The 71,156-nt window shown below is 37.5% G+C and overlaps 9 protein-coding genes and 1 pseudogene across 9 annotated transcripts; 5 read left to right on the top strand and 5 right to left on the bottom strand.

Annotated features, from left to right (window-relative positions):
- Positions 1 to 7,520: 7,520 nt before the first annotated feature.
- Positions 7,521 to 8,879, bottom strand: LOC131316284 (F-box/kelch-repeat protein At3g23880-like). The gene has a single exon (XM_058345604.1). It carries the CDS (start codon positions 8,877 to 8,879, stop codon positions 7,521 to 7,523), a length of 1,359 nt encoding a protein of 452 aa, XP_058201587.1.
- A 4,098-nt stretch (positions 8,880 to 12,977) lies between these two features.
- Positions 12,978 to 13,757, bottom strand: LOC131316283 (F-box/kelch-repeat protein At3g23880-like). Its single transcript, XM_058345603.1, has one exon. It carries the CDS (start codon positions 13,755 to 13,757, stop codon positions 12,978 to 12,980), a length of 780 nt encoding a protein of 259 aa, XP_058201586.1.
- Positions 13,758 to 23,224: 9,467 nt separating this feature from the next.
- On the top strand, positions 23,225 to 24,615 carry LOC131315866 (ferritin-like catalase Nec2). The gene is made up of 3 exons (XM_058345082.1): positions 23,225 to 23,632; positions 23,714 to 23,939; positions 24,101 to 24,615. Exons 1-3 carry the CDS (start codon positions 23,226 to 23,228, stop codon positions 24,479 to 24,481), a joined length of 1,014 nt encoding a protein of 337 aa, XP_058201065.1. The 5' UTR covers position 23,225; the 3' UTR covers positions 24,482 to 24,615.
- A 9,407-nt stretch (positions 24,616 to 34,022) lies between these two features.
- Positions 34,023 to 34,745, bottom strand: LOC131316282 (F-box protein CPR1-like). Its single transcript, XM_058345602.1, has one exon. The coding sequence runs from the start codon at positions 34,743 to 34,745 to the stop codon at positions 34,023 to 34,025; it is 723 nt and encodes a 240-aa protein (XP_058201585.1).
- A 782-nt stretch (positions 34,746 to 35,527) lies between these two features.
- On the bottom strand, positions 35,528 to 36,963 carry LOC131316281 (F-box/kelch-repeat protein At3g23880-like). The gene is made up of 2 exons (XM_058345601.1): positions 36,958 to 36,963; positions 35,528 to 36,850 (listed from the first exon to the last, which is right to left on the bottom strand). Exons 1-2 carry the CDS (start codon positions 36,961 to 36,963, stop codon positions 35,528 to 35,530), a joined length of 1,329 nt encoding a protein of 442 aa, XP_058201584.1.
- A 1,058-nt stretch (positions 36,964 to 38,021) lies between these two features.
- Positions 38,022 to 43,155, top strand: LOC131316478 (protein ABCI12, chloroplastic). Its single transcript, XM_058345862.1, has 7 exons — positions 38,022 to 38,433; positions 39,599 to 39,715; positions 40,030 to 40,266; positions 41,253 to 41,417; positions 41,543 to 41,618; positions 42,180 to 42,244; positions 42,921 to 43,155. Exons 1-7 carry the CDS (start codon positions 38,083 to 38,085, stop codon positions 43,062 to 43,064), a joined length of 1,155 nt encoding a protein of 384 aa, XP_058201845.1. The 5' UTR covers positions 38,022 to 38,082; the 3' UTR covers positions 43,065 to 43,155.
- A 5,784-nt stretch (positions 43,156 to 48,939) lies between these two features.
- On the top strand, positions 48,940 to 50,094 carry LOC131316259 (F-box/kelch-repeat protein At3g06240-like). The gene has a single exon (XM_058345567.1). It carries the CDS (start codon positions 48,940 to 48,942, stop codon positions 50,092 to 50,094), a length of 1,155 nt encoding a protein of 384 aa, XP_058201550.1.
- Positions 50,095 to 50,140: 46 nt separating this feature from the next.
- LOC131316258 (F-box protein CPR1-like) lies at positions 50,141 to 57,276 on the top strand. Its single transcript, XM_058345566.1, has 3 exons — positions 50,141 to 50,318; positions 52,693 to 53,956; positions 56,983 to 57,276. Exons 1-2 carry the CDS (start codon positions 50,141 to 50,143, stop codon positions 53,937 to 53,939), a joined length of 1,425 nt encoding a protein of 474 aa, XP_058201549.1. The 3' UTR covers positions 53,940 to 53,956; positions 56,983 to 57,276.
- Positions 57,277 to 64,771: 7,495 nt separating this feature from the next.
- On the top strand, positions 64,772 to 66,572 carry LOC131316256 (F-box/kelch-repeat protein At3g06240-like). Its single transcript, XM_058345564.1, has 3 exons — positions 64,772 to 64,833; positions 66,001 to 66,345; positions 66,404 to 66,572. The coding sequence occupies exons 1-3, from the start codon at positions 64,772 to 64,774 to the stop codon at positions 66,570 to 66,572; spliced, it is 576 nt and encodes a 191-aa protein (XP_058201547.1).
- A 481-nt stretch (positions 66,573 to 67,053) lies between these two features.
- LOC131316255 (protein ACCUMULATION AND REPLICATION OF CHLOROPLASTS 6, chloroplastic-like) lies at positions 67,054 to 70,337 on the bottom strand (annotated as a pseudogene).
- Positions 70,338 to 71,156: the final 819 nt, after the last annotated feature.

Genomic DNA, 71,156 nt, shown 5'->3' with positions numbered 1-71,156 from the left:
TGAGAACTATCTTGCACATATGTTGCTACCCCTTTCAGATCTTCCTCTTCCCAATTATAGTCCGTAGCATAGTTTTAAATCGTGGTATCGATCGCCGTCGCGGTATCGGTCGCGGTATATCGGTATCGGGACATATCGGTGATACATCGCGGGAATCGAGTGTCACGGTCGTGAATTTTTAAAAATCATCAGCAACATGTATAAAACTTGAAAAATATACTTTTGCCCTCAACATTGGCTTAAATTATCATATTTTAATTAATTTAAGACATGTAATAGCCCATTCTGTTCATGTGAAATATCTAATAATTTATCAAAACCCGCAAATCAATAAGATTTTACAAATATGAGAAAAATGCAACATTATGAGTTTCGATATAATTGACATAAATAGCAGAAATAAGATGAAGACATTAAAATAAACACACCATAGAGGTTTTACATTACATAATCGCTAGCCACATTAGGCAACATTATGTTTTTTTTTTTTTTTTGTTTTGCCGAACTGATACGAACCGGCCGAATCGGCCGAACCGGTCCACAAATCGGTTACATACTGATACGTATCGGGAATCGGCCGATTCACCTGTGAATTTCAGTCTCCCCGTTATACCGGCCTATATCCGAACCGGAAGTCTCAAATACCGGTACGAACCGGCCGATACGGTTCACCACCGGCCGATACGAACTGTATCGACCGATATTTAAAACTATGGTCCGTAGGTGTAATCAAACTTTCCTCGTGCACAATAACATGTAAATAGTCATGCTCTGGTATTGAAATTCTCCGATGGGATTTGTCCGTCAGATCGAATGCCCTTATATGCCAACCCCGGCATTTAACTTTAATTAGAACTCTACCATTCTTTGTATAACCTAATGGCACCAACGGATGATGAAGTTTAAAGGCAAAACTGTCATCTGAAACTACGAACAAAATAGTCCAAGAACTTTTAACACCGTATTCTTTCATTATTAATACCTCAACATTGCTTTTCCATTCACCTGGACAGTCCGAGCGAGACATACAAAGGTATCCATCTAAAACTCCCAATCCACAAAGGATATCTCCGTCCTCTTCTCTAGGCTCTGGCATTGGTACCTCGTCGAATTTATTCATTTGTGCATTAAAGAAAATAATTTGGTGGGGTGAAAGGAATCGACTACATGAATGCTTCTTAGAAGCAAACCAGTGAAGATTTCCATTGACGATGGGCCCCGTATTCTCTGAAGGTAGCATGTAGGGGAAGTCAATTACTGTCCAACTTTTCCTTCTGAAATTACCAACCACAACGAATTCACCACCGTAATCCGGAGTTTCATGGGCAAGCGCAAGAACAGCCTTGTACTCGTTACTTGTGGAGTCATAGCAAAGCCCGGAACAAACTCCGTAGTCCACATCACTCAATTCTTCATACGCTAGCATTTTCTTGAAGAATGTCGTCAGTGGATTCCACAAGAACACGTCCTCGTTTATATGCATAAGCAGCAGCCCGTTACATGATCCCAATATTCTAAATTTCGCACTGTATAATTCAATCTTTTTCCAAGGAACATAAACCTTTTTCGCATGAACTTCTTTTCGGTGGTTCCTGTCAACGGAGTGTGGTGAAAAGGAATATACTCTCGACTTGGATATAAGGAGAACTGTCGGCGATCCGGTTTTCGTGGCGCATATATTAGAGATCAAAGAACGCCATTGCTTGGAAACGCAGGTGAATCGGGTAAGAGAACCGAGGGATAATCTCGAGAGGATTTCGACGACCATGTCTTCCGGAAGAATAATGTTTGGAAAACATGATTCTGCTTCTGATGTGTAGTTCTTTTCCTTCCTCCTCCTCCTTTTTCTTTCTGCTGACCTACTTCTCGGATCCCTATTTCTCTTCCTTCCCATTGTTCTCTTTTTTAAGAAGAAGGAGGAGGCTACTACTATATATATGTATCGTAAGATATAAAGATAGTCGGCATGTTAGGGTTAGCTTTAATTACCGTGTCTACCTTTTCAAGGGAAAAAAAAAAAACTCCCCTATAAATTAAAGTATAAAACCCCAAATAATTAATACATTATTGTGGAATTTTTAAGATTTCTTTACAAGTTCAAGTATATGAAATCAGATTGAAATTGCTCACCCATATTCCAAAGGCGTTTATCAACTCTTTTAGAGCCAATCTATATGAAGCAATTGTTTAGGATTTAATTAGGTTTCTCGCAAGTGGACAGTGAGATTAGGCCCACATGATCAATTAAGGTGCGCGTAATCTGACCCGGACACTTGAGTCATCAAAAAAAAAAAATTGTTCCCCTATATATTAGAATTGCTTCAAAGTATAAACAGAGTGGCAGGGGATCATGATTAGATACATTATTTGCGTAGAAAAAATATTTTTTAACTTGAAATTACCTTCTTAAAAAGTAAATACTTATTTTCCCTTTCTAGAACGATTTAGTATTTTTTTACTAGGTAAAAAAATTGGTGTGCTCTTTTTTACTGTTTCTTCGAGCTTTCTAACTGAAGAACAAAATATGGACCAAGAAGCTTTTGTTGTTGTTTTATGGGGTCGAACTTTGGGTCAAAATATTTCTTTATCTTTTTGTTTCTGTTTCTCAGAACCAAAACTTTAGAATGGGTTGGCCTTAATTTGTTGGATGAAGTTGATAATCTTACTTTTGTGTACCATAGAATTCTGGGGCCCTTAAATTTAAGAAAATTTTGGGGTCGAAAACTCAATGCTTGTAAACTCAGTTTTTTTTTGTGATCTTCTTGATTAAAATATCCCATTTCACTATTAAAAAAAGGTTAAAATTTTTTTTAATCGGCAAATTTTTTTTATTACGAACACTTGATAAATAGTACATCAAGTGAGAGAGGGGGAAGGGAATCAGACCAAGAGTTGGATGAAGAAGGAAAAGAAATGGGACTAAGCCCAAAAACACCCAAAAGGGCCAGGCCCCAAATGAACACGTTCCTAGAAACTACTTGGACCTTACCAAAAAGAACCCAAACAAACCCAATATACGTGTTCTAAAATTAATCAAGCACTTAGGATCCAATGAGGGATTCCACACGGCCTTACCATGCGGGATTTCCCTTTCCCAAGTGAATTGTGATGATCCGAGCTTGTCAAAGTGATCAGAACGTGATTTTATGGGTACCCGTGAGAAATCAACAACAAAAAAATGATCGGAAAAGGCTTGATCCGAACAATTTTTTACTGAACCGTTCAATAAAAAACTATTCGGATCAAGCCCTTCCCGATCATTTTTTTTTGCCAATTTCTCACGGGTATTTTTAAAATCACAATCTGATCACTTTGAATGGCTCGAATCGTCGCAATTCGCTCGGGAAAGGGGAGTCCCGCACGGTAAAGCCGTACGGGATCTCTTATGGGATCCGGACTCATTAATCAAGCACAATAACTCAAATATACGTGTTTTCAAAGGGTAATCAGTCACGAACAATAGCCAAAACCTAGCCGTTAAAATTGGTGGGGGTTTACGAAATGAAGCAACGGTTCTTTAGTTTTGGGAGGTTAAGACCTGAGGGTGGTGTGTGTGATGCAGATGCCATAGCGGAGGAGTATCTTAGGCATTTTAAGCTTAGAATGGCAAAACCGTAAATACGCAACTGAGGAATTAAGCGACGGGCCCATATATATGGGTTCGATCCGAAATGGTCCAATGGTCAAAGGCTATGTGCCGTGTGTTTTTTAGCCGTTTAGGGTTTAAAAAGCCCAAATTTGCCGTTTAAGTAAAGATTTGATCTGCTTAAAACTTGGGTAAGGAAAATTCGAATTAAGCCATTTTTTTGGGAGATGTCTTAGAATTTCCTCTATTTTTCGGTTTGTTATTATTCAGAATTTTTCCGTTTTTGATAATTTTCGTCATTAATTGATTCGGATTCCGGTTTGGGGCAAATCAATTAGGGTTAGGGTTTTCTCTACTATTTAATAAGTTGTTCTGGGCAAGACAGTTGTTGATTATTATTAAAATTAAAAGAGTCTAGATAGCATTTTCTCTAACTGCTATCGTTTGTGATTTCCTTGCTGCACGATTATTCTGTAATTCATACACGCCCTACATCACTGTGCCACCGGCTCTCCCTAATTTGAAGTAGCCATAATGGAGGCAGGGCCTAGCGGCAGAATAAATATTTCATCAAGAATATTGAAACTCATATTATTGTCTCTTCGAAACATTGCAATAAAGGAAATATGACATCACATTCATAATATTCATGTATTTTTCAAATGTCAGAATCATGCGAATAAGGCATCGCATTCTCATTTATCCTTGAGATTTTCACCATCCAAACTAAACCGTAAAGCCTCTGCCACTGGTCCCAGCCTACATTATGGCTACTGCGATTTCTTGATTAGAAAAATGTTACCAACATAGCTAGTAGTCAGTAGACCGAATGAATACATACCGAAGGATTTATGGTTTCTAATTAAAAAAAAAAAAAGTATTTATCGTTTTTATTTTTATACATGCTTGTTATTTAGGAGTTTTTAAATATTCATCCTCAAATCTCATCCCTCGTAAGTTTTCATCCGGTGCTTTTTGAACAATTATGTTTTCATCCCCACTTTTAAATAATTCCAGGATTGCCCTTTCTATATATAATATATGTATATATAGGCATGGACTTTGGGGACCAAAAAATAATTTTGAAGGTCCTCTAACCTAATTTTAGGATAATCATCCCTAATTTGAATCCCAAAAATTTGGGCAATGAATTAAAACCGCCCCACCCCTAATTAGGGATTCCCCACCCCCCCCCCCCCCCCCCCTAAAATTCCATTTCAATTTGCTGCAGCGGGACGCAAGCGGGATCCCTTCGCCATCCCCCAGCGACCTCGGTCGACGGCCTCACCTTCCATCACCACTTCGCCGATCAATCAGTCACCGTCGCCGATCAACTAATCGCCATTGCCGCCGTTGTTGTACACCCTTAATCTATTTTTCATTGCGGATTCGGGTTGCCGTCAATTTGATCTGCTTGTCGCCTTCCTCCATGGAGTATATCAAGTGCTTCCAAATGCATAGAACAGAAAGAAGAGAAACTATTCAGTGCTTCCAATTAAAGTAATCTTGTCTATATGTAACTTATGTGTCATGTTTTGTTACAAATTCTTTATGTGTACAATAATATTGTTGTGGTAAAAAATAATATTGGGATTCAAATTAGGGACTGTGAATCATGAATAAACATGATTTTCATATTTTTTATCTTTGTTTTTCATGAATAAAACATGGTGTACTTATGTTTTTCATGGTGTATTCATGAAAAACATGGCTGATTAATTTATTCATTTTTTCATGATCGATTAAAATCATGGAGTATTCATGTTTTTCAATTAATTTATTCATTTTTTTCTAATTAATTTATTCATTGTGTTTTCATGAATAAAGTGTATTCATATTTTTTAAATAAATCATGAATTTCCGTGAAATTGGTCGAACCATATTCACGAAAATTAAGAATTTACCAAATGTCACAAAAATTAAGAATTTAAAAATTTACGAAATTAAGGAGAGAATGGTTTAGTATATATCCATTAAATTAAATTTTGAAAATTCCCCCCATTTCTATCCATAAATCAACCCACGATTTTAGGTGACTATAATTATTAGAATTCCACTAATGTAGGAAGGAAATATACACCTACATATGAATATCTTATAAAAAGGGTAATATAGGTAATTCACCATTTAAAAGGATGAAAACATAATAGTTCAAAAAGTGCCGGATGAAAACTTACAAAGAGTAGAACCCGAGGACTATTCTTTAAGTCTCCCTTCTTATTATCTACGAAAATGGAAAAATTGATTGTAAATGTACGAATTCCACATCAATATTGTGTGGTAAAGTAGAAGTTTGGGTCACGTGGCAATGCCTAAGGCCACTAAATAACTAAATAAGCCATCCCAACAATAAGGGAACAACATGTTTAATTCTTTTTTATTACAAGATCATATATTTATATAGGACGAAATTATATACCGTTTTTGTGTATATATATATATATATATATATATATATATATATATATACACAAAAACATAGAGTGTTTGGATCGAGCACCTACACACATCGGATGCCGTTGATTCTCGCGATGGCCCACTAGGTTTTTTTTTTTAGAATTTTTGGACTGCTCGGATCGACCGTCTAGTGACTGAAATGTGCCCAACGGAGCGTCGAGATCCCGATCGGGAACCCTTTTGGTCGGAAACTGTAGCACCACTCAAATATTTGGATCGAAAACTCGTTTCTTGTAAACCCAGAATATTTTTTTATTATTAAAACATCCCATTGGATTATTGAAACAAGGTTAAGCTTAATCGATCTATGGCCTAATCTAGCTATAACCTAATCTATATCTTGAATATGCAAATACCTCGAAATCTGTACTTTTTTGTTTTACAACTCCGTGCTAGTTTACCCGCACCTCGATTAGTTTTGGGGAACTAATCCCATCACCAACTTGTGAGAAATCCAAATAAAATCAGAGCAAAGCTTTTTATGGAATAACTCCAAAAAAAAGTTGAAAGCCCATCAGAAGTTTCAAGTGAACTTGAAACTTTAAAAGAAAGCAAACCCCTAAGTTTTCGAGCATGACTACTTGGCCAAACCCTTCGGGTTACCTCAAAGTCTATAATTGTCTACAACGTCCAGGCTTCCATTATGGCTACTTTGATTTCTCGATAAAGAGAAATGTGACCAATCCGAATACATAGAGAAGGATATCATGGAATCTATTTTTTTTAATACTTCGTAATATTCTAGAGTTGCAATTAACGATGGGAAAATTATTTAAATATATTAATTCAACATCCATGTGTGCTGGAGTAGAGGCTTAGGGCACATGGAATGCCTAAGGGCACTATATCTAAGCCCTCCCACAATAAGGGAATGGCATTCCTTTTTTGCAGAAACAAATTACAACGATTAAGCGGGAGACAGGCAAAAACGGTGTCACTGTGGATCAAATGCATCCCAACTATATTGACACGTACTCACGCACCCGAAAAATCACATGCTACCTGAGAGGCTGAGACCCAAAGGGAGATAACATAACAACACCCAGTTGTGTATTAAAGCAATCGTAAACAGTCAGCCACAAAATTCGTAACTTAGAGCCGTCCTTTTTTGTGTTCGGTTTTTCGTTTATTTTTTGGTGTTTCCGGTCAGGGAGCTAGATAACAACCCTTCGGTTTGTTCTTTGAGCTTCGATTTGTTTCTTTCGGCTTTAGGTTGTTTTGGTTGTAGTTTATTTGGGTTGTTTCAGCAGGTGTTCGATTTGGTTCTTGGGTTGGTATGCCGTTGTGCCCATTGATCCGTTGAATCGTAATTTGTAATCCTTTTCAAAGATTTGTAAGAACAAAAAAATGCCAATGAAAAAACTACTTGTTGTCTAACGAATCCAAGTTATGGTGAAGATTAAAGAAGAAAGAGATAAAAGAGAACGAGCTATTAACATCACCAGCTTCGCCCCTAACCACAAATCACTCACTCTCTTTATTCCGAATCTGATTCGCATTCTGAGCTCATGATCTCGTAATTCAAGCTCATCCTGTAATCCAAGCTCCTCCAGTAACCACCTCTGCCGCCTTTTTTCATGATCATTTTCCGTGAGTGAGAACTATCTTGCACGTATGTTGCTACCCCTTTCAGATCTTCCTCTTCCCAATTATAGTCCGTAGGTGTAATCAAACTTTCCTCGTGCACAATAACATGTAAATAGTGATGCTCTGGTATTGAAATTCTCCTGTGGGATTTGTCAGTCAGATCGAATGCCCTTATATAACCACCCCGGTAGTTAACTTTAATAAGAACTCTACCATTCTTTGTATAACCTAATGGCACCAATGGACGATGAAGTGTAAAGGCAAAACGGTCATCTGAAACTGCGAACAAAATAGTCCAAGAACTTTTAACACCGTATTCTTTCATTATTAATACTTCAACATTGCTTTTCCAATCACCTGGACAGTCCGAGCGAGACATACAAAGGCATCCATCTAAAACTCCCAATCCACAAAGGATATCTCCGTCCTCTCCTATAGGCTTTGGCATTGGTACCTCCTCGAATTTATCCAATTGTGCATTAAAGAAAATAATTTGATGGGGTGAAAAGAATCGACTAACTAAATCGTTCTTATGAGAAGCAAACCAATGAAGATTTCCATTGACTATGGGCCCCATATTCTCTGAAGGTAGCATGTAGGGGAAGTCAATCACTGTCCAACTTTTGCTTCTAAAACTACCAACCACAACGAATTCACCGCCGTAATCTGGAGTTTCATGGGCAAGCGCAAGAACGGCCTTGTACTCGTCACTGGTGGAGTCATAGCAAAGCCCGGAACAAACACCGTAGCCCTGATCACGCAATTCTTCATATGCTAGCATTTTCTTGAAGAATGTAGTCGATGGATTCCACAAGAACACGTCCTCGTCTATATGCATAAGCAGCAAACCGTTACATGATCCCAATATTCTAAACTTGTTAATGTATTTTTCAATCTTGTTCCAAGGAACATAAACACTTTTCGCATGAACTTCTTTTCGGTGGTTCCTGTCAAGGGAGTGAGGTGAAAAGGAATATGCTCTCGACTTGGATATAAGGAGAACTGTCGGTGATCTCGTGGTGCATCTATTAGAGATCAAAGAACACCATTGCTTGGAAACGCAGGTGAATCGGGCAAGAGAACCGAGGGATAATCTCGAGAGGATTTCGACGACGATGTCTTCCGGAAGAATAATGTTTGGAAAACATGATTCTGCTTCTGATGTGTAGTTCTTTTCCTTCCTCCCCCTCCTTTTTCTTTCCGCTGACCTACTTCTCGGATCCGGAACCCTATTTCTCTTCCTTTCCATTGTTCTCTTTTTTAAGAAGATGAAGGAGGAGGCTACTGCTATATGTATCGTTAGATATAAAGATAGTCGGCATGTTAGGGTTAGCTTTAAGTGTAATTACCGTGTCTACCTTTTTCAGGGAAAAAAAAAATAATATTCCCCTATAAATTAAAATATAAAACCCCACATAATTAATACATTATTGTGGAATTTTTAAGATTTCCTTACAAGTTCAGGTATATGAAATCAGATTGAAATTGCTCCCCCATATTCCCAAAGGGTTTATCAACTCTTTTGGGGTCAATTTATATGAAGCAATTGTTTAGTATTTAATTGGGCTTCTCGCAAGTGGGCAGTGAAATTAGGCCCACAGGATCAATTAAGGCACGCATAAGCTGATCCGAACACCTGAGTCATAAAAAAAAATTGTTCCTCTATATATTAGAATTGCTTCAAAGTGTAAACAGAATGGCAGGGGATCATGAGTAGACACATTATTTGCGTAGACACAAATAAATTTTTTTTTACTTTTTAGAGTCCTCTCGTTGAGATGGATAATTAATCCAAAAAATATGACATAAATCTAAAAAATTTCATTAAATTTTAACAATGGCATAGTACACGCGTTAGTTATGTGAAAGTTTACAACAACTAAATCAAACTCAACAACCAGTGATTGTAGAAATATTAATAACGAACAAAGTTCTTGTAAACTTTTTTTGTCTAAAACTTTTCCGGTATTTTTTTTATTTTTTGCAACTTTTTGTCGAACTTTTTGTCTTATTTTTTTGAATTAATCATTCATCTCAGCGAGAGGAATCAAAAAATTATAAAAATGTGAACGATGTTAAAAAAAGTTCATATAAGACAACTTTTAGAAAGAAAAAAAAAACAACTGTTTGATTTTTTTCATCTTTCGTACTCCCTCCGTCCCTTTTTTAGAGTCCAGTATTTCATTTTGGGCTGTCTCTTAATAAGTGTCCATTTTGTAAAGTTAGTAGGTAAAAGTTGGTGTATTGTCTATTTTATCCCTAAAAGTATATTTCTTTTTAAAAAGTAAGTGAGTAAAAGTGTAATGATGATGGGTAAGTAGGGAAAGTGGAGGAAAAAGTTGATGTGAAAGGTATAATGATGATGTTCTTTTAATAAGTTGGAATTACGAAGCAGGACACTTAAAAAGGGACGGAGGGAGTAATTTTTTTTTTTTTTTTTTGGCTTTTGGTAAAGTAGAAGTTTGGTTCATGTGGAAATGCCTAAGGGCACTAAATAAGCCATCCCAACAATAAAGGAACAACATGTTTCTTTTTCTTTTATGAGATCATATTTATATAGAATAAAAATTAGCGGAATACATAATTGCAGATCAAAATTTCAAGCCCAGACGAAATACATCCTGGCTAACAAACAAAATTTCTACTAAAACATTTAGGGGAAAGACTACAATACACACCCCCAAAATGTTATGAATCCTAGAAAAAATGTTACAAATCGTATTGCTAAAAAGTTACGATTTTAGTATAAAAGTTACGAATTCTAAAAATGTTATGAATCCTAATGAAAATATTACGAATTGTATTGCTAAAAAGTTATGAGTTTTAGAACAAAAGTAACGATACACATACTAAAATGGTATGAATAAACCATAAAATATGTGCATATAGTACACACTTTTAAGGAGTGTGTATTATATAGACTTTCTCAACATTTAGACGCTAACCAATGATCAACTTTGCTCTCTCTGCAACACCACATGAAAGCCCAGTTCCAAGATTTTGCCCAGTACTTCTTAATATCATCCACCACAGCACCGATTACCCAAGGGCCAGGGGATTTTGGATCTTTAAAACAGTTAATTAGCTTCAGGCAGTCGGATTCAAAAATTGCTTCCGAGCAGTTCATTTCCAGAGCAGTGAGGCAAGCAATCCGAAGAGCCCATGCTTCAACCGAGATGGCTGAAGATGCCAAAATTCTACCAACGCGCCATAAACTAGCTAATCCACCACGTACTGTCTCTCACGATAATGCCAATTAGGCAGTCAAGCTGCAGGAGGAATTTGTATGCTCCATGAGAATTAACAACATTGTTTTTAATAATCAAAAAAACTATACTAACATTGGAAACAAATTACAAAGAGTAATCAGGACCAAGAGGCAAAAACGGCATCACAACGGGCCATATGCATCCCAATTAGAAAGTTGTCACTCACACACCCAGACAATTACATGCTACCTCAAACCCATTTGGCCCCGTTCAATTATATGGAAAGGATGAGAAAGGATAGGAAAATCAACTTTCCAAAAGCTTTCTGTGTGTTCAATTACCGGAAAGTTGTATGACTCACAACTTCAACTTTTTCACTGAAAAATATTTTCTTACAAAATAGGTCTTGCCAAAATGAAGGAATACTTGTTTTCTTATTAAAAAAACACAAAAAAAAAATTATCTTTATTTTACTTCACCTCACTTCACTTTTCTTGAGAACCAATCCCATAGTCCACACAACATTCGCCAAAGGGAGATAACATAGCACAGACTAACACAATCAATAAAACTTACCCCTCATTACAAACAACAAAATCAGTACAAAATGAAATTACCAGACCGATATCGACTTGAAGAAGAACGTGCATGCCAGAATGAGACCAAAACCGGTACTGCATCCATGATCAAGTCCTTCTGGAGAATCATCAGAATAATAAGGGAATTAACCACAAAAATGACACACGATTCCATTTTCGCATAAGCATTCTAAACAGGTCCGCATCAAAGAAAGCTGAAAATAACAAAAACACAAAGCTATTTTGTGCCCTTATCGCGTGGGAGTACGTACACTACCGGAGACCAAATCAAAGATCTCACCCGAGACAAGATAAGACGTAGGAAGGAGGGGAGGCATGCATCCGCGGAAGAGGCACTAAAGAGATTGGCTGAGAAGAAACTCTAATTCCAAAATTACGAGGACGAGATACGTACTATGAGAATCACAAACTATCTCTTCTCAAATACTTGTGGTGATCCTAGATGGGAGCTTTTCTTGAAGAAATAACGTGTCGAACAAGATCGCTTGGTAGCTACAACAGGTTATCTGAATTGATTCGTTCTGTTAATAAATTCCAAGTGCATATATCATATGAAGAACAAAAAAGAACCTCATTTTAGCTTACATTCTCAAAGAATTATGTAAATAATATCATTTTTTTTATCTGCAAAAAAGAAATTTAATTCATCTTTGACAATGATGAATAACATCAGATCGATATATACAAGAAAAAGGAAATGAAACGAAAACCCATTTAGCTGTATAAAACAATCAAAAATTCCATGAAAATTAGAGAAAAAAAGATAGATAATGAGAAAAAAATAAAAATTTGTCCTCTGAATTCCGAATTTGATTCGCATTCTTTCAGGTAATTGGCCCTCCATCCATGTTGTTCCTCTTCAAGAATTTATGCATGTCTCCAGTAACGTCCATCACTGCCCTTTTTCATTTTCCACGAGTGACCAGTATAAATATTTACAACGTATGTCGCTTCCCCATTCAGATCTTCCTCTTCCCAACCATAGTCAGCTGGTGTAATCAAACTTTCCTCTTGCACAATTATGTAAAATCTGCGATCATCTGGAATTGTAATTTTCCGATGGGAATTGTCAATCGGGTTGAATGCTCTTATATGCCTATCATACCTGACGTACTTCCATGTCGAAACCCTAGTTAGATATTCACCATTCTTTGTATAACCTAAGGGCGCCAACTCATGGAGATCAAAGTTTAAACCATCTGAAACTACAAACAGTATAGTCCAGGACTTCGCCACCGCATATTCTTTCATTACCAGTACCTCAACATTGTTTTCACTATTTCCTGGACGGTCCAAGCGAGACATACAAAGGTTTCCATCCAAAACTCCTAATCCACAAATGATATCTCCATCCTCTCCTCTAGGCTCTGGCATTGGTACCTCCTCGAATTTATCCATATGGGCATCGAAGTAAATACAAAAATGCTACACTTACAACATTTTTCTACAACATATTTACAACATGGTAAGAGTTTTGTTTCGTTTTCTTCGGTCCTGTTTTTTTTTGGTTGGGTAAAGTGAGTGGGTCTCCTGGCCACGTCACCATGTTGTAAACATGTTGTAAAAAAATGTTGTAAGTGTAGCATTTCTCAAGTAAATAATTTGACGGGGTGAAAGAAAATAACCACCGGTACCTGAATCGTTCTTAGAGGCAAACCAATGAAGATTTCCGTTGACTATTATATTCCACGAATCCCACAAGGGAACATAGTAGGGGAAGGCAATCGTCGTCCAACTTTTACTTCTGAAACTACCAACTGCAACAGATTCATCACCATAACCTGGGGTCAGAGAAGAATTCACTAGAACGGCCTTGTACTCGTCACTGGTGGAGTCATAGCAAAGCCCAGAACAAACACGGTACGTGGTTCTCCCACGGTCACACACTCGGTCAGATGCTAGAACTTTCTTGAAGAATCTAGTCAGTGGATTCCACAAGAACAAGTCATCATCGATGTGCATAAGCACCAGCCCATTACACGATCCCAGTATTTTAAACTCGTGATCGCCGGATTCACTCAATTTCCAAGGAACATGAATGCTGTTCACATCGACTTCGTGTTGCTGGTTTTGGTGAATGGAGTGAGGGGAAAAGGAATATGCTCTCGAGTCGGATATAAGGAGAACCCTCGGTGATCCGGTTTTTGCGACGATTATGTTAGAGATCAAAGAATGCCATTGCTTGGAAATGCAGGTGAATTGGGGAAGAGAACCGAGGGGTAACCTCGATAGTATTTGGACAATGATTTCTTCTGGAATATTAACATGTGATTCTGCTTTTGATGCTATCGATATACTGCTCTTGATAATATTTCCCATTCTCGCTTCAAAATTGTTTATGGAGCTAGGGTTTTTTTTCCCCCCTGTTTTTAAGGAGGAGGAACGTTGGGCTTGGGTACGTAATACGTTGCTAACTCTAGGTTAGCAATATATATGGGACTCTGCTGCAACCCACCCATGCGCTGCACAGCAAAACGACGTCATTTTGATATTGTGTTGGTTCAAGTTTTTCAGCCAACAACGGCTTTGTTTGGCTGCCCAATTCTGCAATTTCACATTATACCCACAAAACAGAACAATGGCGTCTTAATCAGTAGAGAAAAACCCTAACATCTCTCTCTAATCCCTCATCGACTCCCGCCAAAACTATCGACTCCTACTCCTACCAAAATCGTTCCTCTTCCTCCCTCATGGACTCCTGTTGTTGCTTCTCCATCTTTGATTCCTTCGACCTCTGATTGATCCTCCACTGCCGATGGTCTCCAAAACCGTTTGAAAAGGTATGCCAGTACTTTTGATTTATGAAATTATACTCATGATTTGAGAAAGAGAAAAGACGTATGAATGTTGTATCTAACTGTTAATAGTCATTTAGCAAACAGGGGTTTGGAATACAAAAATGCTACTTGCACAACCGTTGTGTTGCTTGTGTGCGTAATTTTGACCGTCCATATGTATTTGGATGGTCTAGATTTTAAACAAATTCTTCCAAGAAAAAGTCTAACTTTTACGGGAAAGAGTTTGGATGAATCCTGACCATGTATTACAGTAATAGATAGCTAGAGATTAGTTGTGTATTGTGTTTTACACAACTGTTGTGTAGTGTGTGAAAGTTAGTCGTCATAAACATTAGTTTATTTGCGTTTGTTGCTCTTAAAAAATTAGAAAAGAGAAAGGCACTTGGTTTTGCTTTGGTTCTAAAAAATTAATTGAATATACTGATATTGACAGAAGCTTTGGTTGCCCAATTCATATATTGTTTTGTTGCTCAATTGATTAAAACTTTGGTATGTTTTACTCTGTTTTGATTTGTGCTCGGTGGGCTTGATTTGTTCCCAACGTAATACTGTGGTGAAATACATATTTGTTCATCTTTGGTTGTTCATCAGACATCGAAAACTGTTGTGAAATACTCTGTTTTGATTTGGATATAATGTGAAATTTCGGAATTTTGGACAGCCAAACGGAGCCCTTGTTGGCTGAAAAACTGTGACCAACACAGCGTCAAAACGACGTCGTTTCGCCGTTTACCATTTCTGAAACTTTCCAAAAAATCAAGGGCAGGCAAACATTCCTAATCTATAAAGATGAACGTAGCACAAATTTTTATTTTTCTAATGTTTGCCCTTGATTGTGGGCAAATATCAGAATTGTTCCATTCCTAATCTTCTTTTTCCAATCTTCTTTTTTCACAAAGATTTAAAGGGAAAACAGTGGAAGATGAAGCAACGATTCCTGCCCGATCAACGCCTAATCTATTGTGCCAAGAATGTTTTCTTTTTTCTTTTCGTTTCATTTCTTTTGGTTTTTTCTTGCTCATGTGATCACTTTGTTCTGCATCTGTAAAAAGAACTTATTTTCTCTTGTAGAATTTTCCAAAAAATTTGTGTGTGTGTGTGTGTGCAGATTCTATGATTACCTACATTGAAAGGGAGCTTATTAAAGATATCAACTCAGATTTGATAATAGATGATTTGCACTCTCTAAAACACCGTGGGGTACAACTTCAATAATGTACTTTTTTTTGGTCGTTTATATATTTATGTACGGGTTTGCCTCTTTTTTGGTTTGTATATAAAAAATTTTCCTTAGCCCGGGGCGGAATAAATTTCTGGTTCTGCCCTTGGACCCAATGTGCATGGATTTTGATGGACTCCGATTGGATTTGACAAATAAAACAAGATAATCGATTTAACTTGAGATCTAATTACGTTCAGCCATGCCTTTAGACACAGACAATGCACTAGCAATACAATAAGTCAGTTATCACATAAAAACAGGATTCGGAATGCGCTCAACCTTCCATAGAAGCAAAGCGCAAAATTTTCAGTAGCTACTTTGAATCAATGTTATTAATACCGTTCCATACAGGCCGGTACGTACCGTTTTTGACCAAATCCGGTACCCTATACCTCTAATTTCGTTCCGGCTCAAATACCGGTCGGTACTGGCCGGTACCGGACATACCGGTTGGTACCGGGCGGTACCGGACAGTACCGGACTACTTTTAAATTTATATTTTTTTTCAAGTACCGGGCAATATCGGACGGTACCGGGCAAATACCGGACGGTACGGGACAAATACCGGATTTTTTATTTTTTTTATTTTAAAAAAGTGTATATTATACTATAATTTTTTTTTTAAGTAGGAAAATAACACTAATAGCGATCAATCCGAAACGGTACCCGGTATTTGACCGGTACCGGTACGTACCGTACCAGTAGAAAAATCGGTACCCTGACTGGTATGGTATTCAGAACATTGCTCTGAATGCACTCAGTGGAATGAGGAATCTGCTTATTGAGAAATTTTTGGGTGCTGGGTGGGTACCACATCACCCGGCTGACGTGGTGCCCAAGCAACACATCCGGGCTATCCAAAAGGTTATTGAACGGTCTAGATTGAACCACTCTCTCTCCTTTCACCTCAACATTCTCTCTCAAAATCTGAACCATCCAAAATTGAAATGGACGGTCCAAATTCGCCGAGTGGGCACCACGTGATCATTGTTCCTTCTTTTTTAATCACGAATCCTTGACAGCTTTATGTTTGTATTTCTTTTTTATTGTATTTTTTTTATTAAAAAAATGATTTTCACACCCGATACTCTGTAAATCCTTGGATTTATTTCCACTTAATTTGCTCGATGATTACTATGCTCAGCCAAGATCTGCTTCTACCATGGAGCTTCTACTTCTAGGGATCTAGAGTATTCAATGGAACACTCAAGAGGATTGTCCGGACTCCGAACTGTGCTTAATTTGTTTCTCTTTGAGCGGTTAACTCCATGTTAACTGTTTTTTCTCCGTTTTCGATAGGCCTTGTTTGGCACATGATTGTCAAGGGTTTGGGTATCAACATAGTCGAGATGCATTCCTCTTGTTGTGATGCCTCTTATTCAGGGTTCTTTTAATCTTTGTAAGAACTTCAAAGGTTAATAAAATTTCCTTTTGCCTTTCAAAATAAAAAGTCTATAACAAATTAATGTAAGACGAATGGCAATTACCTCGCAAGTAATTAGTAGTAAAACATGAATCCTACGACATTATAGGTACGTATACATAAGGGTGTTTGTGTAATTATGATGTAGTTCGGTTATAGTTAATTACTTGGGACCTGTTGGAAGTGTCCCCTCTGTTTTTTTTTTTCGTTTCCCTTTTGCCATTTGGTCTTCTGCTCCTTTTTTGGGTGGGACCTAAGTGGCCTCCTCTCTCGATGTACTCTTGTCGAGCTCAATAAATTTTTTTCTTTTGTCGAGAAAAAAAAAAAAATTACTTGGGACAAGTACTTCATAAAGAATGCTCAAAAGGGTGTAATCAAAATGATGTAACCAAAAGAAATTGAAATAACCTAGTAAGATACGCATAATTTATTACAATTTGATGATAGTTTCATTAATAGAAACTAGATATATATAAAATAATCACCTAAAGATAGTATCTGTCCCTAATTAAAGGACTAGAAAGCAAAGGAGGGTAACTCTTCCCAAGTACAAATACGTACCCAGACCATTACTACGTCTCGAACCCTAAGCACGAGGCATCACTACAGGACAAGAGCATACCCAAAAAAAAAGGCACTACTATTGCAAAATATATACTGTTTTCTTTTCTTTCTTTTTTTTAATAGACAACAAAATTTTTATTAAGAAATCAACATGCAAAATATATATTGTTACATGTGAATTTAATTTAAAAACACAAGACCGCATTGAATTACTTTTGGCCGCATTGAATTGCACTTGACCGTTACGAATTACACTTGGCCACATCGAATTGCACTTGGCTGCTCCGAGTTACTCTTGGCCGCATTGAATTGCACTTGGCCGCGTTAAATTGCACTTGGCCACATGGAATTGCACGTGGCCAAATGCAATTCGATGCGGCCAAAAGTAATTTGGAGCGGCCAAGTGCCATTCGATGCGGCCAAGTGCAATTCGATACGGCCAAGAGTAATTTGGAGCGGCTAAGTGCAATTCGATGCGGCCAAAAGTAATTCGATGCGGCCAAGAGAGATTCGTAGCGCCAAATGCAATTCAATGCGGCCAAAAGTAATTCAATGCGGCCTTGTATTTTTAAATTAAATTCACATGTAACAGTATATATTTTGCATGTCGATTTCTTAATAAAATTTTGTTGCTTATCAAAAAAATTAGTATATATTTTGCAAGATGATTACCTGGTAGGCGAGTTAGCTGCAGAGTCAAGTCCCGAATTTGGAATAATACATAACCTCAAACCAAAAAACATTAATCACCAATCAGCTAAATGCACTTTGCACATCTACATAATAAGGGAGAAGGGTTTTTGAATCTTATCTTTTTATAAATCATAACCATTGGTTTGCTCCATAAATCCTACTGCTCGCTCTCTCAAACAATAATAATTAATTAGATCACATGTTCAAAATTCATATCTCACTCTCTCAAACAATAGTAATTAATTAGATCTCACGTTCAAAATTCATATCTCACTCTCTCAAACAATAATAATTCCTCTCTATCTCTCATGCACACACAGACACCCCTTCTTCTAGCTCTCCGCTCCTAAAGGCGACGCTCACTCGGCCCTGTAATTTTCTTTGAGACCGAACACCATTTGAGAACGAACACCCCTCTAAATTAGTTTTGGTCACGAATACAATCAATGACTCCTCCTCCTATCTCTCTATCATTTCAATAGTTTTATAATTTATTTTAGTTGTATTCAAAATGCATTGTGCAGGCATGGGCAAACCCTAGTAAGCACATATGGAACAACAGAACAGACATGGAAAATATAAAAGCATATGGGGCCCACTCTGAGATCCACAAAAATAAAGAAAATATCTATAAATTTTAAAATAATTATTTATGGGGCCTTAAAAGAAATCAGCTCCAACGGATATCGATAAGTATATTTTTTGAATTCGTCGGGGCGAGCAGTTTTGCCCCTACAAATTCAAAAAATATATCTACTGATATCCATTGGAACTGATTTTTTACAGGGCCCTTAAATAATTATTTTAGAAATTATACATTTTTTTTATTATTGTGAGACCCGGGTTGCGTTCCACACGGCGTGCGGTGGTCCTGCCACGGTTGGCTTGTGTGATCAAGTAAATGTTCAGACATTAAATCGCGTGGTCCAAATTAACTCTAGTGTATGGGGTAAAAGTCAGAAACTATGCCTCTAAATCTGATTTGTGCTTGTATCCCTAAACATGCAAAAGGAGTAGTGGGTGTTTTTTCCGAAATAGAGTAATTCTATTCGTTGATACAGTAATAAATATTACAAAATTTTGGTCACAGTGGAGCTGGGTCCACTTCGGACTCTGTACAGATGATCCGAGTCGTACAATAATTTTTTTTTAAAAATTGAATGAGTCCTGCGTGTCCGTCGATTCCCTGGTCGGTTTCCACAGCAGCTCTACAATCACTATACATAGTTAGATTAGAAAGGAAGGAGTACCATAATAAGTACTCCTATTGTTTTAGCTATATTCAATTAAGGTCATAGGACATTACAGTATTAATTAATGGTGCGAATCCCTGTGTAAAGGTAACTGATAAATACTCCGTACTTCGTTCTCTTTGTTTATCGAGTGAGAAAGATTGCGTAACTAAATTTAAAAGGAAGCTGTATTGATAGATCCATGTGCCTTATGGTCCTTAATTAGGATTACTTTAATTAATTAAGAATTATTGTAGCTGACAACAGACTAGGCGCCGTCTTTGACTCCTGATTCATAGGGCTATCCACGGTTCAGATCGGATCGGATTCGTATGAATCCAATCCAATTCTAATCCGTATTTTACGGTTTTTAGAAAATGCAATCTAATTCTATTCCAAAATTCTCACGGTTTGGTTCCGGTTTTATCCACGGATTTCCTTCCAAAAAAATAAAATGATGGTACTACCATGATTATATTCCAAAAAAAAATGCAAACACTAATTTCCATAAAACATTGTCCAAATTGTAAAGGCAGTAACGGTATTAAGGCAATAAACATGGTAAAGGCAGCAAGATAGCAACCAAATAAAACTACGCATTGTCCAAACAAAAGTGCTACATACACAACGGTTGTGTAAAACACAATACACAACCAATCTCTAGCCGTCCGTTGCTGTAATAAATGGCCAAGATTCATTCAAACTCTTTCCCATAAAAGTTAGACTTGTTCTTAGAAAAGTTTGCTTAAAATCTAGACCATCCAAATACATTTGGACAGTCAGAATTACCCACACAACCAACACAACGGTTGTGCAAGTAGCATTTTTGTTGTCCAAAATACACAAATTCTAGTCAAGCATGATCTACTTATTACATCCTATAAAAACCAAACAAAAAATAGCAAATTAGTTTCTCAAAACAAACAAGCAAATTAGTAAAATTATAATTATTTATATATATTACACACACATATCTATATTTTTATTTTTTAAATATTTCACGATCTGGTTCGGTTAATCTATGGTTTTGAAATGAAAATTCAATCCTGATCCATATCTCACGATTTTTTACTTTTCAAATTCGTGTCCGGATCATTAATCAACGGACAAAATCCAAAAAGCACGGATCGGATCGGTCCGGACCAATTTCACGGTTCTCGATTTTTCTTGGACAGCCCTACTGATTCATTCTGTTGAGCGCGGATGAAAAAGTATTATCAAATAGAATATACTTCGGCCGCGTTTGTTTGTTCATTTTACTATTTCACACACTTTAAAAAATTGTACTTGCCTTTCAATAAGAATTTTTAAAAATATGCAATATAGATTTTACGTGGTGGTTTTGGGGACACCTAAAAAAACACCTCAAAATTTTTGATCGAATTTCGATGGTCTGAACTGCTTAATGTAAACAGACGGTACCCTTAAAATCATGTTATAGACACATTGAGCTACTCGGATCATCAAAATTTGATCAAGAACTATGAGATTGAGATTTTGGTATTTTTTTAGATCTTTTTTAGATGCCCTCGGAACCGCCCTGTAGATCTTATATGATAAATTTCACTTAATTCGACTATACAGAATTTCCAAAATCAGGAAATCCATTACAAATTAAAAGATATAAATCATTCAATACATGACAAAAATGTCGAAAATGAACTAGCAAGTACTGACATACGAAGTGAGAGTATTAGCAGTATTCTTTTCCTCGTTTCTGAGTGTTATGGGCGCCCAATCCAAAATGCATACCATAATGCATTCTCGAAAGAAACGAAAAAAAAAACGCCAAAATCCAAAAATCATCTTGGATAAGCTTTTGGATTCTCATTTTTGCGTTTTCTATTTAGTGTCTGTTTGGCAGCCTCATTTTCACATTTTCTGTTTCTCTTTTTTTCATTTTGGCTGAAAACTAGAGAACTCATTCTCCGAGAATGATTTTTTCAAATTTGAAGAAAAAAGAAGAGAAGTGAGAATGAGGTCCATAGGAGCTTTTCCTATTTTCGTTTTCCAGACACGCCAAAAGTCATCCCTACCCTCTCTGTTTTGGGATAATTCCAAAAAACCCTTTGAACGTTATCTCCTCCTCTATTCCAGATCTGTTCTTCCACTGTTGAAGAGAGAGAGAGAGAGAGAGAGAGAGAGAGAGAGAGAATCTGAGAGAAGCAGACGAAAGCTGATTGGGGTGTTGAGGAATATTATGTTGAATCCTCTGTGTTCTAATTGGAGGGATAGAGCTTGGAAAGGGATTATGTGGCCTTGGCCCATGATCCGCCATTTCTATTTCTGCTTTCTCACTACAGTGCGAGAAAACAAAGGAAAAGAGGAAGGGAAAAGGAATCACGAAAGAGATTGGTAACGTCGGAGGTCCTTTTCTTTTCCATTAAATCAAATAATAAAGGGTTTTGGTAAAAAATTAATTTATAATTTATTTTTATCACATATCTTTCTAACCCTACTCCTGTTGCAAAATGTATTATGGTCATATCATCTAAACACTCTACCAGATTCAAAATTCATTCTGACCATAATTCAAAAAACCAAAAAATTGAAATTGAAAAGCCAAAAAGTTGACTCCTAAACGAAAATATCCGTCACTTGTTTCCCTTAATTCCTTTTTTACCCCACCTCATGTAAGATTCTTTATAAACTGGAAAACTCTTTAGTACTAGGTTCCACATAAAATGTAGTGTAACTATGTAGTATAAAAATGTAGTGTACCTATCTTTAGTGGTACTAGGAATGTAATCAACTAAGGTTGATTTGGTACGTTCATGGCTTCCAAACTTATCTTTTAATTTTGATAACTAGAACTTTGACTAGAATTTATATAACCAGATTTTATCATGGTATGTATAAAAAGTTTCAAAAATCAAAAAGTTATACTTTAATCTATATAGTCAGATTTTATCATGATAACAGAAATCTCGTGCCATTGTTCTAACACAAATTTTGAATCGTTCGTTAAATGACACTGGGAGCGAGCAGTACGTTGAATTTGCTCAATATCGGTTATCATAAACACCAATATATTATACTTTAAAATATAAACTACAAACATGAATCTAGAAAATAACTCTACCGTCTAGAAATTGAGAATCTGAAACCATTGAAATTACCCCCTTTGAATTAAAGAACTTGTGCGGTTAATATTTGATTCCATTAGAAATTATCGTAATTTTTGTTGATTAATAAAGTTGGTTTCCTCTATGAGCATCGATATATTTGTCATGAAATATTCAATATTGAACCTTAAGTTGACTATTCCAAGTCCCACAAAATTTGTATAAATATATTTGTGTAAATGGAAGTAAAATTAAGTCTTCTCCATTTTTGAACAGATAATTACGTTTTTCCTTGGAGGCTGGTGCGCCTATATACACAAAAGAAAGAAGAAAAGAGAGAGGGAGAGAAACAAAAGGGTCTGATACAAAGTAGTAATGGCACATTTTCCTCTTACTTTATGTATCTTGTCACCACCCGTTAGGAATGCCCAATTTTTTTTTGCATTATCGTGAGACCCGGAATGCGTTCTACACGGCATGTGGTGGTCCTACCACGGTTGGCTTGTGTGATCAAGTAAATGTTCAGACATTAAATCGCGTGGTCCAAATTAACTCTAGTGTATGGGGTAAAAGTTAGAAACTATGCCTCTAAATCTGATTTGTGCTTGTTTTCCTAAACACGCAAGAGGAGTAGTGGGTGTTTTTTCCGAAATATTGTAATTCTATTCGTTGATACAGTAATAAATATTACAAAATTTTGGTCATTTGAAATAGGAGTATGAATTATCCTACAAGCGAAAGCTACTCTTCCATAGACTTAGCCTCACTATAAATTGCCTTAAACTCTCTCATGTATTTCATCTCATACCCCTCTCTCTCTCACACACACACAAACACAGCAATAATGGGGGTTCTCTTAGCCTCCACTTTCTCCTTGATTAGGTTAATAATATGGATGTCAATCATGAGCAACTGCATCTCCATCTCTTCATCCAACCCTATTTGCGAGTCACCATATCCACCCCACGCAATCCCGGTATATGAAGAAGACGTGGATACATTGCAATTTGCAGTGAACCTTGAGTTTTTGGAAGCTGAATACTTCTTGTGGGCAGCACTTGGGTATGGACTCGACTACTTTGCGCCGCAGTTAGTTCTGGGCGGCCCCCCACCCATTGGCGCCCAAGAAGCCAAACTTGATTCCCTTACGAGGAATATCATCACGGAATTTGCGTATCAAGAAGTCGGTCATCTCAGGTTCATCTTCTTGTCCCGTTACAATCAATATTACACGCAATTTCTATTTGGTTAATGCGTGAACAAACCAATTTTTTGCAGGGCCCTTGAAAAAACAGTAGGTTTGTTTCCAAGGCCTCTATTGGATGTAAGCCCGAAAAACTTTGCAAAACTGTTTGATGAAGCATTCGGGTATGAACTCGATCCTCCATTCGACCCGTATCGTGATAGCCTCAATTACATGTTGAGTTGCTACGTGATTCCATACATGGGACTTGTTGGTTACGTTGGAGCAAATCCTCTTATCAACGGCTACCAGACTAAGCGGGTAATTAATTCCTAACAGAATAGCTTTCATTGTCCATTTTTTGCACAAATCGTCCATTCTATTTGGTAATCTCTCGGAAAGGGGCTGCAATGAACATTGTTTGTGTAGATTGATCACCCACGTAACTTTTCTTTTTTCCCCTTTTTATCTGTTTTGCACAGCTCTTGGCAGGACTCTTGGGAGTTGAATCCGGCCAAGACGCGGTTATACGAATGTACCTCTACGAGCGAGCTGAAGAACTTGTGCATCCATATAACCACACGGTGGCCGAGTTTACCATCCGCATTTCAGAGCTCAGAAATAAGTTAGCGATGTGCGGCATCAAGGATAAAGGCATCATAGTCCCACCTCAGCTAGGAGCGGAAAATCGTACAGAGACCAACGTGTTATCAGCGAATTTCTACTCCATCTCTTATGAGAGAACTCCGGGGGAGATTCTGAGGGTCGTGTATAACACTGGCAGTGAGCATTTGCCCGGTGGGTTCTACCCTCTCGGAGGAAATGGAAGAATAGCCAAAGAATTCCTGAAAATGCCTCATTGAACGTATTACTGGCTTAATTTGCTCTATACAAAGATATAATATATGCGGAGCAAATAATTAAACGACGACTGCTAAGATGTAATGATGTTGTGATGATTACAGTAAATAATACGATGGGCATTTGTGTTTGTGCATTGTAATTCTGTGTTCTCAATAAAAACACCAGCAAGATTGGCGAAAAAAACAGATTCCACTCAACTTGCTTCTTGACGTTGTAGCAACAGGCAAAAAATTGAAAAAGATGTCTACCAGGCCCCCAGAAAACAGACACAAGCGAAAGCGGCATAGAATTCCATGGTAATTTATCGATAAAGCCAACACGAACTAACTAGACCGGCATTAGAAATTTTGTCGCTCAGAAGGTAATGATATATAAATTTTGTCAAGCATCAAAAAAACGATGTTCACCAAAAGATAAATCCATCATTCATTTTCTTTTGTAGTCAACCTCGACATAGAACTCAAAAACAGAAAAACAAAAATGAATCCACCAATAGACAGTCCATGTATCTTTGAGAATATACTAAATAACTCAACCATAGATGGAGCAGGTCTATTTCTAACAGCTACCAATGTGCTTCATGCATGTCTAAATAATGGACCTGACTCACATGAGCGTCCCAAATAACCAAAGAGTGTCCAATTCCAAAAAATGATAATGAATTAGTAAGACGTGTTTAGACGAATGTCTGATGCACGCCGCCTCCTTAGAAGTGCTCGTATTTCTTAGCAAACCAGAAACTCTTGTACTTAGGAAAGAAAGAGATGGGGGAGAAAAGCAGAGGAGAACGCCAGAACAAGCGCACAACTCTAGGGAAGAAAAAATTGTAAAGAACATGGACTTGATATCAGTACAAGGAGAGAAAATTCTACACGGCCCCTCCGTGAAGAATAGGTTGAGCGGCAAAGTGATGCAGGATTGAAACGTGGCCAATTTGAAAGCAATTGTTTCATCCTTGTTGATGCGCGTTCTCTTTTGGTACATTGTAGAACATATACTTGATTATGAGAGTGTTAGAGATAAAAATAAATTATGACCCTTTAGGATAAAATGATTAAAAAAAAAAATCTTCGCACCGGTTAAAATAGATTGAAAGTTGGATATTTTTTTAATATATAAACAGTCTAAAAAATTAAAGTGTTCTAATTTTCAATCTGTTTGAATCGGTGTGAAGATCTTATTTTTCTGATCATATTATTCTCTAGGGTTATAGTTAATTTTTGTCTCCAAGACTCTCATAATTAAGTATCTGCTCTACAGGATCCCAAAGAAGGAACACATATTTAATTATGAAATCCCTGGAGACAAAAAATAATTATGACCATTTATGATAAAATAATAAAAAAATAAAGATATTCGCATCAATTCAAACGATTTGAAAATTGGAGCATTTAATTTTTTCACCATATTTTTTAATATATAAACATGCTATAAAAAATTAAGCACTCTAATTTTCAATCCGTTTGAATCGGTGTGAATATCTTATTTTTCAGGTCATTTAATTCTAAAGGATGAGAATTATTTTTTGTCTATTGGACTCTCATAATTAAGTATCTGCTCTTTCTTTGGGATCCTATAGAGCAGATACTTAATTATAAGAGTTTTGGAAACCAAAATTAACTATGACCCTAGAGAATAATATGACCAGAAAAATAAGATCTTCACACCGATTCAAACAGATTGAAAATTGGAACACTTTTATTTTTTTAGATTGTTTATATATTAAAAAAATATGGTAAAAAAATTAAGTACTCTAACTTTCAATTCATTTGAACCTGTGCAAAGATTTTATGTTTTTATCATTTTATTCTAAAGAGTCATAATTTATTCTTGTCTCTAGCACTCACATAATCAAGTATATGTTCTATAAGGTACCAAAAAAGAACGCGCATTAACAAAGATGAAACAATTGCTTTCAAATTGCCACGTGTCAATTCTTCATCACTTTGCCGCTCAACCCATTCTACACGGAGGGGCCGTGTAGAATTCTCTCTAGTACAAGAATACAAGAATAGATGAATATAAGTAAAAGATGTGTGGTATTATACAAATTTAATATATTTTTTAGCATCATCCGTTGCTGTAAATTTGGTATTGGTTTTACGTTGTATGAATATGTAGTTTTTGCTCTTTTCATTTATGGTAAAGTTGCTTCCACCTTCTTTTCACAGGGCCGATAGAACTGATACTTGAGTTGATAAAACAAAATACAATCACCATCGAAAAAGTTAAGGAAACCGACGAGGGGGACCGATGGCCACGGTGACCAAGTCTATTCTGGGTTCTGTACATATGATCCGAGCCGTACAATAATTTTTTTTAAAAATCGAATGGGTCCTGCGTATCTATCGGTTCCCCGATCGGTTTCCGCAGCAGCTCTACAATCACTATACATACTTAGATCAGAAAGGAAGGAGTACTATAATAAGTAGGATAAACTATAGTTAACCCCCTCTAACTAAGCCTCGCGTGCACTTGGCCCCTTTAACTTCCTTTTTTGGCACTCAACCCCCTCTAACTAACTGAAATTCAAACGGTCATAACTTCAAACGGTCATAACTTCTTTGTCCGAAATCGAAAACATGCAAATTATATATCAATTTCGAGGTCTTGAAGTCAGCTTTCTAATGACACCAAAATCACATCACGATTCAAAGCACACAGAAAGTTATGATCAAAAGAGTAAGGGCTGATAGACAGAAAGACCGTTTTGATCATAACTTTCTGTGTACTTTGAATCGTGATATGATTTTGGTGTCATTAGAAAGCTGACTTCAAGACCTCGAAATCGATATACAATTTGCATGTTTTCGATTTTAGACGAAGAAGTTATGACCGTTTGAAGTTATGACCGTTTGAATTTCAGTTAGTTAAAGGGGGTTGAGTGTCAAAAAAAAAGTTAAAGGAAGCAAAGTGCACGTGAAACTTAGTTAGAGGGGATTAACTGTAGTTTACCCTAATAAGTATTGTTTTAGTTATATTCAATTAACGTCATAGGAAATTACAGTATTAATTAATGGTGCGAATCCCCGTGCAAAGGTAACTGATAAATACTCCCTCCGTCCCTTTTTTTGTGTTCAGTATTTCATTTTGGGCTGTCTCTTAATAAGTGTCCATTTTGTAAAGTTAGGGGGGTAAAAGTTGGTGTATTGTCTATTTTGTCCTTAAAAGTAGATTTTATTTTGAAAAGTTAGTGAGTAAAAGTGTCATGATGATGGATAAGTAGGGAAAGTAGAGGAAAAAGTTGATGTGAAAGGTGTAATGATGATGTCTTTTTAATAAGTTGGAGTTACGAAGCAAGACACTTAAAAAGAGATGGAGGGAGTACTTCGTACTTCATTCTCTTTGTTTATCGAGTCTTGACTCTTAGAGAAAGATTGCTTAACCAAATTTAAAAGGAAGCTGTATTGATAGATCCATGTGGCTTATGGTCCTTAATTAGGATTACTTTAATTAACAATACTTTAATGAGGAATGCTAGATACAAAGAAAATCTATCCAGAAATTACCCCGAATGGGCAAATCAACGGTACAAATACAATTCAAAATGAATCTGTACCATTGATTTACTCTTTCAGGGTCATTTCTGGGTAAATTTTCTTTGCACTTAGCATTTGTCTACTTTAATTAATTAAGAATTATTGTAGCTGACAATAGATTAGGCGCCGTCTTTGACTCTTGATTCATAGGGCTGTCGACGGTCTAGATTCGTATGAATTCAATCATAATCCGTATCTCACGGTTTTTAGAAAATGCAATCCAATCCTAATCCAAAAGTCTCACGGTTCGGTTTGGATTCCGAACCGTGAATCACGGTTTGGTTCCAGCTTTATCCACGGATTTCCTTCCAAAAAAATAAAATGATGGTACTAATGATCACATTCCAAATAAAAATGCAAACACTAATTTCCATAAACATTGTCCAAATTGTAAAGTCAGTAACGGCATTAAGGCAACAAACATGGTAAAGGCAGCAAGGTAGCAACTAAATAAAACTACGCATTGTCCAAAATACACTAATTCTGGTCAAGTATGATCTACTTATTACATCCCATAAAAACCAAACAAAAAATAGTAAATTACTTTCTCAAAACAATGAAAATTAGTAAAATTATAATTATCTATATAATAAAACAGAGCTGTGTTTGAATCCAAAAGATAACCAACGCTCCAGATTTATCTCTTCCTCCTGCATAAATCTCTACCCTCCATTCTACAAAATGGCATGTCCGTAAATTGATAATTTTTTTTTACCATTTTCTAATCACACATTCCCCTTCTATTTTCTATTTTGGAAGAGAATTGGGGAGTAAACGTAATTGCTTAATTAGTGGCAAAAGCTAATTGGCCAAGACAATTGCTTAATTACAGTAGATTTTTGTTAAATCTTTCAACGAATTCTTTTAGTTATTAAATCTTTGATTTGGTGGGTAAATATTTCATCCCTTGAATCCGTATATTTTGGACCATTAGATTGGTACATATTTATTAAACGGAATTAGTTTTTGAATTCGTATATATGGGTAGTATAGCCAGCGACATATTTGAAAAGAATTAATGAAATAAAACCTAAAATACTCCTTCCGATTAAAAAGAAAACATTTGGCCCTTCTAATTAAAATTCAATTTGTATGTATCTCCAAACATTTGAAATCCCATGATTTATGGGATCAATTATAAACCGAAAATGAGAATATGTACATATATGGAATTGATTTAGTCAATTTTAAATCCATAGATCGATAATTGAAAAGGAATCCATAGGTAATTGATTTAGCATTTTTAAAAGGAGAATTACGTACATATCACTTGGGATATAGACAAAACTGTATATAAGGAGTCATTTCCGCCTTCTATTTAGGCATTAGGTAAAATATATAAGAAGTCCACAACCTAAAAGGAATATACCTTCTATTTAGGAATGTGTGAGTGATTGGTTCCCTGTGATTTCCTTATCACATAAGATTTAAATTTTAGAAGATTTAAACTTATCACTACGTTTTAGAAGTCCCCGTTTCTTAGAAGACCAACCTACTGTGTGCAATTGATACCTTCTATTTAGAAGTCCACATTTTTCGGGTTTGTTTGTCACATGCATAGATCCATGTCCTCCAACTTCTGAACAACCATTACCTATAGTGAGGTAAATTCGATTTTTTTTAGTACTCACTAAAGTTCGATTTATTTCTTAAACGATTTTTAATCATATTGGGTTTCTTTTGCCAAAAACAACTTCCTGAACGACCATTACCGATAGTGATATAAGTTTGATTTTTTCAGTTCTCATGCAAGTTTGATTTTTTTCATGGACGAGTTTTACTCATATTGGGTTTCTTTTGCCGTAAATTAGGAGTTTCTTGACTAATTTTTTTTAGTTTTATTGCAAGGGATTCAAACATCAAAGGATTTTTTTCATTTCTCATGCAAGTTCAATTTTCATATTGCGTTTCTTTTGCCGAAAATTGGAAGGAAAAATATGAGTGTGCGAGATTTTTTTTTTTTTGACAACCTTGCATGGGTCTTTTGCGTTAATCCTAACTTTGTTGTTTATTCTACCATCTTCTTACTTTCTATTATTTTACTACAGGAAAGATCACAAGAAATATATTTAGAGAATTCTTGCGTTGAGCTTAAATTCGAGGTACTGCAATTTTTTTTTGGATTGCTATCCTTTTTCATGTAGAGCACTCACAATGATTTTGTTGTTAAACTTATAAACGTTTTAATTAGGTTCATGGCCAATTTTATTTGTCGTTTGGAACATGCATGCTGACTCCTTAATCATTCTTTACAAAATCGATAAGGGAGGACTGGGTTTGAATCCAAAAGACAACCAACGGATCAAAATGTCCCCTCTATAAATCTAGACTGTTGGTTGGTCAAGGGTTATCATCATCACATTTTGGTAACCGGCTAATCAAAAAAAAAAAAAGATCCCTGTGATTGATTCCCTGTGATTCAGGGATTTAATTTTCTACCACATTTAAAAGGATGCATGAGATTGATTCCCTGTGATTCAGGAATTTAATTTTTTACCATATTTACCAAATATTGACATTTAAACTTCTATTGATTATCACATAAATTGAAAAATAATGCTTACAGCCACATTTCCAGGTAAGAATGGATCCCTGTGATTCAGGGAATTAATGCCGAAAATTAGGGTGGTTTTCAAACGTTTTTTTTTTAACAGTAAGATCAAACGTTTGCTACTTCAAACCTTTCAATTTTTTTTTTTTTTTTGACATAGGAAAAGAAAGAGTGCAAAACTAATTAACGCTCTATTTTTTTTTTTTTGAACGGCAACACCCTATTCTTTTTTCCTTTGATAGTTGTCAAAACAACATTTTTTTGCAAGATTAACAAATTGAGTAATTGTAAACCTTTTTTCTAATTTTTTTAAATTTCGTTTCATTAGAACATGTGTTGTTATTGACACTCTTTTAAACATTACCATATATGCATCGATGAAAATATTATGATGTTAACCAAACACATCGCAAACTGGAGTTTTGTGTTCCTTTTTTTTTTGTCACTCATTTAATATTATGGGAGTCTATATATATTTTTAAAATGCTTTCTGTTGTTATTCCCATGATAATTTTTGACTATTACTCTCTTTCAAATTTCAGATAACTTCTTGGGACTTAACTAATCATGGACAATCTAAGCGTCTATGGCTATGCGAGTTGAACCGTTTCATTTTATATCTTGGTCGTAATAATCAAATTAATTGTTTCCTATGCATTTAGTGAATTCTTCAATTTCTTATGCAGCTCGACGGTAACTTGCAGAAAATGTAAGAACTATTTACTCAATTGCATTGCTTAATCTGATTTTATATATTTGATTCATATTTGCTTTGTTTTATTTTTTCAGTACAAAGGTTACGTGTCTTCGAGAAAAAAATGTAATTGTGGTGATTCACGATGAGCAAGAAGTTAATCGTATTTTTATGCATGGGGTATGCCTACCAATGCCATTATTACTTTACTCCCTTTATACTGTAAGGGGTCAACGAATTGATAAAAGGGATGTGGTGTCATACAATTCATACCTTTCGAGAAAAATATAATTCTCATATCAATGTGGAAGTTTGTCCTGGAATAAAATCTGTTAAGTATATTCACAAGTACATCTACAAAGGTCATGATCGTACCATGATGGTGTTGAGAGACGAATAAACAAGATATAGAATTAAGGTAACTATTATTAGTCATCATTTTACTTTTACAAGAAGAAATTCTTGCTCATTAATTATTTTTTTAGGCTAATATTCATGTTCCTAATTGTGCTTTTTGGATGAAGTAGATATGCGTTGGTACAAAAACTCTTGGGAGGTAGATGGAGAGACAAATTTCAAGACAATAAGATCTATGTTAAACACCTTTTTTTTCCCTACGTAGTGTACCAGATTTGACTCTATATAAATTTTTAGATTTTTTATGCATGTTAAAATTGGATTCTATGAATGCAACATGGTATTGGTTTTGAGTTTTGTGGTTTTGATTAATATAGTTCAGTGTGTGTCCTATCAATGCAATTAACTCGGTATATGTGATTAGGATTATCATTGGTAGTGATGTACACATGGGTAGAGGCTTAACAAATAAAACTTTTTGTTGCGGAGTGTTACAGGCATAGGTAATTAGCATATTAAAGTTTTGCAACAACAAAAATATACCGTATTTTACTTTGTTCCTACCCATTTTTTTCAACATGTCATCCCTTTGCTCATTGCTCGACCCGTAGCTTTAGTTGTCTTCAAAATGTGTTGCGCCGTGCCTTCAGGCACGGGCATTCGCTAGTTTATATATATTACACACACATATCTATATTTTTATTTTTTTAAATATCTCACGGTTCGGTTCGGTTAATCCACGGTTTTGAAATGAAAATCCAATCCTAATTCGTATCTCACGGTTTTTTAATTTTCAAATCCATATCCAGACCATTAAATCCACGGACAAAATCCAAAAAGCACGGATCAGATCGGTCCGGACCGATTTCACGGTTCTTGATTTTTCTTGGACAGCCCTACTGATTCATTCTCTTGAGCGCGGATGAAAAAGTATTATCAAATAGAATATACTTCGTCTGCGTTTGTTTGTTCATTTTACTATTTCACACACCTTAAAAACTTGTACGAGTACTTGCCTTTCAATAAGAATTTTAAAAATATGTAATATAGATTTTACATGGCGGTTTCGGGGACATCTAAAAAAACACCCCAAAATTTCCGATCGAATTTCGATGGTTTGAGCTGCTTAATGTAAACAAACTGTACCCTTAAAATCACGTTATAGACACATTGAGCTACACGGATCATCAAAATTTGATCAAGAACTATGAGATTGAGTCCTACTGCCATTTGTGAGAACGTTTGTTATTTGAAGCATATCGGTACCCACATAGTATTAAAGAGTTAATAGTCATTGGGTGACACAATTGCTGTAACGTTATTTTTTTTTGTAGGTTTTGGATAGGGTATTAGAGAAGAATATAGCAAGTGATTTTATTTATTATTGGAATCGATCATCATACATATTTTACAAGTACCTTGGTGATGAAACGTTGTTTGATTGTAATACTATTGAATCCGGGATTTTAGCCTCGCGCACACACTGTGATAAGCCCACGTTTTGCTAAAATTCCGAAACGTTTTATTTTTTTCCCAGAATCGGTGTTTTTTTTTTCCCTTTTTTCTTCCTGAATTTCCCCCGAACCGGTCCAAAAAATCCGGTACAGCCCGATACGTATCGGAATATCCGAATCGGCACCCTCAAATTCCGGTACGAACCGGCCGATACGGTTCGTATCGACCGATATTTAAATATATGTTTGCGACTCAAAGTTCAGTGTCATAAATAATAGATCATGACCCTACGTTTACAAAGCTTCCTAAAACCGCGAGGGCATATATGTGTTTCAGAACTTCACAATTAAGCGAGCTTGTCTAGCATAGTAGCATCAATGCAAGGATGTGTGACCTATATCATATAGGCTAGCTATATGGAAGTCCATGGGGTTTGGGCGACTAATGTGGGCAATATTGTGTAAGGCTGGAGAGAATATATCATTGCGGTATGTGATTAAAAATCCAGTCTTATCATGGAATGCAGAACACATGCTTAATCAGTGTCGTGCCATCAAAATCAAGAGCACATACACAGAGTCACAGAGACTTGAATTGCTTCATTCCTTCGATTTTATTAACAACAGAATAAGAATGACTTCAAATAACGGAAAAGGGAAAGCCTACTTTGGGTATCTAAGGCAATCTAGATCATGCATGCTGTTGATTGGAGAAGAAAGAGAAAGAAAATGCGATTAACATTCACGAGTTTCTCCCCGAACCAGAAATATCTACTCACTTTATTCCGAATCTGATGTGAACTTCTTTCGAGTTTGGCTCTCTTTGCAGATTGCAGACTGTTCCTCTTCAAGATTCGATGTACTCCGCGGTCCAGTAACCATTCATGTCCTTCTACATTTTCCGCGAGCCATAAATACTTCCACATACGTCGCTTCTTCTTTCTGCTATTCCTCGTCCCAATCATAGTTGGCAGGTGTCATCAAACTTTCCTCATTCACAATAATAGCATAAAAAGAGTCATTCACATATAAAGAGTCTCGTATTGAAATTCTCCTCTGGGAATTGTCAGTCAGATTGAATGCCCTAATATGCCAACCGTGGACTACGAATAGGTTAACCTTAGTGAGAACTTCACCATTTTTTGTATAACCTAATGGCACCAATGTATCATAACTACTAAAGGTCAAACCATCAGGAACGACGAACAAAATAGTCCAAGAATATTTCACACCATATTCTTTCATTATCAATACCTCAACATTGCTTTCACTATCGCCTAGACAGACCGATTGAGACATACAAAGGTATCCATCCAAAACACCCAATCGGTGAATGATATCTCTGTCCTCTCCTCTAGGATCTGGCATTGTTACCTCCTCGAATTTATTCATATGTGCATTAAAATAAATAATTTGATGCGGTGAAAGGAAATAACTGCCTGAATTGTTCTTTGAGGCAAACCAGTGAAGACTTCCATTGACTATGGGCCCTGAATTCACTGTACGAACCATGTAGGGGAAGCCAATCTGTGTCCAACTTTTGCTTCTAAGACTACCAACAGCAACGAATTCACCACCATACTCCGGAGTTTGATGGGCAAGCGCAAGAACGGCCTTGTACTCGTGTGGAGTCATAGCAAAGACCGGAACAAACTGGGTAGACCTCATCACACAATTGGAAATATGCTAGCACTTTCTTATCTTCATGTGCATTAGAGACAAAATCAAAACACAACCAACGAAAGTTGGATGTGAAAATTTTACATTCCTCGAAACGTTTTCAACAAAATTAGCTTTCAAGAGTATTGTATTTTCCGCGACTCTAATCTTGACTAAAATTCGGCAGCTTTTCGTGATAACTTTGACATTTCCAAAGTCGATCGGCATCCACAAGACCTCTAAACATAGAGACAAAAGAAATCCAAACGCTTGTTTTCTGAATTCAACACAAGAACATTCGACTTTGGCGATTGTTATCTAAACATAGAGTCAAAAGACTCTTCAAGTCCCTCGTGTAGTATCACTACATGGTTTCTCTTTTGTATCATTTTTAATGGTATGAAAATCCTTTCTTTGCCCATCAAAAAAATATGTAAGCAAAACCTCGATCAAATTAATTCTTCATGAATGGATCAGTAAGTGTATGCCATGCATTCAAAATCCATTCTCTCAAGATATACGGATCACATGCTTACTCTCTGTTGTGCCCTTTCAAATCAACAGCATACATACACAAGCAGAAACTTGAAAATAATGCTCAATCCATTCCTAGCTGTTAACCACCAAATAATATACTTAGAACAAACGAAAAAGGAAATGAAAATTCCACTTTAGCTGTCTAAAACAATCCAAATTTATGGTAAAGATTATTAAAGTAGAAAAAGATAAGAGAATGAGATTGGAATTCTTTCGAGTTTGGCCCACCATGCATGTTGATCCTCTTCAAGATTCTATGTGTTTCTAGGTCCAGTAACCATCCTTGGCTCCTTGCCCTTTTTCATTTTCAGCGGGTACTTATGATAACGTTGTTCAACATATGTCGCTTCTCCTTTCCGCTCTTCCTCTTCCCAATCGTAGTCGGGAGGTGTAATCGAACTTTCCTCATGCGCAACAGTACGAAAATAGATGTCCTCCCCTGCTGTTGAAATTCTCCTACGGGAATTGTTAGTCATATTGAGTGCCCTTATATGCCAACCGTCCTCTGCAATTGAAATTCTCCTATGCGAATTGTCAGTCATATTGAACGCCCTTATATGCCAACCGTAATCCACGTAAACCTCAGTTATAACTTCACCATTCTTAGTATAACCTAATGGCACTAACATATCATAGTGATTAAAGGTAAAACCATGTGAAATGACGAATCGGATAGCCCAAGAATTTTTCACACCGTATTCTTTCATTATCAATACCTCAACATTGCTTTCACTATTGCCTGGGCAGCCAGATCGAGACATACAAAGGCATCCATCCAAAACTCCCAATCCACAAATGATATCTCCCTCCTCTCCTCTAGGCTCTGGCAATTGTACCTCCTCGAATTTATCTGTATGGGCATTGAAGCAAATAATTTGGTGGGGTGAAAGGAAATGAGTACCTGAATCGTTCTTAGAAGCAAACCAGTGAAGATTTCCGTTGACTATGGGCCCCGAATTCACTGAACGTGTCGTGTAGGGGATATCAACCACTGTCCAACTTTTGCTTCTGAAACTACCAACCACAACGAATTGACCGACATAACCTGGACTCTCACGGGTAAGCGCAAGAACGGCCTTGTACTCGTCATTGGTGGAGTCATAGCAAAGCCCGGAACAAGCACTGTAGTCCTCATCACCCAATCTGAAATATGCTAGGACTTTTTTGAAGAATGTAGACAGCGGATTCCACAAGAATAAATCCTCGTCTATATTCATAAGCAACAGCCCGTTACATGATCCTAAGATTCGAAAGCTGTCAAAGTATTTGTTCTTGACGTCCCAAGGAACATCAATGCTTTTCACTTGAACTTCTTGTTGGTGTTGGTCAATGGATTGAGGTGAAAAGGAATGTGCTTTCGATTTGGATACAGTGAGAACCGTCGGTGATCCAGTTTTGGCGGCGGATATGTTAGAGATCAAAGAACGCCATCGCTTGGAAACACAGTTGAATCGGAGAAGATAATGGAGGGGTAATCTTGAGAGTATTTCTACGACGATTTCTTCTGGAATAATAATATATCGGAAACTTGATTCTGCTTTTGATGTACTGTTTTTTTTTCTTCCTTTCCATTCTCCCTTGATGAAGATTTGTTTATGAGGCTAGGGTTTAGTCTTATCTGTTTTTAAGGAGGATGGTGGGGCTTGGGTACGTTCACTAGGGCTAGCAATATAATGTTACATACATACATACATACATATATATATAGTCGGAATTAAAGCTAGGGTTTAAGAGAATTTTACTAAAGCACTCAATAATGGAAAAATGACGGCCTATGACATGTTTTAATAATTAATACTAATCAATGACATGCTGAGAATATTTATTAATACTGAAAATGTTTTTGACATGTATTAATTATCAAAACATGTCATTAGCCGTCATTTTCTCTCAATAATTACCCGAAGCTTCATATACTAGCTTGATATATGTAACATTATAAGCACTCAAATTTGATCCCAAACGAAATAAAAGAAAAAATCTGGTGGGCCAAGAAGTTTGAATTGGTCACTTATCCTTCAAGCTGAAGTGTTGCCAGCCCAGCCAGGCCCGGAGAAAACTCAGAAATTTATGAATATAAAGATCATTCTCAGTATGATTTTTGTGAATTCTTGTCTACAAAGATGGTCTAATCGTCAATTCAAATTGATAATCACATGATTATAGGGAATTTCTTTCGAAGGTGTATTCCCAAAATGTATATTTTGTTCAGTAGGTTTTCTCTGTGTAAGTAATTTGAATTACTGCAAAGATGGTCTCATCAAAATTTACAAACTAACTACATAATGCAAAATAAATTTTTGAGCTTGGAATTAATGAGACCCAAACTCGTTGTAGTATCTACAATTTCTGTCTGTATAGATATAGTCTTTCAACAAACACAAACAAAAAAAATTGATTGGACAAAATTTGTCTTTTTGTTGTTCAAAATCTTTTCTGTTTTTTATTGTGAATAATAGTAATTATTCTCTCAAAAAAAAAAGTTCTCCTCCGAGTCAGTATTCGGTGCCCTTGGGGCACCCGCCAAGTGCTACCTTGGGCTTCTTCTTTACCAGGTCACCCCTGCGCTGTACTTCAGGTCTACTCTTCACCGTCCGTAATTTTGTGGTTCTTTAGGTCTCCAAGGTATAACGTGGCGTATTCCAAAATCATTTCCTCAAGCATTCAATTAATTAATAATTTCTCAACCGGGTTTGCATGTCCGACCCGGGTAGAAAACCGATCCATCTATGACAATGAATCCAAAACTTCACCTTCTCCCCTCCTTCCCTTGCAACCAAAAACCTCTCTCAAGTCTCAACTGCAACAAATGTATCGTACTAGATTTCCCCTCACCTGCCAAATCCTCTCACTCCCTTCTCTCCCTTTCCACCACACCTCCAAAACCCAATCCCCTCCATTCCTCAATCACCAATTCACCCCAGACACCTCCAAACATAGGCTCCAATTCTCACTCCATCGAACTCTGCTAAAAACCCAAATCAGATGTGCAGCAGATACTGGCAGTGGCAGCAGGAATTGGGAGAAATGGTTACCAAAAAATGTTTTTTCAGCTGATAAGGTCCTGAGATTGATAGCTGGAGCAACGTCTAGTCCCATTTGCCAGTTCATCTCGTCCCCAACCACGTTCTTGCATACCGTGGACCCCAGGATTAAACTGGTGATTATATTCTTCTGGGTTTTTGAAATTGGATAAATAGTTGGATTTAATTTGATGGGTTGTGCACAATTTTGATGTTTGGTACATGGGTTTTTGAAAGTTCTCTCTTTTCATGCGTCGGGTTGCTTGCAATTTGGGTTTACTTCATGGGATGTTTAGTTTCAGGTCTCATTAAAGTTTGTATATCCAGAAAGAGTTCTCATAACGTGTTGCACGTTTCGTGTACCATCCATACAATTTTTGACTGTTCTGGTAACCCCGATATCTGTTACTACTTCGTTTTCTTTCTCTTCATTTGGTATAAATAATTATGACCAAGCTTCAATTTGTGGTCAGGTCTATGGATAAACGGTTGTGTTTGCAAAAGTATTTTTTTTTACTTGGCCAAAACAAGAAGAAAGCAGTTTTTTGAGATTAAATTGGTTGGACATAATGTACAATGATGGACTTCTTATTGTGAAGCGAAATCCTATATCGCCTGGGTACCGAAGTAATATAAAGTTTATAAGATCTAGGTACCAAAGTAACATGTTAATCAAGCTAGGTACCAAAGATGGATAGGGTGTGTCATGCTTGTCTCTGCTCTGCACACGGCAAGCACTGCCAAGAGAGCAAGCTGCGTATGAGGGAGGGTGTGAAGTGAAGTCCCACATCATTTGGGTACCGAAGTAATATGAAGTATAAGCATGAGGACACTCCCACTTCAAGAGCTAGCTTTTGATCTTAAGTTCTACCCGATTATGTAACACTTATCAAATCAGCTCAGGTTGAGAAATGAGATAGTTTGCTTCGTGCAATTTTGAATGTAAGACAGTTGTCGTAACTCACTGAATAGGCAGCAGGGCGTTCCACTATCTAAAACAAGCAGTAGGCTGATATTCTCTATGATGGAGCAATTTTTTGAATCCACTGGAGATTTGAAATATCATGCTGCCTGTATTAGCTTTAAAATGGGATTGGGAACTTGATTCACTTGAAGATTTGGTTGCTATAAGTGTTTCTGTTTGGCACATATTTGTTGAAGGTCTGATTGTGTAAGAGCTCTCTTGTTTGGAAGTCCGTTAATGAACAGAATTTGAGTTCAGTTCTTTTATTCTTTGATTGCTATTTTGTTTTCTCTGATTTTTGTTTTTGTTTAATGTAGCTAACTGTCTTGATTATGCAGGCATGGCTCCTTGCTCTAGTTCTTTTACCAGCAAGGTCAAACATTTTGATGCGTTTTGGATTAGTCATATACTTGGCTGTATTATCTGTCTGGGTTCTCCCCAAAGAGGTGTGGATGGTAAGTTATCCTTTTGTCTTATCAAGCGAGTCAGCTATAAAGGGATTACCTTTTAGGCGGCCTCGGGATCTAATTAATTTTCCTTAGTCTATAATGATATTCATGTATTAGGAATCTTTGAACATGAAAGTTTTTGAGGTTATTTTGTCTTGTTTCGATTCTTTACCTCTCTGGGCAGCGATCCCACTAGGGCCTAAATGTACGTTGATTTGTTTACATTATCTTGATTAATGTGTCTTAATTTTCCTCATTTGAACACTGTCAATGTGCTAATGCAGGGGAACTCCCTTCTTAACTCTCCCATAATCTTGTAGGATCAATTGGGAAGAGTGTCACTGCTTTCTGGGATTTTGTTCATAATGTTGGGGCTGGGCACAGATGGTGCACCACCCCTCGTCCAGCTAAGAAGCCCACCACCTGCACTGATTGGATTGCCGAATATTCCGGCATCTTTAGAAGGCTATTCATATGTGATCATGAAGTTAGGACCATTACAGCTTACAAGAAAGGGCTTGTCTGTAGCAAGCACCTCTGCTTGTTTAACGTTCACTGTGAGTTGTACTTTATTGAGTTACCTTCTAGGTTTCCATTTTTTTGCTTAAGCACATGTTTTGACACATGGGAAATGAACCAACTTCATATGTAACATGCTCATGTCTGAAGGCAGTTGCTTTTTTTTTTCTGCCAGAATTGGGCCATTAAATTGAAAATAACGATTACAAAAAATTTCTAGCAAAAATGTTTGAGTATATAAAATTCCCGTCCCTGCTCACCTCCAATAATTGTGGCTTCCCATCCAATAATTGCATCGAAGTTGCTGATTCAGGGATATTGACAGCTTCACAAGTTTGTGAATAACAATTTATTTAAGTTATGAAGTTAGAAAAATGGGACCTTGTGGGTTAGAGTCGTTAAACTAAAATTTACATCATGTATTAATGCCATACAATCAGATTTAGTTGGTTAAACCCGGAATTAAAAAAAAAAAAATTGGTTCAAAATTTGCACCGTGATGTAACTTTGTATAGACTGTGAACATAAGATATTCAAATTTCAGTCTCTCCATGCGATGTTTGAAAATGTTTAATGGTCAAGTTTGGCAAGGTACTTTTGAGGTCGGGTTTGCAATACCTTGGACAGGGGAACAACAATGCCAGAGGTGATTGGATCTTACAAAGAGCTTAAATAGCCATGAAAAGTGAATATTGTTATCGCTTGGAGTCTCAATGATCCATTTATTAGACTCGTCTGTATCTAGTGGAGTACATTCATATAGAGTTACATTAGATACGAAAAAGACTTGCATGAAGGTTTTTGTAAAAAGGAACTAGAGCATTTTTTCCACGTTTAACTGTATGAATAATAAAATTGAGAGGACTCCATTCATTTTGGATGTTCAAGCACTTCCCAGGAACTTAAATGTTGGAAGGAAATAATCATTATTCAGCTTTTTTTTGGAATTCATCTTTAGCAGCTTTTTGTAGAGTTGCTCAAGTTGTCAAAATTACTAAGACCTAGATATCTGATTTTGTGACAGGTCTTTCAAAGTGCTAGCTTATGCCTGACCACCACAACCTCCGAGCAACTTGCATATGCTCTCCAATGGTTTATGCTCCCCTTGACAAAGATAGGTGTTCCAGTGGCAGAAGCTATCCTCACGCTCCTACTTTCATTGAGGTTCATCAACTTGGTGTTTGATGAGGTGAAATAGGACTACTGGACTAGTTGTTTTGTCTGTTTCAGATATGAAATTTTCCACACGTTTTGTTTCATATTCTATGATCATGTTGGTGAAGATATTTTATTCACCTCATGAAATGCTGTCAGGTCCGAAATGTTGCACTGGGGATCGTATCTCGCAGAATAAATTGGCAGCAGTTGACTTTTATGGAGACAATCGATGGTGAGTACACATTTCAAATTTTCAAGTAGACAGGGTCCAAACAAGACAGCCCTTTCTCTTGAATAGCAATATCAATTACTGTATCACTCAATATAACTGTATCAGTTATACGGTTCCATATTTGCTTTTGTACCCTGACACATCATGTGTTACGCATGGGAACTTTCCTAAATTACATTACTAACCATACATGTAAATGGTACCTTCAAAAGAAAGGTGTAACACTGCTCACAGATGCGCCATCCTCAAGAATGTGCTTCTTCTTCTCATGTGTATGCGCACGGAAGTATTATGGTTAAAATGCATTTTATGTTTTTACTTGTAATGGAAATTTGTGGTTAGACTTATGTTGCATCCCCTAGATTCATGATGTACTCAACCAAAAATTTGGGAAATTCTAGTTCTTGTCCTAAGCCACAGAATGTGCTGTTGTTGTTCACCTGCTAAAATTCAAGTTGTCCTAGTACTGCACGTTCACACAGGATTCCCTTTTATCGTGTTTAGTGTGTGCCTAACACAACTTATCATTTAATTGAGACATTTCTGGTGGTATTGTTGCAGTTTTCTTTATGTACATTCGTCGGATCTTCAAGAATATTTTTAGCCATGCAGAGCAGATATCTCAGGTTTGAATATGTTTAATTGTTTACCAAGTTGTCTTTTCTTCCCTCTTCTTGGCTAGGTACCCTCCGAGTTCTTTTAGTGTTTGCGTTTAACTTGCAAGTTCTTCGGTTTCCCTTTTGAAAATGGAAAGCCAGGCCTATGCAATGAAAAGCCAGGCCTATGCAAGGTTTTTTTTTTCTTACGAAAAAATCTTAAACCTTAGATTTGTCTTTGGGCTTACCAAAAAGAGAGGCCAAAGAACTTACGGCCTACGCATTCAAACTGTGGTTGGATGACTCTCAGTGTATCCTTGATGGTACCCTGGGGTTGTGTTTGTATGAATTATCATTCTCCACAGGAAAGAGCCTTGTTATGAGTTTGACAAATTAAGCCCATGAGAATCAAATCAGCTCATAGTTTTCTTCTTATTCACTCCATCCCAATTTGTCAATCCATCTAAAAATCTTGTCTATATTTTCCAAGTTATCCTTTTTTAGTTGTTTTTGGAAACTCTAGCTACAAGAACCAAGTGAGACCTTCGGTTGCTGGAAAAAATCTTGAATATTTTCGCTATGAAAGGGAATCATTGACCCCGAGTAACAGGCTTGACTGTCGAAAAGGGGGGCTAACAAATTGTAACTGAGGTATTCACTTTTTCACATTTGACCTTCCAATCTAATACTTTCACCTCTTTTACAGGCAATGATTGTCAGAGGTTTTCGAGGTGACAGCAACGCTCACAAGATCTACTTCTCATCAGATTCATCTATAGGGATGCCCGATATTCTTTCCTTATTGTGCCTTGTTGGACTTATTGGTGCCACTGCAGTGTCAAAATACTAATCCGTGTGAATCCCAATATGAATCATCCTCGCTCTTGCTCTCGTGATTGTCCCAATAGTTTCACTATCTCCATATACTGCCCTTCTCTCAGTTGTTGCTTCAGTTCTTATGCGCTTTACTGGTTCTCCCCTCCCTCGATTGACCACAGATCAAGTTCTAAAACTTACTGATGTTTACATCTTTATAAAGTAGAGGGACTACATAGAGCATGAGGCTCCTGCTACCACATGGTTTAGGGAAAGGTCGGGAGTCTTGGAACTCCTACCAACGGAGAACTATTTTCGCCACTCAAACCGTTGACCATCAAGTCACAGCTTTATCATTAGCAGAATTGCTTTGATTATTAACACTTCCAAACCATTTGTATCTGTGGTATTATTCGCTATTCATTCTGAGCTCAACAAAGATGTGTTTGGTATCCGGCTTTCAGAGGCTGCATCAATATTCTGGGGTATCCGGGTCAGCATTCGCGCTCAATATCTAATTCATAGGGGACCAATGCACCCTCCCACCGGCAAGAAGCTAGCCCATTTAAAGTTGGAGTAAAGTCCCGTTGAATTGGTCCCACAATAGTTGAAAACATGTAGCAGGTTTAATATTGTGACGTCTTCTCAACAATTTGGAAAGTCGTCACAGGAGCTCGCCTTCCGCACTGGCATTATTGCATGAACTCCATTGTAGGTTCGTCAATTGTGACCTCTTCTTTCACTTTAGGGCTGATGGTGCTCAAATAGTGGAATATATGGATGAGATTAGGCCTCCAATTCCCCAACTTGTTTTGGCGCAGATGGACGATAGAATTTCGATTTTTCCCTCTTCACAAATGCACCAAAAAATTCTACTTTAATTGCCCTTCCATTAACAAGATTTCCGAGTTTTGAGTACCTTCAGTCAACAAGAAGATCTCTTTGGTACGTCAACTAAAGTGAAGAGTTTGTATCGTTGCATTTCAAATTCGATGGACGAAAATGAGTTTTTTTTTTTTTTGTCAAACTAAAGGGACTATTCTTAAAATTTTCTCAAAAAAGTTTAAAGACAAACTAAATATGTGAATCATAAAATAGGCAATGCGTGATCAGTTATCCTAATTTCTCCTCTATTTTCTTCAACTTCCAAACGCAAACTTATGGACATAACACGGGTCATTGCCGTTCCACTTTATTACTTAACCGTCTTTTTCAAAAAGAAAATAATTTCAAGCTCAAAAATCATGTGTTTACGCAAATAATTGTCCTATCAATATGGATCTTGTTTCATAGATTTCATTGAAAACTTTTAAACGGAGCAAAAAAATCAAAAATTTATTTTTTTATTTTCTGGACTTGTTTTCATTTTTACGAGGTAATGCTATCCTAAGATGGCTTCTTGTGTGTTAGAAACTTTTACATAATCATACAAAAATCGTGTTCATCGAACTTTAGTAGGTACATGATTGACAAACGTGAAAATTTGATCATCCAAATGTGATTGGAAAAAAGTTTCTCTGTGTATGCAAGGTTAGGTGTTTTGATTTTGGTTTCCCCAGTATTGTTTGTTTGGCTGTAGAACTATCAAGGTTATACGTACCCTTGGTCCCCGTTCTTTGCCTCTTTGGTTTGTGTTTACTAGCTAGTGAAATTTACTTACCAAAATGAAAAATTAAGACTTGTAGATCGAAGCTATATATTTATGCTTAAGTGGCTTGGTGGCCGGAGATGTCAACAATTTGATCGATCTTGTGAACTAGCAAAAGTCGATTAAACCTCCTTCTTTAATTTTTTTTCTTTTGGGGTAATTGAAAATTTTATTGAACCAAAAAGGAAAAACACAAAGTCAGAGGGAATCGGGGGATATACACACACACACACCTATGAACAATAAACTAGCTAGAAGCTAACTACAAAAGAACATATTTTGCAACTCCAAACAGAGCAGCAGCTAAACAATCATGGAGAACAATCAAACCTATCAACAACAGCTAAGCCTCAGGAATCAAAAATCCTATTTGCAAGGCGCCAAATAGCTAGCACAGATGGCCCTATTGACCACCTCTTCTTTGCTAGCTAGGCACTCTCTTAAAAAGTGATAGTATATTGTATCTAAAAAGTGATAGTATATTGTATCAATGTGTTAACGGCCATAATCATGGAAGATCGAATTCTTCGTTAATGCGTGCCATTAGTGATTGATTGTCCACAAATACCTCTGTCGCTTCCTTTTTATTGTGAGCAAAATTAGATATACCTTGCCTGCTTTCATCTCGATCACTTTGTGATAGTTCACCAGGTGATCGATAATTAGGTAGTTACGACACTATTTTTATTGATCTTTTAACAAACACCAGCAAAATTACAATTCAATCACATAGACTCTCACAGCTCTCCTCTCACGCATGCTTTCATCTCACACACGAACTCATAGTACATATCAGTGGGCCGGGGAAACCCCCCTTGGGGAGGGTCCCGCGCGAGCTCTCAACACAAACTCAACACTCTTGTTAGGATCAAACGCTCTTGTTAGGATCAACACTTACCATCTTACCAACACTCTCACGCAAACTCAACACTCTTGTTAGGATCAAACGCTTACCATCTTACCAAAACCCGTAGGTGATGGTAAAGATGCAACTCACACAAACTCAACACAAACACACTCTTGTCAACTCTACAAACACACTCAACACAAACAAACAAACTCAACAAACACTCTTGTCAGCTCAACACAAACAAACTCAACAAACACGCTCTTGTCAGCTCTCACACAAACTCAACACTCTTGTTAGGATCAAACGCTTACCATCTTACCAAAACCCACAGGTCGTGGTAAAGACGCAACTCTATTTTCTTATACTAAAGCGCAGTAAGCCCCAAGCGCCACAGTTTGACCCATGTGGGTAGGATGCCAGCCCGTGACCAACAACTCTCCTTACGTCCCAACTGCCTTCTTCAAAACCAGACAAAGCCAACTCTCTCATAAACTATAATAGAGCATTTCTATAAAAAAATAATAATAATAAATTGATAGATTTAATCATACTATAATAGAACATTTCTATAAAAAAAAAAAATCAACTCAATCAGACATCAATAACTCAATGATCTAATTCTTGTTAAGATAAATGATAGATTTAAATTTAAAAATTTTGTTCATAATAAGTTTGATTTGATCATGAGATTTTAATTTTTTGATTGAATTGAATTTTGGTATGGATGTAGTACTCGTTAAACACTACAATATCAATGATTTGGATCCAATTTCTAGTACATGAGATGGATTGGCTAGATTCAAAGAAGAAGAAGAATCAAGAGAGAAGATGAGGGCATATCGGACTTTTGATGCGTGTCTATCACACTTGACGTTATTATGGACGGAATTGGGTGTTATGTCACTTCACAAACCACAAGGGTGTTATTGCACAGTTTTGAACAATATGGGGTGTATCCGCGTATGACCCAAACCACATAGGGTCAAAGTGGACTTTGCCCAACTATTAATGTAATACACAATATAACACAACTTTCATGATTAGGAAATAGTAAAAAAACAGTGTTAACAAATTGAGTACTATTAAACTACCTAGTTTAGCTCACCATTTGCTTGTTTATATTATCAAAAAATATAGGCCATTACAACTATTAATCTAATACAATATAATACGTTTAAATATCAAGATTAGGAAATATTAATAAAAAAAACAGTGTTAACAATTAGAGTACCATTAAACTACCTAGTTGAGCTCACCATTTGCTTGTTTACATTATCAAAAATTATGGACACGCAATTTCAAAACACAACTCTTGACACGGATGAGTGTAGAATCGTTCTCTATATGTGAAACCTCTTCCATTCAACTGCTCCGGATGCAATCGTACATTTGAAGCTTGTTCTAAAGCTGTGTCCGTGCGTAACATATCTCTTATTTTATTGGCTTATTAACCTTTTTGGTCATCAAAGTATTAGCTTCGTTTCATTTTCGTCCCCAAAATAAATATTAGATACATTTAGTCCCCAATGTTTCAAATTTGTACCAATCAAGTCCCCGAGTGTGAACGCCGTTAGCCCCCACGTCAAAATGAAGGGCACCTTTGTCATTTCGTCCAACCCAAATTTCTGTTGAGAAAGTTAAAAAAAAAAAGAGACGTGCAGCGGCAACCACGCCCACCGCTGCCATGGCTGCCATTGTCGCCACCACCCTCAGGCCTCATCTTTATCTTCCTCTCCTCCCTTCCTTTCTTCTTCTCCTTCTCTCCTCTTCCCTCTTTTCTCTATCTCGCTGCTGCCCTTCCCCCATCTCTCACCACATCATACCACCACCGCCATCTTTCACCCACAACCACCTCCATTGCCGAACACCACACCACCACTATTAAACCACAATCCCCACCACCAGGAGCCACCCAACACCTCTGCAAAAATACCCTCACCACGGTCAAACACCAACACCGAACACCACAATCCCAAACCATAACCCGAAGTCGCAATCAAAACCCTAACCCCAAATCTGCAAAATCCCCAAATTTGAATGCCCTCAAATTCAAAATGCAAACGTTGGAGAATCAAGCATTAACCTCGAATTCGGCTGGAGTTTAACTCTGAAATATCACCTGTTCTACTTTGAAATATCACTTTATTTACAGCTTTGATTACTCTGAAAGAGTAAACAAGCAAATTGAAGAAGATATTCCTCGAACAAATTCTTCCTCTTTTTCTCTCTAACGAACTTCCGTGGTTGAGGGCAATTTCAGCTAGGAATCAATTGACAACAAATAAGCACGGTCGTCAAATGACATAAACAGAGGAGTGGTTATACATATACATCGAACATAAATATAGAGGGTGCATGAGAGGTTTATTAGATCACAGAAAGAGACCCGAGGGGTGTTGGGAAACAGGAGATTCGAATCACAAACGAGACCCGAGGGAGGTTGGAAAGAGTGAGAGAGAGGGAGAATTTGAGAGAAGAGAGAGATGATAAGAGATGAAGGAGGGAGAGAGAGATGATCGGAGTTTTGGGTTTGCTGGAGATGTTAGAGGATAAGTGAAAAGTAAAAATAAAAAGGGAAATTACGAGGGTGTCCTTCATTTTGACGTTGGGGCTGACGGCGTTCCCACTTGGGGACTTGATTGGTACAAATTTGAAACGTTTGGGACTAAATGTTTCCAATGTTTACTTTGGGGACGAAAATGAGACAAAGCTAATACTTTGGGACCAAAAAAGTTAGTAAGCCTTATTTTATTTAGTTGACAATTGGGTAGAGTGATAAAAATGGCGTGATAAGGACATGAAACGGCAGACGGCTCACCTCACAGTTTGAGAATTTTTTCATTTGGTAGTTTAATCATCTTAATCATTTTTAAATCATGGAGTATTAGTTAAGAAGAATCAGGCTTGTATGCAGTTTAGGTTTGGACGGTAGAGGTGCGATCTAAGTGATTTCAACCGTCGGATAGTATTTTTAATAGTCCAGATTTGTTTTTAATTTTTTACCGATAATAAAATACTTTTACCAGTAAAAAATTCAACAAATTTGAATCATTAATTGTTAATATGAACGCTTCAGATTGAATGGCACATCTTTTTCTGTAGTTACATGCAGAGAAGCCGGATCCGTTAAGAATCTACGAATCTCCGTCATCACCTCATTGACCGCATTGCTAACAAGAAACACCAAATAATTTTCCACTGCATAGACCTAATCACCACAGCTGAGTTGACCAACTTAAGTCTTTTTGTTTTAATCTTGTTTACGCTAACCATGCATCTCCAGTACACAATGCCAATAAATACATCTCCACCAGCAAGCTCCACCACTTCCCAGTTCCCACCACCCTCCGCAACCAACCAAACAGCCCCCCTGGCCACCATCGATTTGGACTCTATCCGAAGACGGTGGCCATGTCCAACGGCGGAACCCTTTCCCAAGATATCGTCACCGACATACTCTCTCGACTACCTGTCCAATATCTTTGCCGCTTCAAGTGTGTTTCTCCCTCTTGGAAATCCCTAATCTCCGACCCCCATTTTGCCAAAACCCACCTTAATCGAACCAAGAGTACCCAAAATGATCCTAAAAATCTCGATCAAAAAATAATTATCATTTCCAACTATCACAATCTCTACTCCGTAGATTTCGCCGAGGTAAATCGAACAGCCACAAACCTCGAGTTTCCTGCGGTGGAACATCGCTCTGCAGGCAAGTGGGTTCAAGTTTTGAGCTCTTGCGATGGTTTGCTTCTAGTTTCCCGTGATGACAATTCCGACTTCTTGTTTTTGAATCCATCCACTAGAGAACATAAGGAACTGCCCACATTTCCTTTCGTCCTAAATTCTGTCCATTGCTTCCACTCGTACCTGTATGGCATGGGTTACGATTCATCTGCAGATGATTACAAGGTTTTGATGCTCTCTTCCTATAATACTACCGAATCTGAACCTTCTGCTGAGCGCGATAGTACCATGGTTGCTATCTATTCGCTAAAAACTAATGCTTGGAGGAGAATTCAAGATACCAATTATATCCTTGTGGGAAACTCTTGTGGGGTTTTCCTTAATGGATGTCTCCATTGCCTTTGTTGGAGGGCTGGTTCCAAGGTAATTGTTGCTTTCGACTTGTCCGGTGAGATTTTCAAGGAAGTGCCGCTGCCTACTTCGTTTGGTACATACACTGTCTTGAATTATCATGTGGCAGTTGTTGGGGGTTGTCTCTGCTTGGTTGATCAACGGAGTCATAGAACTCAGTTTTGGATGATGAAAGAGTACGAGGTAAGAGAATCTTGGTTAAAATTCACATTTGATATATGTGACATGTCTAGAGTGAAAGTGTTGTGTTTGTTACCGGAAGATAATTTTTTGTTGAAAACCAAGGGGTTCATAAAATTCGAAAAAAGAAACACGGAAGGAAATGGAGTAAAACTGATTGTGTACAATTCGAAAAAAGAAACACAGAGGGACATGGTAGTTCATGGCTTGCCCACTGAATTTATGTTTGGAAGCACCTATGTCGAGAGCCTTGTCTCTCCTAATCATGGAGGATTGGGAGGCGATGAATGAGAAGCTTCTTCAGGTATTTATATTGCGAAATTATATAAATGACTCTATGCCTTCATTTGTTGAAGCTAGAATAATTATAGATTCATGTTGTGAGAGCTTCTATACGTCACTATTTTTTGACGTTGCGCACGCACACGCGCACCCCCACAAAGTCGCCGAGGACGTCGACTTCAAGTGGGGGAGGGTGTCACGGGCTACCCGTGATCTACCCATTATCCATGCACGTTGTAGAAGAGTCACCGTTCAAGCCAAGATCAAGCAACTTCAAGGCTAGGTTGGAGGATGAATTGTGTAATTTTGTCAAAGGGTCATCAATGTAGTTTTTATCATTTGAGACTTGTACAAATGTTGTAAATAGAGTTACTTTTAGTCCTTGTATTTCCATTATGACTCCTCAAGCATACCCCCATGTGTGTGTGTATGGGGGGCGGGGAGGTTGGGTTTCTTGAGGTGAGTCCAACTTCTAGCGCTTGTACTCAGTTTTCTTGTGATCAATATAAACGTTTGCTAATTATTCCCTTCAAGTGTTGTGCATCTTGTCTTGCTTACTTTAAACTAGTTACTTGATTTCATTGTGCTTTCCGGGCGTTCACCATTGTGGACAACTACTTACTTGAACTCGTTTGCTTGCATTGCAAACACTGGGGGCGACTTGAGTTTGGCGGACTAGCGAAGGAGTTGGTCTAGTGTCACACACGCCAGGTTTCATCCACAAGCCCGTCGTGTGACACATAGCCATGCATTTCATTTCCGAAACCCACCAACTGAACATAACCTTATAATTCCAGTGCATACCATAACCTAACTTACGTTCCCTTTGCTAACCTAACTTACACATTCCCTTTGCATACCCAGCTTAACCCATCAACACCATTGCATTTTCCAGGTACACAGCCACGGGAAATTATACAATACTCCAGGAGTACCGGTACTCCCTACCACTTTAAAACCACACATTCTAAGCTTGTGGGGTCTATCACTAAGTGTATTGACCCCACTGGAATGTGTGGTTGTAAAATGGTAGGGAGTTCCACGTGACAATATTCCTGGACTACTGAATAATCAGGGCCAGCCCAGGGCTAAAGCCCGAGGTGCCGGCACTTTAGACCTTCGAAATTTTAGAAAAACGAAGGCCTCATTTTTCAAAAAAAAAAAATCAAATATATTATATTTATATAAATGTTCCGTGTTGGGAGATCTCTGGTCCAACTCCTAGGGAGGTTTTCTTTTGACAAAAGTTTTTTTCCCTTTTTTTTTTCTTTTGGATCTAGGAATAAATAATATACAGCTCTTACACCTTTTGCATTCTTATGGTTAAAGTTAATAACATGATTAGTTAAAAAAATGCTGTGTATGAGTGGTATTTCGTTATGTTTGATTTTTTTTCTAATGGTATAAAATATTTTAAAATTTTATTTTAGTTAAATTACGAAACTAAAATACCATGTTCAATATTTTTACTTTATATTAACCACCTATATTGATTTTTTTTTTTTTTATAGAAAACCTAAGACCTCAATTTTAAAAGTCACTTTAAACCTCCAAATTTTTAGGACCGGCCCTATGAATAATTACTCCAGAGCCACCCCTGTGACCTGTCCCATCGGCCGAAGAAGCCCGAACGGCCAAACACAACACCCGAAAGTGCATGATCGGGTCCGCTAGTTGTGTGGTTCTTCAAAGCAACCCAGGAATGAACTATCTTGCATGAGCACACATTGGTTTGGTGGCTTGACTGCCATTTTCGGAAGAAAAAGAAATATCCTGATCAAACTTAAATCCATAAAAACAATTTAACCCCAAAAAAAAAACAAGGGCTTGTAATTTACCCATGCTGAGCGAATTTCCTTCGGGGTTGATGTCAGTCCTCACTCACAGGAGCTCTGCTCGCCTTCCACACTGGCGTTGCCTGAACTCTAGGTAAATGACTAATCTCGGTTCGTCAAGAATCGAACCAAGCTGAAGTGCAAATTTTTGGCTCGTTTGAGCTATAATAATTTAATAAGAGCAAATACACTAGAGAAGCTAAAATGCCAAAATAAGCTATTTTATCGAAGAAAAATAGAAAAAACAAGTTGCAGCAGGTGAGGTAAAAGGGAAGCTAAAATAAATCCTGATGAAATGGTTCGGCAACAATACCGATGCTTTGTTCATGAGTAATGCTTTAAACAATTAGTTTCTCTCTTCTTCTCCTCCTCCTCCTCCTCCTCCCATCTAAAGGAGTGAAAAAAAAATATTTTAATAGTTGTTAGGTAAAATAGATAGTTTTGATGTAGTTGTGAAATAAAAATTTGATAGGTAAATTAAAATTGTGAGCTATTCACAAAGTAGTTTAGTTATCTATTGATATACTTACTCTAAGTAGTTTTTCTTCGCCGTTCAAAAAATAACTCCATTCCGCTTTCTTTTTAAATCTTTTTTTTCAAAACGAAGATAATTTCAATTTTAAATGTAATGAAAATGAAAAATAATTTTTTAATATATTTTACACTGTTTAAAAAATCTCAATGAAATCTATCAAACAAAATCTATATTTTTAAAAAAATTATTTACATAAATACATAATTTTTAAACTTAAAATTACCGCCCTTTATTTAGTAAAAGTACTTTTTCCGAGAAACCGGAACACCTGCTTGTTGGCAATTGCGTTCTCACGAATTGTGATCCTGTGTGAATCTCCATCGCTCACCGTCGTCGTCCGCAACCACCATAACATCGACTCCCATCCGAAGGCGGCGACCGCGGCCATGTCCGACTACGAAACCCTTCCCCTCGAGATCCCCACCGACATACTCTCTCGACTACCCATCAAATCTCTTTGCCGACTCAAGTGCGTTTCACCCACATGGAAATCCCTAATCTCTTCCCCGGATTTCGCCCAAGCCCACCTCAATCGAACCAATTCCCAAAACCCTAACACCAGCCTCAAAATCATTCTAGTCTCCACCTCTCACGCTCTCTACTCCGTCGATTTCTCCGACGCAAATCCTACTGCAATGAAGCTCGATTTTCCTTCAGCCGAACAACACTCCGACAAGTGGGTCAAGGTTTTCAGCTCTTCCCACGGTTTGCTCCTGGTTTCCGACAAAAGTAATTCCAACTTACTCTTGTTGAACCCATCCACTAGAGAATGTAGAAAACTGCCCCCGCCTATTGTGCTCAATACGGCGCATCCTGGGTTTTACTTGTTATATGGTGTTGGTTACGATTCGTCTGGGAAAGATTACAAGGTTGTAATGTTCTGTAGATATACTACTCTTACTGAATTTGGAGTAACTAGGAAGGTTGAGGTTGTTCTTGTCTATTCACTGAAAACCGATGCTTGGGAGATAATTCCAGACACCCACTTTACCCCTGCGAACTATAGCCCTCGGGTTTCGGTTAATGGGTGTCTCCATTGCGTTTGTTGGAGGACGGATGATTCCCTTTTTATTGCTGCTTTCGATTTGTCAGATAAGACTTTCAGGGAAGTTCCACTACCTGCTTCGTTTCACGGATCCGAGCTTAGCGATTGTCAATTGACGGTTATTGGGGGTTGTCTCTGTTTGGTAACTCACTTTCATTATGCTACTAATGTTTGGATGATGAAGGAGTACAAGGTAAGAGAGTCGTGGATCATGTTTACGATTGATCGCAGGATGTCTCCCGGGCGTTTGTGGTGTTCACTTTCGGAGAACGAATTTTTGTTGAGAAGCGATGAACACAAACTGGTTGTGTTCAATTCGGAAAAAGAAACATTGAGAGACATGGTTGTTGGTGGCCTTCCGCCTGAGTTTACATTTGGGGGCACCTATGTCAAGAACCTCGTCTCTCTTCATCATGGAGGAGGGATTGAGAGGGAATGAATGAGAAGCTTCTTCAGGTATTTTTGTCAAATACAAATGACTGTGTGCCTTCTTTTTTCGATTTAACAATTATGTGAATTTCTATATTTCACTCTTTTTTTAGGCTGCACATCCGTAAATCTGTTATTGACACCTCTAGATTTTGTTGGTAATTTTGTTTTTGAGGCTGCACATCCATAAATCCCTTATTGACGCCATATAGATTTCATAGTAATAGTTATTTGACTTATTTCATATGCGATTATTATGGATAGGTAACCATACATACCCATCTCCGGTAAGGGCATTGTCACAACAATGTTAAACAGCAGCCAAAAAGAAAAACCCCATGGAAGTCTGGGGACCTTTAGTATTGTACTCTACCCTTCAACCAGCAGACTTCATGCCAAGCAAGACAGCCCTTGTCCTTTTACTTTCTCCATCTGAATCTGTCATTGCTCTTGGCTGGTTACTTCAACGCGGTCGTCTTACCGGAGGAAAAGGTTGGTGGAAATGATGGTGATCTAGAAAAATTCCCAGGGTAGTCCTAGCCAAAGCGACCGCCTGTAAAGAACACACGCAAAACCGCAGCCCTGTATTGTGTTATGCCATCAAGAGAAAGGAGACTGGTGAAAAGCTCAGCTTTGTGGAGTTTTTAAGTGATTCGTTGGTGATGTATGTTGTACTTAGATTATAGCCTCGAGTCCGTTACCATACATAGGTGCCTACTGCCCACGTAAAATGGAGTCTAACCCCTATGAAGCATGAGTACAAAATACAAATAGATGGGGTTCATAGCCGTATAGGATACCAGATACGATACTCCATGGATACTCATGGGCACACATATGATACTTCCTAAATACATGTAGCCATAGACTAAAAACATTTAATGTATTCTTGAAGTGTGGAGTACTGTTGTGCCAAAAAAAAGTATCGAGCACAGTTCAAAAACTTTTATGTCATGTATCAGAATGTCAGTGAAATTGAGATTATGTTATTTTTTACTTAGCATTTAAGTATAGTTATTACCAGTAAATGCATGAGTAATTTTCCAACACTTTGCTTACGTCTTAGAGAATAGGGTAAATTTTACTAACCTCCCCCGAGATCCACTTCTCATCAGATTGTCTACAGAGATGCCTGATATTCTTTCCTTACTATGCTTTGTCCTTACCTATGAAGCACGGATATTCTATTCTGGCCTTCATATCAAGTACCGTATGCGTATCGGATACAGATACGCTCCGGATACATATCCGATACATTTTTTTAGAGTATCCAGATTTTTATTTTATTTTTTGGTATTTGGATACGTTTTGAATATGCGCGGGGTAAATATGTTACTCCCTCCGTCCCAAAAAGAATGACAATTTTTGAAATCCGTGTCATTTTTCATCACTTATATCTTTCAATCTATAATATTTTTCGTAAGTTTGAAAACTTTGTATAATAGAATTAATCGAGAACTTTCAAACAAGATCCATATTGCATATTTTTTGAAATCCATATTGACACGAATATCAAAAATTGTCATTCTTTTTGGGACGGAGGGAGTATTACTTAAAACATATGGGTTAAATTGCAATTAGGGCTATATATGTTTCTTCTCCCCTATCGATCAGAATCAGAAACGAACAAAAGGCAGGAAGAAAGAAGGTGATTTCCTCTCATCTCTCTCCTCTCTCGTCTCTCTCTTCTCTCTTGTCTCTCTCGCTGCTCTTCTCTCTCGCTGTGTTGCTGTGTATTTTTATACTGTGTATTTGCAACATATATATTACATATATATATATATATATATATCGTCTCTCTCTCTCTCTCTCTCTCTCTCTCTCATCTGAGACTGAAACCCTTATATATTACATATATATACTCTGTTTTTTTAACAGTCAGTCTGAGACTGTTCAAAATTATATATTTAATATATCATTTTTATTTAATTTTTTATTCAACATATCGTACCCTACCTTTTAGAAAAATCACGTATCCGTATCGTATCCATATCTGTGCTTCTTAGGTCCTTACTATGCTTTGTTGGTCTCATAGGTGCCACTGCAGTGTCAAAAAAGTGAAAAACTATACCATGCGTATTCCCAATATGGCTCATCCTCACTTTTGCTTCTGGTGATTCTCTTGTTATTTTCACTGTCTCCATAAAATGTCGTCCTTTCTTTCTCTTACTCTTTCCTCTCCTTTTTTGCTTCTATTGTTACGCACTTTACCGGTTTACCCCCTCCCTTGATTGACCACAGAAGAGCTTCTAAAGATTACTAATATTTAGAGCTTTATCAGTAGGAGAGTCGCTTTGGTTGTTACAGTTGCAAACCATTTCCATTTGTGGTGTATCTACAAAGATGTGTTTGGTATCTGATTTTCTGTACCTGCATCTGGTGAATATTTGACTCTCACCTGCTGCTATCGATACATGTGTGGGCCAGACCATCAGAGGCGTACCTGCTGTAGTTGAGCTTATGTTAGTTTAGGCTGGTATTGGTCTCCCGGAACAAACTTTAGAATTGATGATGACAGTCTTACTTAAATTTCAGATATCTTTTGCTACATTGGCTTATCCTTATCATTGAAAGTCTTGAATTTATGTTTGAGTTTATGGCCATGCCCTAATACTATTTTGGAAGGCATGAATAACTTGGGCTGTTCAGGTGAACAGTTTAATCTTCGCAGTTAATTGCTAAAGACTGCATCAACTCTTTAGTTCTTGATATTCCTCTTTTTCATTACACAGAGAGCTTCTAGCCCTACGCACATGATATCTTTCTCTCACATTCCCCTCTTGCAATATTATCCTTCGCTCTACTTCCTCTGTTCTGTCTCTCGACCCAATAGCCGAAGACTATATATAGATACTAAATACAAAAACTCTTTTTTAACCGGGTGGAAAGATGACTTGGGGCATCCCCGTTTTCAAGGCCTCAGCTCATTCATTTTCTAACAAGGTCCTCAATGGGGTGCAACAACTTTTGCCATCTAATGGGCTGCTACTAGTGCTTTTAATGTTGTTTCTATACACACACACTAAACTGATGCGCAAAAGTCTGTTTTGCAGCTAGGAGAAAAGGAATAGACTCACTATGCAGAGCAAGCTCCAATCCAGTATATTGGATTGTTGCAGACGTGACCATGATGGTTCCTAGAGGGGTAGACGTGGTCCAGTCCATGTTCTAGCTAGATATGCTCTTTGGCACTTGTTCTCCTGGTCCTTTTGATTTCCACCGGAGCCTCTCTTTTTTCTTTTTTCTTTTTCTTTTTTGTAGCTTTAGTTAAATTGCTTGGCTTGGAGCTCAGTTAACTGCAGTGATTGTTAATTTTTAAGTAATTCCATGACCGTTTTGCTTGTTTCTGTGGTGAAATGTAAGATTTCCATCCTTGTAATTTGGAGATGTCAATGTTTTTGGAGGCTTAAGTGGCTAGTTGACATCTCCAAGTTTGACATCAAGAAAATCATCCTTAACAACCTTAGCTTAAACTTTAGAGTATTGAATTTTTTCCCCGAAGGTTTCGTTCTTAAATGGACACTTTTGTTAGCAGAAATTGATCCCTTCGAAAAGGGTACGGATTGAATGCCATGGCAAAGCAATTCACATGATAACCGGGTTGGAGCTTATTTTGGCTTCAAAAGTGATTGTCGCTTCGCCATGTAGGATTTGAAGTCTCCCGCATAGTATTTTGGTATTCCAAGAGGCACTATAGATGTAACTGTATCTATACATTGTAACAAGGCACGGATGCAGAAAATTTGATCTAGGAGAGGCGCCTGTTAGTCTATCTCAAAAAAAAAAAAACCACAATCAAGCACGGTAAGATAATAAAAATGTAAACATTCCTGGATTCAGTGTGAACTCTTGGACGAGAAAGGAAAAAGGTAAAAAATAAAATTTTGAAGCAAAATTCTTTTCTTGTTTGGTTTAACAAAGAAAAAGAAAGTTATTTTCGAAGAAAACTGATTTTCCTTGTGGCCGCAAGTCAATCCATCAAGACGCCGCAAATTTGACCACTGTGGCCGGAAACTTTGTTCCTGACAATGCTAATAAACACATCTCCACCACTGACCAGCAACCATCCAAACAGCCCTCCGTCGGTTCGGACTCGACCCGAAGGCGGCAGCCATGGGGAATCCAAGTGTTTTTCCAGTCCCACGAACCCCCATTTCACCAAACTATGAAAATCATTGTCATTTCCCGCTCTCACAAAGCTCGATTTCGCCGACGTAAATCCGACCGTTTTCCCAGCTCCCACGAACCCCCATTTCACCAAATCATGAAAATCATTGTCATTTGCCGCTCTCACAAAGCTCGATTTCGCCGACGTAAATCCGACCGCCACAAAGCTTGATTGCCGGAACAACACGTCACCAACAATTGGATCCGGGTTTTGAGCTCTCACGACAGTTTGCTTCTTTTGGTTTCCCCTCATCCCTTGCGAACATTTGTAAATTTCACTTATCTTACCTAAGGTTTCTAATAATGACAGACACCTCCCCTCACGTTTTTGAAATTGTACTTACCTCCCCTGTCAGTCTTTTCGGCTAACTTCTGTTAACAGAAAGTGTGAATTTCCATTTCTACCCCTTTATTTACCTCCCTTGAGTTTATAATAATATTAGATACCTCCCCCTGAAAAAAATAGTTTTTTTTTTTTTGTAATTGCTTTGACTTCTATTTTTTCCTTTCTAGTACAAGCCAAAAAAAGTTGATTGAACATTGAACTAACATGTTGTAACACCCCATATTTTCCGTAGAACTTATATTAGTTGAGCCGAAAAATTGTTTTTATTTTGCGCAATAGAAAACAATATTTTAGAATGACTGTGGGACATAGAAATTTAGTAGAATGTTGAGGGGGGACATGATGTGGGTTGCTCGGTGGTATGATGCAATTATTATGGTAGGTTGTGTTATGTGATTGAAAAATTCAAGGGAAATGAAGTTTAAGTTTAAAAATGCATGCATTGGCTAGTGTCCATGTAATTAGCGGCCTTTTGGCCAAGGAAAATTATGCTCGGTGATGGTTTTTCGTGTGCATAATATTGTCACCTTAATCAAACATTGTGATGACATTTGATCAACGTGGAATTAATCTTCCAAGAATTAATCATGATGTGTGTAAAGTAACCCAAAACACCCTCAATTTTTAAAAATACGTTGAACTAATATACATAACCTAATTGATAAGTGTAATTTCAAAAACTTGATAGTTAAAGTCATTCATCTATAAAACATAGTTTTTTTTAGCCAATATGCAAAAGAAAAAAAATTTAGCATAGTTTCTTTTAGTTCATTTTCGTAATAAAGTTTTTTTTATCAATGTTAATGTAAAGTGTTTGAAGGTTCATTATTCAATGAATATGTGGCTTAGAAATTTCAAAAGTTCAAGAAAAAAAATTCAATGGGAGAAAAAGAAATTTTTGGCTAAAATGTTAACATGTCTTTTTTGGGGTGTAAAAAAAGGCGGTATAGGGTTGCAAAATAAAATTATTTTAATATGAAGCTATATATTAGAGATTTTTTCATTCATTGTCAGAAAAAATGTGAAGTATCATAAAAAAGGAAAGGGACTCTAATTCCTTTGTGTTTATGCCTCGTATGTATGTGGCTTAGTAAAAATTAAATTTTTTTTTTGAAGCTTTAAAAAGAATAAAATATTTAGACATGCATGTTTAAAACCATATGTCGATATGTGTTTAATTTAACACACAAATGTATATATGGATATGTGTCTTTTAAGAAGTGATTAGGGACATTAACGTCTTTCAAATTGAGTTGGAAAGGGCATTCATGTCATACAATCATTATAAGGGTAAAATGGGTAGGGAAATAGGTTTAGTTGGTGATGTAAGCAATTTTCGTTAATTGGTAACGATCTCCTAACGGAATGGGGGAATCTGCAACCAACAACTAAAGCAAAGGGGAGGTAAGTGTAATTTTAGAAACGTGAGGGGAGGTCTCTATCATTGTAAGAAATCTCAGGGGATGTAAGTGAAATTTACCCTTTGTATTATGAGCGAGACTTATTTTTTCAGAGCAGCTACAAACAGCCTATTTACGAAACCGTGCAATTTCAGCCTTCCGTTTCGGCAATTAATGATCTGGATTTAAAAATTATTCGCGCGAATAGTTTTTTTAAAATTTGGATCTGAGCTCCGTAAACATTTGTTTACAGCTGCACGCGAATAGTTTTTTCAAAATCTGAATTGTCCAATACACATTTGAACGGCTAAGATTGAGCTCCGTAAATATTTGTTTACAGCTGCACTGTAAACAAGATTTTCTTTGCATTGTAAACAAGATTTTCTCTTGTATTATAGGCCTTGCTATTTATTCCTCTTGGCAAAAGACATGCTTCGTACACCCCTTGGCAGGGGCGGACTCACATTAGAGCAAGTGGGATCATGTGACTCCATGCTTTTTAAAAAAAGAATAATAACAATATTTTAGTTATAAATACAAAAACGTTTCCTACAATAGTGCAAACTTCAAACCATTAGCATGATGTTGTGGTCACTGCGATGTTGTGGTCACTGCGATGTGTGAAAAGTTCCAAGCGAATGGATTTGATTCCCGGGCCCCCTCATCCCCTGTTTTTTTTTCCTTCAACCTATTTCTTTTATTTTTCTATTTTTGTTCTACCTCCTTTTGTTTTCCTCCCCCAATTCACAATATTACGAAAATAAAATTACTTATATCCTTTAATTTACTTGCTCTTAACTTTGACATTAATCTTACGGTTGCCGCCATGACAGTTGAAAAGGTATTTTTAGCCATGAAAATTGTGAAAAATCGGTTACGAAATAGAATGAGTGATCTATATTCGTTGAACGATAATTTAGTGGTATACATACAGAAAAATACTCCCTCCGTCCCAAATTCTTTTGTCCGGTCCACAAAATGGAGTGTTAAAAATAATGCAATTTTTTCAAGAAAAAACTTCAAATTTTTTCACAAATTAAAAATACTTATTGATATCTAGTAAGTTGTTGAAAAACTTTTAATTTTTTCTTGCAAATATTGTATTATTTTTAATACTCCGTTTTGCGGACTAGACAAAAAATTTGGAAAGGAGAGAGTATTTTTTAACATTGTGAATGAAAAGTGCCCCAGTATATATAAAATTCATGGGTCCACCACTGCCCTTTGGTGAATACATCAAGTAAACTTACCTTCTATATCCCTCATGTAGTGTTGGGAGGTCGACTTGTCATTTTTATCTTATTGATTTCACAGCGCATTTCTAGCCTTGGCTTTGTTTGTTTGTGTATCTTCCGGTCTTTAAATTTGCCTTCAATTTGAATGTCGGAAAGTGAGACACTCGGGTCGAGCAATGAGTGGTTCAAATTTGATTTGCCTGCTTAACCAGCTTCAACAAGGTCCATGGTTTCTTGGAGTTTGGGCAATATTCGAAACGGTTGAAGATTGCGGTGCTTCTCAATCGGTGAGGTTCAGGGGTGAGTTAAAAATTATTTTAGGCCAATGTGATTATTAAGTGGTCGCGAGACACGGTCAATGTGAGTGTCTTTGCGCTTGATCATGAGTTTTTGTAAAATATAGCGCAGTACTAGTTAAAGAAGAGTAGTGCTATAGGTACCGACGGGGTCGGTACCGAAATCATAGGGACGGCCGTGCTGGGTCGTCTCCGGCCACCGGACGGCCGATCTGAGCAGTCCAAAAATTCTAAAAAAAAAAAACGAGTTGTGTAAGGTGCTAGATCCGAGCACCCTTTTTTCGTGTATATATGTATATACCGCAGAATATACATATATACACGAAAAAAGGGTGCTCGGATCAAGCACCTTACACACCTCGGATGCCGTTGATTCTCGCGCAAGCCCCCTCGTTTTTTTTTTTTTAAAATTTTTGGACGGCTCGGATCAGCCGTCTGGTGGCCGAAGACGGCCCGGCGCGGCCGTCCCTACGATATCGGTACCGACCCCGTCGGTACCAATATCATTTCCGGTTAAAGAATCTGTAAGCTTCCGTCATCACCGCATTAACCGCGTTGGAACACCAAATAAGAATCTATAAGCTTCCGTCATCACCGCAATGACTGCGTTGTTTCAAGGAACACCAAGTAACTGTTCCACTGGATAGTCCTAACGCTAAGTTGACCATCTCCCTTTTTCTGCTTTATGATTTGCCTATAAACACAATGCATTCAAGCACTTCTCACCACTCACCACAACCCTCTGCAAGCACCCGACACAGTTCCGCCCCCTCCATCAATTTGGACTCTCGATGGACTCATATACGAAGGCGGCGACCATGACCAAAGGTAGGCTAGCTACTTCCCCAAGAAATAGTAACCGACATACTCTCTCGACTACCACTACAAGAAAAAGGAAAATTAGTGACGAAAAAGTGGCGACGAAATTTAATTTTGTCACTAAACGAGTATATTTGGCGACGAAAAAATAAATTTGTCACTATTTTGATAACTTTCGTGACGAAATAATTTCGTCACCAATTATGCCTGTTTAGCGACAAAAAAAATATTTTCGTCACTAAAGGTACCCATTTGGCTATAAAATACATTTTTCGTCACCGAAAGCTTAAAAAAGGTGACAAAATTATTTTTCGTCGCGAAAGATAATCATTTGGTGACAAAAAATATATTTCGTTGCCAAATGTGAGCAATTTAGTAACGAAATATTTTTTTCGTCACCAAATGCTTAACTTTGGTGACGAAAAATAATTTCGTCACCATTTTAACGCTTTCAGCGACAAAAAATATATTTCGTTGTCAAATGGGTACCTTTCGTGACGAAATTTATGAATTGCGCTTTGTCACTAAATGTATTTCGGACATAACTCTTTACTAAAATCTCTGATTGAGATAATTCAAATTGGGTTTGAACAATAACTCAATTGCCTACAACTTTCATGTTTATCAAAATTGCTAATTCTAATGTTTAAAGGTCTAAAATTACATTCGAAATATATTTTCATGTTAAACATATGTGTTATATATTAGATATTTCAAATATTTACTGAAAAATGTGTGTAGTGCAGTTGGTTGGAGCTTGCGCGAAAAACTCAAGGGACTCGGGTTCGAAACCTAGCAGGAGCAAGAAAGATGGATTTCTTTTCCCATATGAAAACATCTTTCGCAACGAAAAATTTCGTCACCGAATTCTTATATTAGTGACATAAAATTTCGTCACCAATGTGACCCATCGGTGACGAATTTTTTTGTCGTCAAAAAGCACAATAAGTGAGGAAAAAAATTTCGTCACCAATTATTCACTTTTTGGTGACGAAATATATCGTCATCAAAAGGCACTATAGGTGACGAAAAATAAATTTCGTCACCAAGTAAGAATCCTCGACAACCTTTAGTCGACAAATTTTTTTTCGTCACCTATATTATTTGTGACGAAAAACATGCAATTTGTGACGATTTTCTTTCGTCACCCAATTGAATTTTTCTTATAGTGTACCCGTCAAATCCCTTTATCAATTCAAGTGTGTTTCTGCCTCGTGGAATTCCCTAATCTCCGACCCCCATTTGGTGACGAAATATATCGTCATCAAAAGGCACTATAGGTGACGAAAAATAAATTTCGTCACCAAGTAAGAATCCTCGACAACCTTTAGTCGACAAATTTTTTTTCGTCACCTATATTATTTGTGACGAAAAACATGCAATTTGTGACGATTTTCTTTCGTCACCCAATTGAATTTTTCTTATAGTGTACCCGTCAAATCCCTTTATCAATTCAAGTGTGTTTCTGCCTCGTGGAATTCCCTAATCTCCGACCCCCATTTCGCCAAAACCTGCCCCAATCGAACCAAGACACAAAACCCCAAAAGCCTCTGTCAAAAAACCAGTCTCATTCACAGCTCTCACAATGTCTACTCCATCAATTTCACCGATGTAAATCCAACCGCCACAAAGCTTGATTTTCCTATGGTGGAACAACACGCCAACCCCGACAATCAGGTAGTAGTATGGAGCTCTTGCAATGGTTTGCTTCTAGTTTCCCATCAAAATAGTATCAGTGAAGGTGTGGAGCTCTTCTTGCTTCCAGCCAATAGTCAAGATGTGGAGCTCTTCTTGGTAGAGAATGTAAGAAACTTCCCACAATCCCTTTTGTACTCATTCCGGTTCATTGGGTCATGGTCACCGGTTCTGTGTGCGGTGTTGGAGGGAACGAATAGACTCACGACGTGGTCCAGTCCATGTTCTAGCTAGATATGCTCTTCGGCAGTTTATCTCCTGGCCCTTTTGATTTCCACCGAAGCCTCTCATTTTTATTTATTTATTTTTTTGTAGCTTTGGTTAAATTGCTTGGCGAGGAGCTTAGTTAACTGATTGTTAATTTTTAAGTAATTCCAAGGCCGTTTTGGTTGTTTCTGTGGTAGTTTTCCATTTAATATATTCCAGCGGATCGGGTTTTTTATTCTCCATTTTTAGCAGTGGTAACTTAGAACAGTGTACAAGCAGTTGGAGTGAAAAAAAGGGAAAAAAAAAGCAGTTGGAGTGAAACAAACGGAAAAAAAAAAAAAAAAAAACACATTTTGCGCACGAGGTTCAAATCCAGGATTTGCACCCCCTGTTCAAATAACTCGTGATGCACACCCAGTTAATTAGTTTTCAAATCAATTTTCCAAATTGCCGCCCATTTTCCTAAGCACGCTAAACCTTTCCTTGAGTCCTCATTCACAAACTAACTAGAGTGCAAATTCATTTAAAGTAGATAGAAGTTTTGTAACTTGCCAATGTGGGACTAGAGAAAAGTAAGCCAATGTTGGGGGCAAAAGCCGCAAAAGTATATTTTTCAAGTTTTATACATGTTGTTAATGATTTTTAAAAATTCACGACCGCGTCACCCGATTCCCGCAATGTATCACCGATACGTCCCGTTACCGATAAACCGCGACCGATACCGCGATATAAAACTATGGTTGGAGTGAAATACCAATACCAATACCAATTAGTACCAATACCAGAGATTAGCTTATGTGAAATACCATTACCAGAAATGAGCTTCTAAAGACCAAGCTTCTGAAAACCTTACCATTCACATCCTGCACCTACCAAGACACGGCCTCATTGGGCTTTAGGGTTTGGAGTTGTTGCAAAAATAAGCATCAAGGATACCAATAAGATATCAGGCCAATGTTAAAACTTTTGGATACATTTTTTTTTTTTATGAACATATGACCCCTGGGCCTTTGATACATTAGACCTACGGAAAGATGGCTCGGCACTCGTGGTGAAACGTAAGATTTCCAACCTTGGCCTCTAATTTGAAGATGTCAATGTTTTTGGAGACTTAAGTGGTGAATTGACATCTCCACGTTTGACATCAAGAAAATCATCGTTTACTACCTTAGCTTAAACTTTAGAGTATCGAAATTTTTTCCCGAAGGTTTCATTCTTAAATGGACACTTTTTTTAGCAAAAATTGATCCCTTGGAAAAGGGCACGGATTGAATGTCATGGCAAAGCAATTCACATGATAACCGAGTTAGAGCTTATTTTGGCTTCAAAAGTGATCGTTACTCCGCCATGTAGGATTTGAAGTCTCCCACACAGTATTGGTATTCCAAGAGACACTATAGATGCTTGGTCATGAGTTTTTGTCAATGCGAGCGTTACGCTTGGTCATGAGTTTTTTGTAATATATAGAGTAGTAGTAGTTAAGAATCTATAAGCTTCCGTCATCACCGCGTTGCTTCAAGGAGCTAGCACCAAATAACTTTTCCACTGCATAGTCCTGACGCGAAGTATAATTTGCATATTAAACACAATGCCTTAACCACTTCTCCACCAATTACCACAACCCTCCGCAAGCACCCGACACAGCTCCTGCCCTCCGTCGATTTGGACTCGCATACGAAGGCGGCGACCATGACCAAGGGTGGGATACTTCCCCAAGAAATCGTAACTGACATACCCTCTCGACTAACCGTCAATCAAATCCCTTTGTCGATTCAAGTGTGTTTCTCCCTCGTGGAATTCCCTAATCTCCGACCCCCATTTCACCAAAACCCATCTCAATCAAACCAAGACCAAAACCCCCAAACATCTCTGTCAATGGTTTGCTTCTAGTTTCCCATCAAGATAGTTTCCGTGAAGATGTGGAGCTCTTCTTTCTTCCAGCCAATAGTCAAGATGTGGAGCTCTTCTTGTGGAATCCAGCCAGTAGAGAATGTAAAACTTCCCACAATCCCTTTGGTACTCAATCCAGTTCATTGGGTCACGGTCACCGTTCTGTGTGCGGTGTTGGTTACGATCCCTTCACAGATAATTACAAGGTTGTGATGCTCACTTCCTATTACACTGAACCTTCATCATCCAGTGTTGTCTATTCTCTGAAAACTAATGCTTGGAGGAGAATTCAAGATATCCATTATGCCCTTGCGGCAAGCCCTTGTGGGGGTATTCTTAAATGGGTGTCTCCATTTCCATTGTTGGAGTCCTTTTACCCCTAAATATGTTGCTTTCGATTTATCGGATGAGGTTTTCAGTGAATTGTCGTTGCCTACTTGTCCGGATGATTCCGAGAATGACACGTACTATACGTTGGAGGTTCTCGGGGATCGTCTTTGTTTGGTTTTTAGTCACCGTCATGACCAAGTTCAAGCTTGGATGATGGAGGATTACGGAGTAAGAATCTTGGACCAAACTTCCAAGTGATAAGCTTGGAATGTCCACAATGGACCTCTCTCCTAAAAAGGGACGCAAAACTGTAGTGGACATTTAAAAAGGGACGGAAGAAGAGATGCGCAGTTTTTTTCATATTTTATGGACCTCTCTCCTAAGAAATTTGAAATGACTCTGTCCTCTCGTGTTAGACATACTAGTGTAATGCACGTGTGTTGCACGTTTCCACGTGCTCATTTGTTGATTTGTTGTTTGGAAGTTTTGTTTGGCTGTGGTAGTGTCTGAAGATGTGAAGTTATTAGAGCATGATATTGGTAGTTTTGTATGGCTGGTGTAATTTGGTGTGTTTGAGAGAGTCGAGTGCAAGCTCTTCCTTCATGCTAAATGAACTAATTCCAAAGGGTTAATACAATCTGTTGTCCTAAAACTAACAATATAGTAGCACAATCTGGTGTAATTTGGTGTGTTTAAGGGTTAGTCCAGGTACATGACAAGAACAAGAACAAGCAGAACCAAAACAAGACTGCAGATTTGGATTTCATTTCTACAGTATGCCGTACAATGTGATACGAAATTCTAATCCACACTCTCGAAAAGTGGAGGGATGGAAGAGCAAGATTACAAGCTATATTCAAAGCTGGCTAGAGTTAGTTTCGCAAAATGGATACTTTTCGCAAAATGGATAGTTTTTATAGACAAGGCAGAGGCAATTTTTTAAGACAAATGCACTGTGCCATGCACTTCCCTTGTGATTATATTATCACTAAGTAATTTCCTCCATTCAAGCAGCAGTTCGATTTTCTAACATCTACAACACAGCCACATAAAGAATTCATGTTATCCTGAGGTGTTTCTTGATCAACACAACCACATAAACAATAATGACGATAATGATAATGCGGAAAGTAATCATCATTATTAGGATCTGAATGGAGTTACTTACATAGGCAAGTGTTTTTCCTCTGCAAGAATTGCATTATTCAAGTCATATCTGTCATGGCAAAACTATATCATATATAAGAGATCATAAACTTAAAAAATGCTAGCGTATCCCTTACACCAGCACACATAATCTTCATACTTGCATCTTTTATTCTGTGAGCAACCATTCCTTGCTCACTTTGTTCATCGTTATTGTTTTCCTCAACAATATCAAGTTTGTTAGTGGAATCATCTTGATCCTGTCGCCCCGTCTCCTCACTTTCTAAAACCATAACAGAACTATTTATCTGTCCATCTTCTCCATGTTTAACACTCCCATCCACTTTCCCAAGAGGAAACACCTTCTGCAGTGCCTTAATTGCACTAACCTTCACACTATCAAGCACTGCAGTAGCTTCAGCCCCAATTTTTACAATAGCAGCTGCAGCAGCCAACTGGGACCCACCAACTCCATCAAGACTTTCTAAATATCTGAGGATTGTGGGATCATCATAATAATCACCAAGCTTGAACGTTATAATGTCATTAGTGTCTCTAAATCTTGGAAAAACCACATCCATTAACCATGTCTCCAACAATTTACAAAGTCCAGGAAGAAAATCGATATCCTTATCATCCTTGGAATGTTCCAAGACAAAGTCAACGATAAGATGGATCTCTAAAAGGTGAAATGTCATTGTCCAAGCCCAACCATGGGTGACAGTCATCCAGCTCCCCAATGAGCAACGAACAGAGACCCCTTTCCAAAGCAAAGTCCATCTCACGGTTATCTTTCACAGGATTCATGTAAACAGGATTTGCCAAAGTAGCTACTTTGATCTGCTGAAGTTGTTGAAACAAGTTGTTGGCGTCTTTGATGAGATGAGGTTTCTTACCCATGAAAGCCTGAGCAACAAGTGCAAGTGCCACACCATAAACTTTGAAACTTTCTGCAGGTATGTTACTTGGTGTGGCAACGAAAAAATCAACCTTTTACCAATGTGGGACAACAAAAGACAGTAAGATAAGAAACGACTACAAATGAACACAAATCATAAGAGCATCTCCAATCAATCCTCTGTCACTCTAGCAACAATAATGGCGCTCCACCAAAAACCCTCCATTTGAAAGAATGAATTGACACTCGAAACAGTGGGTGCAGGATAAAAAAGGGGGCCGGGGGGGCCGTCTCCAATCCACTTCTGAGAACAAAAGTAGAAAAAAAATATTGAATTCGGAATGAGAAGATGAAAATAAAGATATAAAGACGTCCAGTTGGCATATGCTTGAGTAGCGACATCCTCTAACCCCACTATTTTTATCGTAGAACGTTACTTTGATAAATGGAGGATTGGGTTGGAGATGCTCTAAAACTCAGAAGATTGGTTTTGAAAAGATACCGTGATGAATACTTGTTCTGCCGCAGTCACACGTAAGAAGGCCTCATTCATGAAGCCTTCACAAGTAAAGCCACCAGCAATGGTAGCTGCACCCCCTCCTCCAACAGCCCTCAGAATATTGCGCATGCCTTGAAGACCTTCTCTCCTTTTCGTCTAATACTTTTCAGCAAGAGGTAAAGATAGGAGCTCAAGAACAAAAAGTGGGGTGATCTCTTCCAATGTCTCATCAATCTGTGATTTTAAATCTGGTGCAAGGCTGCTGGCACCTTCCTCCTGCATGAAAACAATACTCAACGAATCTGTTCAAGAATGGCACGTATGGCCAAACTTAAAGAGTGAAAATGTAATGCCGAACTCTTTCATCGTTTTTGCTGCCCACTTTAGAAGAGCACAAGAAAACATATCTTACCAAATTGCAACCAGAAGTGTTTAATGGAATCAGGAATTAGTCCATGAGCATATGGCATCCCCATATTTAACACAAAGTACAAAAACAATTGCAAAACACCAGCCAGCAAAGATATCATCACAAAATTGGATACTACAGTACAAAAACCAAATCTGTATTGGAAGTGATCTAATATATGTGCCAATAGACTCAATACCCATAACTCATCAAACGAACATCTGACAAAATACATAAATAATCATAAACATATTTTTAGGATCCAAACTAAGTCCAAAATTTCCAAAACACGTTTTCCAAAGGGTTTTGATGTCAAATCATTGATAAATTAGTGCCCGCTAAATCAATTTGACCTTATACGAGACACCTCGCAAAAGTTTCCAAACAAAAAGATAAAACTGAGCAGGATAAAAATCACCAACCTTGACAGGTTTAAAAAACTATGCCAAGAAAAGTGAAAATATACCCTCGAAGAACAACAAATATATTCACGTAACTGAGGTTGCCAAAGAAGGCACCATGTAAAATATTAACACATCCAATCAAGCACCAATAAAAGTAGAACTGCACATCACCCGGGCTTTGGGTTGCTGTAAGTCAGTGGCAGACTGGCAGTATCTCATTTTACCATCGAACTATTTTAGCATAGAGGAACTACTAATCAAGAATAGATTCATTGGCATGTCAAGGCAGTTAGTTCAATAAAAGGAAGCTAATGGGGAGAGGGAGAGGGAGAGAGAGAGAGAGAGAGAGAGAGAGAGAGAGAGAGAGAGAGAGAGAGAGAGAGAGAGAGAGAACCTGTAACAACTTCAATGCCCTCTCTAGCACTTCACACCCCTTGATAAAATCTGGCGGGGTCACCACCATTGAATCCCTTGAAACGTCAAAATAAGCGAGCGCTACAGTCAAAACAACATCTTGCTTACATGCCTTAGGCAACCTCTCTTTTGACAAACTCTCTGACAAACTCTCTCTGATTTGATCAAGAACCACCTCAGTCTCTCTTGCTTCTTATAACACGCACAAAGCTCCAGGAACCTGCACCCCACCATATTCACTCCGTAATTCCATCCATTTTGGAACAAACTATACAATACTAAGGCTTCGTTTACGTTGATTTGGATGTCAAATAAAGGGATGAGTAACTATTATTCAATTAGAATATATCAACTTCAGAGTCGAAAACTGTTTTCCCTAAATCATATAATCGAATCAGAATCAAAACTGGAAATAAATCAATAAACTTAGACCAGAACTGTGGGTGAATTAATTTCTTAGTTGAATACATCATTGGGAGCTATAGCATTCCTATTCCAGCAACTCATAAACGCAAAATCTGTCTAAAATATGGTCTGAAAAATTCTTTGCCCTAACTCATGGAATCCAATCGAAATCGAATCGAATTAATTAAAACTGAAAATAAATCAATAATTTACCTCTTCTCACGCCTCTTCTTTGATTGCAGCACGACCGGAATGCGGTGAACCAATAATTGATCTCGCTCCTCCTTTAAAAACGTAGACCGCTGGAGCAACAATGTCGTCATCATGACTTAGTAAAAATAAATCGGCTCCACTGGTACAGAAATTCGGCGAATTAAAGAACCGAAGTGCCAAGAACGAAGCCTACCTCTCGTTCAAAGACGGCGCCGAGCACACCAAGTACAAAACTTCGGCGAAATCAGGAAAAAGAGTACTAATTTGAAGCGAGAAAACCGGACGGCCAAGCGTTTGAAAGAAAGAATAATAGCATACAAAAATTCCACGAAATTAGCAAGTAAATGATGCAGGACCATTATAATGGTTATTGGGAAATAACGTGAAGTTCATGTTGAGTGTCTTTTTAGCTTCTAGTCAAGAGTCTAATTACTTTTGTATTTCTTTTACGAGT

This window comes from Rhododendron vialii, chromosome 2a (assembly GCF_030253575.1).
Source record: "Rhododendron vialii isolate Sample 1 chromosome 2a, ASM3025357v1".
In the NCBI taxonomy this organism is placed as follows: domain Eukaryota; kingdom Viridiplantae; phylum Streptophyta; class Magnoliopsida; order Ericales; family Ericaceae; genus Rhododendron; species Rhododendron vialii.
Note: the sequence above shows the minus strand (reverse complement) of the source record. Positions and strands in the feature narration are given on the sequence as shown.

Bases quoted from the DNA above. Each gene is read 5' to 3' on its own strand.
- LOC131316284 (XM_058345604.1), bottom strand. From the start codon at position 8,879: ATGGAAAGGAAGAGAAATAGGGTTCCGGATCCGAGAAGTAGGTCAGCG.
- LOC131316283 (XM_058345603.1), bottom strand. From the start codon at position 13,757: ATGGGAAATATTATCAAGAGCAGTATATCGATAGCATCAAAAGCAGAA.
- LOC131315866 (XM_058345082.1), top strand. From the start codon at position 23,226: ATGTATTTCATCTCATACCCCTCTCTCTCTCACACACACACAAACACA. The intron at 23,633-23,713 runs GTTCATCTTCTT...AATTTTTTGCAG, and splicing joins CAAGAAGTCGGTCATCTCAG to GGCCCTTGAAAAAACAGTAG. The intron at 23,940-24,100 runs GTAATTAATTCC...TGTTTTGCACAG, and splicing joins ACGGCTACCAGACTAAGCGG to CTCTTGGCAGGACTCTTGGG.
- LOC131316282 (XM_058345602.1), bottom strand. From the start codon at position 34,745: ATGAGGTCTACCCAGTTTGTTCCGGTCTTTGCTATGACTCCACACGAG.
- LOC131316478 (XM_058345862.1), top strand. From the start codon at position 38,083: ATGTATCGTACTAGATTTCCCCTCACCTGCCAAATCCTCTCACTCCCT. The intron at 38,434-39,598 runs GTGATTATATTC...TTGATTATGCAG, and splicing joins TGGACCCCAGGATTAAACTG to GCATGGCTCCTTGCTCTAGT. The intron at 40,267-41,252 runs GTGAGTTGTACT...ATTTTGTGACAG, and splicing joins CTGCTTGTTTAACGTTCACT to GTCTTTCAAAGTGCTAGCTT.
- LOC131316259 (XM_058345567.1), top strand. From the start codon at position 48,940: ATGTCCAACGGCGGAACCCTTTCCCAAGATATCGTCACCGACATACTC.
- LOC131316258 (XM_058345566.1), top strand. From the start codon at position 50,141: ATGCCTTCATTTGTTGAAGCTAGAATAATTATAGATTCATGTTGTGAG. The intron at 50,319-52,692 runs GTTGTAGAAGAG...CCCTTTATTTAG, and splicing joins TCTACCCATTATCCATGCAC to TAAAAGTACTTTTTCCGAGA.
- LOC131316256 (XM_058345564.1), top strand. From the start codon at position 64,772: ATGTATCACCGATACGTCCCGTTACCGATAAACCGCGACCGATACCGC. The intron at 64,834-66,000 runs GTTGGAGTGAAA...CCATCAAGATAG, and splicing joins TACCGCGATATAAAACTATG to TTTCCGTGAAGATGTGGAGC. The intron at 66,346-66,403 runs GTTGGAGTCCTT...TGAGGTTTTCAG, and splicing joins TGGGTGTCTCCATTTCCATT to TGAATTGTCGTTGCCTACTT.